The following is a 72,089-nucleotide window of genomic DNA, read 5'->3' on the forward strand; positions in this document are numbered from 1 at the left end:
AAACTAGCAACGAAAAGGGTGAGTTGTGTGGCTTCTGTTTGTTTACATTTGGTGACCTATATTCGAAATTTCTATCACTACATGCAGGTGAAATTGTGGTTTGTGATACATATTATTTATTTATTCACAGGAAGTTTCATCACTTCTCAAAGTAGCACAACCTGCTGCTACAACTTCTACATGTGATCAGAGCCAGGCACCTGCTGATTGTGAGGCTGTGTCCAGTGAGGTTCGTCACTTTGTTACAAATAATAGCCACAGCATAATTCTTGTTTTTGCAATTTTTTAGCGAAGTAATCGCATAACTAATGAGAAATATGTATGGTTTATTTCCAGGTTCAGTCAACAGAGACATCTCTTCAGCCTTGCACCAGACGACACGTGCGTGTTCAGGTGTCACAAACCAAGCTCGGCACTCTTAAACACAAAGGTATTACTTGCTGTATTATTATTAATATGCTTTTTATGATTCTATTACTTTTCACTTGTTAATTGTTTTGATGTTTAATGTTTGCTGATGACTTCCAGGTTCTCAAACTGATGTGCTCAGCCATGTGTCACACATTGGCACACAGACTGAGCCACTGCCAGGCCACTGTGTAACATGTGGCCATCAAAATGATGCTGTGGCAGCTGCTGGAAGAGATGTCGGCTGTGACAGCCCTGCACCTCTTGATGAGAGTGATAACGACTACCTGCCTTCATCTGCTGACGAGACTGACGACAGTTGCAGCTCCGAGCAACAGACTCCTGAGACAAACAATGTCCTCGACGACACAAAGTATATAGTCTTCTGGAGCAGCTTGCTGCGACTTTTCAAGTTGGTGCGCTGCAGCTGGTGTGGAGAGACGGGTCTCAAGGTGGATCATAACACAAACGGCACCATGTTGCTGGTGCATTTTCAATGTGGTGTATGTTCTCTGACAACAGAGTGGAAGAGTCAGCCTTATATAGGCAAGTCACTTGCTGGCAATATCATTTTGTCAGCTGGCATTCTCATGTCAGGTGCTGTACCAAGCAAGGTACTCAAGGTTCTCCACCATATGAGAGTGGCAGGAATTTCATCGAGAACTTTCTCGCGACACCAGAACATGATGCTTTTTCCTGCCATAAAACACGTTTGGTTGGAGAACAGAAAGTGGCTCGTGGCATCCCTGCAAGCAGAGCGCAGAGGTTTGATGTTTGGTGGGGATGGACGCTGTGACTCGCCAGGACACTCGGCGAAGTTTGGCTCTTATGCTATCATGGAGCTGGTGGCCAAAGTCATCATCGATGTTGAGCTTGTTCAGGTAACATCAGCAGATATATGCCGACATACACATAGAACTAGTGTGGGTACATAGAATATTGGTTGTGGACAATTTAAGTTGACTTAGATGTTCTCAACACACGATTATGTTTACAGTGCAATGAAGTTCCAAGCTCATGCCACATGGAGAAGGAGGGGCTGAAAAGAGTGATGGCATTTCTGAGCAAAGAAGGCCTGTCCATAGACACAATGGTCACGGACAGGCATGTCCAGGTTAGGAAATGGATGAAGGAAAATGCACCTGAAGTCAAACACCTCTTTGACGTTTGGCACATTGCAAAAGGTGGTGAACGCTTTTACATTATAAAGCTGTATCGAACTTTGTTCTTTCTATGGGAAATATGCATTTTTCCCGTTCTCTTTTTTTGCAGGTGTTAAGAAGAAATTGCTATCTCTGTCAAAAGAGAAAGAATGCCATGGAATTGTGCAGTGGATGGCCAGCATCATCAATCACCTGTACTGGTGCGCCAGCTGCACACCCCCCAGGACAGCCAGACAGACAGACACCATCACTGCAAAGTGGACATCCATCCTCAACCACCTTGTCAATATTCATGTACATGATAACCCTCATTTCCCTTCATGTGCACATGCTCCACTGGTTGGGAGAGAAGCCAGAAAACAGTGGTTCCATCCATGTGAGTGATAAATGTTCATGTTATTGTCATAAGATTATTGACTAAGTTTCATTTAGTGTTGCATATTCACATGTCATGCTTGTTGCAGGTACTCCAGCAATGGTGAAGCTGGAGAAACTTGTGCATAGCCCTGCTCTGCTGAGGGACATGAGACAGCTGTCTGGTCAAGAGCAAACCTCCTCTCTCGAGGCCTTCCACAGCCTCCTCAATCACTTTGCACCCAAGATGTATTCCTTCTCCTACCATGGTCAACTGAGCAGGTTTTTTAAATTTTATCATTTATTGATTTAGAAAGTTATAGATTCTTGTGTGACGTACACACGTCACAAATTATTTATGTTATGATTTTTAGAACTCTCCTCGCAGACATGCATTTTAACGAGAATGCTGGTCGAGAACAGCAGAGGACTGCGGCAGGACAGGCACGATATGCCATCAACTTTCCAAAGTGGAAGAAGGGAGAGTATTCTGTGAAGAAGATTTTGAAAGACCCTACATATGGTACAAATTTCAATAATATTCTCCAAAGTATGCTCTATTCACTGAAGAAACAACACTGCATGATTACACATTTGATTAAAATTCTTATTTCATGGAAGAACTTTATATTGCAACAGACATTTATCTTGCACAGTATTATTCTCATGTTTGTGATTGCAGAGTACGTGAGAGAGATCATGGAGGTAGTTGTTGCACAGTGCACAACATCAGCAAAAGACAGACAGACACCAAACATTGATCAACCGCCTGCGCTGTGTGCTGGTGTCAGTCATCCAGCCAAGGATGAAGCTGTCGCTCTGCTCCAGAGCCGCTTTGCAGCCTCTAATTCTTCTGCTGTGGATGTTTGAATCCCACGTAGTCTGCAGCTGGGAAATGATGACGTATTTTGTTGACCACACATGACGGCAATGGCACACGATTGTCTTTTCCGAGATGACCCCAACACAAGCGGACAAACTGATGATACGCTACAAATATGTATCGCCTGAAACACAAATTTCCAACCGTTAGAAATCTCTTATTAGTGTTACATCTTGTGGAAATACGTATGTTTTTGCTTATACTTACATTATGCTACCAGCATGCCAGTAGGTGATAAGGGCAGATGGTTAAAATGTTACTTTCTAAGTCAATTCTTATAATCTCCGAGAATTTCTGTTGGTCAAACAAATTGTCGAACCTGTTTACATCCTGTCTGTGGAAATCCCTTGCCAATTATTTGCACAAATACTTTGCCAAACCCATGTGACGTCACAAAGGTTGTATTTTTTTTTCATCCCTAATTGCCTTTTAGCTTTCTATACCGCCAGACTTTTAATGAAAAGATACATTTTTTATCATGATCTGCTGTTAACAAGAATTATTTAAGTGATCTAAAATCATGTCGGTAGCACTTAAAAATGCATAAATGTACATAGTAATGTATAAATGTATAAATAAATGTATAAATGCACTAAGTACTCCCACACCCCTCCCCTCCAAGACTCCCCCTCGCCCTCCCCTCCAAGACTCCCCCCTCACCCCTCCCCTCCAAATCTCCCCCATATCCCATCCTTTTCAAATCCCTCCCCTTGTCCCTTCCCTCCTAAACTCCCCCCTCGCCCCTCCCGTTCAACTCTCCCCACCCTCATTTCTTCTCAATTTCCCCTCTCTCACTCCCCCTCCTCAAAGCGTCCTCCCCGCTTCTTCCCCCTTCCAACTCTCACCTCCATCTCCCCCAACCTTCTACCTCGCTCTTCCCCCTCCTCAAATAACACCTCATTGTGCCTCACCCAATCACCATCAAACCTTTTGTCCGCCCCATCCTTCCCTTTCTCCGAGCTATTCTGAAATCTCTGACACACCTACAGCAGCTCTCCCTACGTCTTCCACATCTTACCCTACCCCTCCTCCCACCTGTTCTGTATCCGATGCCCCCCCCTTCCTCTTTAACGGTATGGACCTCAAACATCCGGGGCCTTCGTTCAAACTTAACTGATCTCTCCATACAGGTTGCTTCTGTCAAACCAGACGTGATCTGCTTAACAGAAACTTTCCTCCTTCATGATGTCTCTGATTCCTTTGTATCTCTCCCGGGTTACTCCCTCCTCCGGTACGATAGACCTGAGCCTCGTCCTGGAGGTGGGGTTGCTATCTTTATCAAAAACTCTCTTCCTCATTCGCCCTGCACTGCACTCTCTCCACCTCACCCCCAAGAATACCTCTGGCTACGACTTCCCCTTCGCTCCCACCGCTTGTTCATATGTGTGTTGTACCGTCCACCAAACAGTGATGACTCCATCTACATCTCGCTGTCTGATAATATGGATCAACTTCTATCTACTCATCCCAACTCTCTCTTTCTCATATGTGGTGATTTCAATTGTCACCATGCCAGTTGGCTGGGTGTGGGTACCTCTCTCACCAGCCATGGCTCCTCAGCAAAGGACTTCTGCGACTCACTGGGACTGACACAATCTGTCAATTTCCCAACCCGGATCTCAGTCAACGGCATCTTCTCTTCTGGACTTGGTTATGACTAACTTCCCTGAAAATGTCTGCTGCTCGTCTTCTGCTCCAATCGGCTCATCTGATCATGTGCTTGTTAAAGTGGACATCTCTCTGACCATTCTCAGAGAGCCTCCTCAGCATCGACGAGTCTGGCATTTCACTCAGGCCAACTGGCACGGTCTTCAAGCAGCCATCAATCATCTGGACTGGTCTCCCATCTCTACCACCTCTGACATCAACTCATCCTGGGAATTCTTCCAAAGTAAATTGCTCTCTCTCATGCACAGATTTATCCCATCTCGTCTTCAGTTGTCATACCTTTCCTCCCGTCCATGGTACACGGAATCAAAGCAAATCCAACGGAAGGAAATCTCATTTCCTTTCACAAAGCCCGAAACAAGTGTGTGTCCACCCTCAGGAGAGCCAGGAAACAATATCTCTCCGTTCTCAAGACCGAACTCTCTTATCTGTCTCCCTCTTCCAAATCCTGGTGGCGTCTGGTCAAATCTGTTTCTGGTGTTTGTTCCCCCTCCATCCCCTCCCTTACCTCAAATGGCTACACAGCTGACTCCGCATGTGAAAAAGCTGAATGCCTCAACTCTGTGTTTGCCTCTAAATCTTGTGTCCCAAACCCATCCCTCTCTGTACCCACCATACCCAGTCGTACCCAGCTGCTCCTGGACTCCGTGTCCTTTCCTCCTGACAAGGTGGAAAAGTTCCTGTCAACCCTCGACTCTGATTCTGCAACTGGACCTGACGGCATCAGCCCATGGGTCCTAAAATCCTGTTCTTCCGCTCTTTCACTCCCTCTCTCTGTTCTCTTCACCCTCTTTTGCTCAAGGTCAACTGCCATCTGCTTGGAAATCAGCCGACATCACCGCTTTGCACAAAAAAGGTGCAAAAACAGATCCTAGCAACTACAGACCAATCAGCCTTCTCCCAATTATCAGCAAAGTCATGGAATCCATCATTGCTTCGGATATGAAATCTTTCCTCTTCTCCAATGGCTTGATCTCTGATCATCAATTTGGTTTCAGACCAGGTCACTCTACTCTGGACATGCTGCTTCTGCTGTCTCAACAATGGATGGAGGTCCTCAATGCCAAACAGGAAATTAGAGCTGTCTCCCTCGACATATCACGTGCCTTCGATACGGTCTGGCACCCCGCTCTGCTCACCAAACTTTCCTCCTTTGGTATCGATGGAAATCTCCACGCATGGCTGGCGGACTTCCTCTATAGTCGTAGTCAACGTGTGGCCCTGAATGGTTTTCTCTCATCTCCTCTTCCTGTTCAGGCTGGAGTTCCCCACGGCAGTGTTCTGGGCACTGTGCTTTTTCTGGTCTTCATCAATGATCTCTCTGACTCTCTTGAAAATCCTCTCTATCTCTTTGCTGATGACTCCACTCTCTGCCACTCCATTCCTCATCCCTCAGATCGGCAGTCTGCAGACTCCTCACTCTCTGCAGACCTGGACAAAATCACAGACTGGGCAAACAAGTGGAACATGTCTTTCAATCCTGACAAATCTCACACTCTTACGATGTCTCTCCGAAAAGACCGACTGGACAACCCTCCCATTTCCTTTCTGAATAATCCTCTCCAAGAAGTTCTGTCACTCAAGCTTTTGGGTCTCACTATCTGCCATGATCTTTCCTGGGAAAACCAAATTTCCAAGCTGGCCTCCAAAGCCAGTCGCCGACTGGGCATCCTCCGTCGTGCGAAGTCCTTCCTTGGCACACCTGAGCTCCTCACCACATACAAGGCTTTCATCTGCAGCTCAATGGAGTACTGCTCTCCCCTCTGGGCTGGTGCTCCTGCCTCACACCTAGCTCGTCTTCATGCTGTTGAAACCAAAGCGTTCAGAATCATTGGAATCTCCCGCGATGACGCTATCTCCGAGGGCCTTTCACTTACTCACCTCAGGCAGGTTGGTGGTCTTTCCGTCTTCTACCGACTCCTCTCCGGCCTTGCTCCCCCAGCTCTCTCTGGGCTCTGTCCCCCAAATATTCCTACAGGTCGCACAAGATCAGCCTGCAACCCTCTTATGGTTAAACTGCCAAAATCAAGACTCTCTGCTCACCTTCACTCCTTCATTCCTCTTTTCTCCCGCCTCTGGAACAAACTCCCTCACTCTCTTCAATCCCACTCCTCCCTCCAGGTCTTTAAAACGGCTGTTCACCACCATCTCTTATCTTCCCCAATCCAAAACCTTGATCTTTTCTACCCCCGCTAATTTCACCCCAAATCCACTTTTTTAGGTGACCTTTGACTTCTTTCCTGGAAGTCCTTGGTGGCCTTACGTTTTGTCCCTATCCTGCCTCCCCCCAGGCCCTCTCCCTCCCACACATCTCCCGATGTCCCTGCTCTCAAATGTTGTGTTTGTGTGCTTCCTCCCCTTCTCTCCCCATCTTGTCGACCGCTCCCCTTTTTATATAGTTTGTTTGCTTGTTTGTCTGATTTGTTTGTTTGATAAATGTTAGCTCTTTCACGAGCCTCGACTCTGTATACAAAAAAAAAAGAAAAAAAAAAAGTGTTTGAATTTACATTTTAACCCTCGGGGGCCTGAAGGGCCGATCAATTGGCGCACAGCACAGCTTATTGCATCAGCCCTAGGGCCCAGAGGGTTAAATATAGTTTGGGGATGATGTGTAGAACTTACTCATGTTGGTTTCTTTGTGATGGCCCGTGCTTTCCATGATGGTCAATGTAGGCGTAGTTAGCTGTTCGCAGCACATATGTGTCAAAACAGCATGGTGCAAAACCAGGGTGGTTGATAATGCATGAAAGTACTCCAGCGTTTTCTATTTCCTCTCTAACTTTAGGTATCCCCCTGCAGCACTTGCACTCATTCACCTGTGGCATGGCCTCACAATTACCACAACTGCACCTGTTACTAAAGCTTGTACATGAACACTGCAACTGATACACCTGCAGTGCTGCACTAAGTCAATAAAGTCGTATTTCGTTTCTGTGTTTCTATCCATTTCTTGCCTCACGGCACCGAACATTAATTAAAAAATTAGTTATGTATTCCATTGACCAGAAAAAGAAACTTTTTCAATTAAAAGAGACATAAAAATGAATACCATTCAGTATTTTGGAGGCGCCCGAGATCAAAATCGATCGCCATTGTGTCTGTGTCCTACGATTTCTCTTCTTCACCCTCTGGACGGTATGGTTCGAATCTGTATGGGAGAATCGAGTGTGATTCCCCAAGATTATTAACTTTCTCTTCATTTTCCGCATCAGATTGGTCAGAAATATCGCTGATATCCAGACTTACGCAACGATCGGAGTCGGTGTCTGCCATTGTTTACTATTGCGCAGTCACATCAGCTTCCTCCGATGACGTCACATCGTGGAGGGCAGATTATCGCGAGATGCTGGCCGGCGCGAGAGAAATCGTCTGCTATTGGCATTTTAAAACTCAGATATCTCACGATTCACGCATGCTGGAGCAACAATTTTTGCGCCAAACTTAATCTTTTTTGTTGCTACAATTAATTAATCTTAAGCATTTGATGTCTATACTCATGTCCGTTCTCCTTTAACGTCCACAAAACTCATGCCAGCAGACGGGACACCCGGCTTAATGTCCTTGTGAAGCACCAACCCGACAGTTTATAGGAATATGGGAAATCCAACATCGATGCATATAGATAGACAGCTCAAAGGTAAGATGCCTCCACCACGATTTGCAGCACCCTGTCACACTACATTAATCTCACTGAACATTGACACATCCCGAATTAACATGCAGGTAACAGGTAGGTAATTTCGACCAGGTAGTGGCACTGGCACACAATGAGAAACTCATTTTCAGAGCTTCCGGTGAGATCTTAAAAGACAACGTTCCGCTTTCCGTACCCACCAAGGTGTACTACAGGTAAAACCTCTCTGCCAGCACTGCACCAGAACGGCAGTCCTTTGCTGGGCAGCTGTGTGGTTTCCAGAATCGCATCTATAGTATAACACGTCTTCCCTTGAGCCAGTTTGGATCGCTGATCTGAAATACCTCTCCCAGCGAGTCTAAAGGGTATTTTGCTGCTCTGCGAATCCTGTGTCTGCACAGGGTGTATGTTTGGCCTGTATGGCGCTAGCAGCCCCTTGGCCTCCGCCATTGCCGACTCAGTCTATCTGGCGATGGTTATAGCTTTCTGTAATGTCAGTCCCGTTTCTAGCAGTAATCGCTCTCTAATGTGAGGTGAGTTTGTTTTCTCGACCAGCTGGTCCCGGATCATTTCGTCTGCCCGCTCTCCAAACTCGCATGTGACGACCATCTCCCTTAATGAGGCGATGTATTGTGCCGTAGATTCGCCATTTTCCTGACCACGTTGCCGAAATTTATATCGTTCTGCCACGACATTAACTCTTAATAATAATAATAATAATAATAATGCATTTATTTTATATAGCGCTTTTCAGGAAGCCCAAAGACGCTTTGACAGAGTGCAAAACATAATGCATAGCAAAACATAAAAACAATTGCTTTTGGGACAAAAAAAAATTCCTCAAGTCCTCAAGTGCATCTCATAGCTTTTATCAGCCACTGTTAGTGTATGGAAGAGTCTCTGACCTTCGGTGCCCAAGCAATGTATCAAAAGTGCGCGCTTTCTAGCATCGCATCAGCCAGTGTAGTCTCCTGTATCGCCAGCACGTAGTTTTCAAAGACACGAGTCCAGGCCGTAAAAGGCATCGAGGGCTCACCCGGGTTTTGCAGAAAGGATGTCGGTGGATGCAAGTTCAATCCCATTCTCGTCTCCAATTTGTTGTGTCGTAAAGTACTCCAAGAATTAAGATTTCAGGAAGGTCCAACAATTTTATTCAATCCAACATCGGCCCTACACGTCCTGTTCCTATCCTCTCCATGCTCCGTCCTCTACCCGGGTCCCGGTCCCGGAGGCCGGAACTCCTCCTCCTTTTGGCCACGCCCCCTCTAACGTACCCCCCACTTCCACAGACTATTGGTCACGCCCCCTCTAGCGTACCTTCCGTGCACAACACCACAAACTGTTCCCCAAAATAAATATACAGTATAACGATTTTTCAAAATTAATAAATAAAATAACGTTGAAGACTTAGAATCCACCAATCTGATCGCGGTTAAACTCGTAATTCTTGGATCCGAACATCCGGGTACTTTCACCGGAAGCGATCACCAAGCGATCAAAACACACGAAACAGAAGCTAAAAACCGAGGTGAACCAACTGCAACGCTGACGCAATCAATACAGCGGAGAGTTTTGTTTTCACCCACCCTGAGTGTCACTCGGTCGGATTCAAGGCCAATGCCAGGAAGTGACGTCACGTCGGATCCGATAATTATTTAAGGACGAGGAAGGCGACTGGCGACGTCACAATTGTATCCTGTGGTGACAAGGGAAGCATTTCTACGCGGATTTCTTGTGAAGCACAGTGTGTTTTCGGCGCCTCTCGGATTTTTTAAACTGAAATTTTCTTTGGAAGCGTTTTTTTATCTCCCAACATGCGAATTTTCAAGAAGAAATCGCAACGGAGGTACCAGACGGGTTTTCGCAACATTCAGTGAATTTGATCTTTTAATGTCGAGTATTGACTATTGTGTGCTAATCATCAATGTATGGAATCACCTCATCTGTAAAAGCACGTCGTCACCTCGTTCGTGTCGTTAATTATTTATGAATGATGATTTCTGCGAGGTGCTTCAGGATGAGGAACCGTAATTCGGTACGTAAAGAGTCATTGGGAGTTGTGTGGTATTTTCGGTACGAAACGTGCTTTAAGCGAACGCGCCACAAACCACAAAACTGTTTCCCAACCTTGCAATCCATCGAAGAATCCGATTTTTCAATCCCTCATCAGAACCCCCGTAATCCCAATGGGGGAAAAGCGAACTTGGTGTTTTGGTGAGAGCGTCCACTGGGTGTGTGGATCAAACCCCGGCTGCGTCGGACCATAGACTTTAATTTAGAATGGAACATGCGGGTCCGACGAATTACCCAAATGTACTCAAATGTAAGTCGTGCTACGTAAAGGAAGGGTTAGGGTTGGGTAGGGTAGGGTTGGGTAGGGTCTGGTAGGGTCTGGTAGGGTCTGGTAGGGTTAGGGTTAGTTAGGGTTGTTAGGGTTAGGGTAAAATATTTATATTTACTTCACGTTGTGTGACTTGTTCCGTGTGAGATGATCTTCGTTTGGGTAAATCTTTGCTCGTTGCCGTTCATTTGCGTAAATCGTCATTTTTTTTGATTTTCATTTTGGGTAAATATTCCACATCATTCCGATACAAATAATAAGAAAGTTGGGTGTAACTTTCATCAAATATTTATACTTCACTAATGTCTAGGATCAACCTATGTGGGTAGACTTACCGCCACCTTGGTCGCTTCAGCACGGATTCATTAATCCTGCAGATGTATACCGAGTTATGTCCCCCTGACCTAAAATGGCTGCCACCGATCGGGCCGGTAAAATTTGTAAAATTCTGTTCGCATTGGTTTTCTTGGACGTCAAGAAGCGCACCGTAACGTTTTACCGCGTAAAATAACCTTCCTTTACGTAGTACGTCTTACATTTGGGTACATTGTGCTTTCATTTGGGTAAACTCACTTACATTTGAGTACATTTGGGTAATTCGTTGGACCCGCATGTTCGGGGTCCGACGAATTACCCAAATGTACCCAAATGTTTCCTCACTTTTCATTCAGCATTTAAAAAAGGATGAGAACTACGGGGTTGACTCGTGAGAACTAACAGTAGTTTGGCTCTGAAATTGGTACGGAATGTCCTCCCGAGCGCACACAGGAGTAAGGTAATTGGTTTAGTCTGTCTGCCTGTCTGACAGGAGAATGAAATTGAAAATCATTCCAAACATTAAACTTCTTGTTTTAGTGACGTCATAAAAAAAACACAAACACCAGGCACAAATAACGAATTAAACGTGTTAAATAAGGTGGTGTAAAATATCAATGACAGTAAAGTTCCGAAAAAAAATAGTTTCTCTTCAAAACTTTTATTTTAAATCGATTAAATATTTGAACACTGCAGAACACAAATCGCCTTTTTGACCCTCCATTTTCAAAAAAGCTCTAGTTTAGCATTAGCAGTACTTGGACAAAATATTACCCTTGAGGTGTAATAATGTCGACCAATCAAATGTGATGATTAGGTGTGCGTGCTGAAAGATGCAAGGTTATGTGGTGCGTGTGCGAAAGACATGTAAGATGTCAGTCTTACTGGGATGAGATAATTGACTGTTCTGCTTGGCAGTTTGGGGAGCATGGTGTGTGCCTTTGCCTTTTGCGTGACCAGGATTTGAGGAGTGGAAACAATGGTGAGGTGATGTGATTTGAGAGGGTGTGTTTGAGAACGGGGATTCCAAACCGGATGTTGGGAAATAAGGGTTTGAGAATCGGTGCTTGAAAATGGCGGTCAGTTCAAGTACAGGTGTCGGTAAATTCGAGTTTGGAAGTGACCTTCGAATATGGAGAGGAAAAATGAAAGATTGGGAATGAGGAAGAGAACAATGGGGAAGGTTCCAACCACAATCACAACCTATCTCCCTTTCCCCTGGTACGAGGATGGGTAACCTTACGAAGTAATCACTGTGGAAATATCTGAACTCCAGGGTTATTTTATGTGTTGGACGTAACTCTGCGGGGTCTTTTCCAAATCTGAAACGCATCGATTGCACATTCACTTGCCCGTCCGTCCGCCCGTCTTGATCAAATCCTGGGTTTTTTTATGTTTTCTTTTATGCACCTTTTCCCACATTATTTTATTTAACGTGATGTTTACTGGAGGGGATATTATTCTGTCATTTGTTGAAATGGAGAATGTATAGAAATCCGGTTTAGCCCATTTGTACTCGATTGTGAATTAAGAGTTCTATTCTTTTGCAGGGAACCACAGATGAACGAGGCTTCATCAACCAAGGCAAAGAAAATCAGTTGTTGGAAGCGTCTGAAGTAAATAATTTTATTTTCCTCCTCTTGACTTTTTAAACTTGTTTTTGGATATATCTACCATGCCAAATGTACAAGAAACTGACTTTTCAATCTTTCTCAACCTAGGCAAAAGTTTACCACACATGATAAGAAGAACAAGTGTTGTGGTGACGTTGCACGTGACGTGTAAGTAAGAGAAAATATCCCTTGTGATTGTGAAAATATCCCACTGATTTGTGCAATATTGTATCAGAATAATACCAACAATAGTCAACCAACACAAGGAGCTTTGAGGAGGCCATTTCTCCCATAATGCCTGCTCTCAAGGAACACCACATTAGTTAAATTAATCAGTTCATGTACTTATCACTGAGAAGGTGTTGGGTGTTGAGGTGGTCTTGAGGTGGTGTGGGAGTGGTAATGAGGTGGTGTGGAAGTCGTGTTTGAGTGTATGGTGATGAGAACATTGTGGAGGAGGTGCAGAAACATCACCAGGGGATGAACAAAAATCTGTTACGGGTACATTGCCTGGTTACGGGTGGCCTCTCTTCTGCTTCTGCTTCCTGGTGGTTACTGCTTCCGGCCGTAAGACCCTGAAGCCGACCACTCGTGGACAACTCTGACCTGACGGGTTCCTAAGCAACCACGGATGCCATCTAAGGTGATTTAATATCTGGCAGAGTCCCTGTGGCTAACTGGACTTTACTTTCCCGGTGACTAATTAGTTACCTCAGATAGGGACTATGCTCTCGGCTCCCACCTTTATCTATTCATTACATGCGGCCGATGCACAATCCGGGATGCCGGCTTGACTAGCGTAGTGAATCAGTGGGATACAACCATCCTTCCATTTATTGTAAGCTGCGGAGAACTAATGAAGGAAAGAGACAATCGAGCAGGTTTGGAAACAACAAGTCTTGTATTAAACAGGCACGTATTTACAAGAGAATGCAGTGTCGCATAAACGGTCCTATCCGTAGCATTCAATGAAACCCCTTGTATAACCATCTTTAAACAAAATACAGTTCGGCACCATGTTCATCCCTGGCAATTAGACAGAAAAGGGAAGATAAAGGAAGAAGTCTGTGTGTGTTTGGGACCCCTTGCTCACCTTCATGTAAACAGGCTTGGCCCCGCAGGGCGCAACGAGGTGTCACTGCAGGTGGATGCTTGGTGCAAGTGAGAGGTGTGCTGTCGTGGAGTTGTGAGGTGTGGTGCTTAGCCCTGAAAATAAATGTCGGAGGTCTTGTGTTGTTCATTGATGCTCCACAACAGGTGAGCCCTAAGGTGTATGCACTGAAAGATGCAAAGTTATGTGGTGCGTGCAGGGCCGCCGAGAGCCAGAATAGGCCCCGGGGCAATACCAAGTGTCGGGCCCCTTCAAATTTTTTTCCCATATCAACCTATAGCTAAGGAGGTTTCTGTATTTTTGTCAGACCAAACGCATGCCATGGTTAAGGGAAATTGGAGTGTTATTCATTTATTCCTGTGGGAGCAGGAGTATCCAGAGTTACCTGGTGATGTTCTAATCCTGTTGTTGGTCTTTGGAAGAAATCAATTTGTTGTTATTTTTATTTTTTGTAGATGCCAAAAACACTCCCTTTCTACACCCAAAAAGGAAAATTTAATATTTCACAAACACGCACACACACACACACACACACACACACACACACACACACACACACACACACACACACACACAAACGTACATTTACACACACAGCTCTCTTATGGTATAGGTGAACAGATTTGTTTACAAACTCATTTTATCCGGTTGGGATTTGGCCAACATTCCTGTGTTAATTTCCGTCATTATGGCATCACCTCAATTATCATAATGTAAGTTGTTCCCACATTAGTTTATTTCACGAGGGAGGGTGTTTACTGCCCACGGCAATAGTATGCCAGGGAATCGCCCTGAATGGCTTGGAGGGAGACACAAAATATAACTGCACACGTTGTTTCATCGTCACAAACAATCATATGAAACAAAAATAACTGAAGGAATAATTTTGGGCCCCTATTAGTGTAACATTCCTCGTCTTGCTGGATAGAAGACTCATGTACAACTTGTTCGGGTTCACATACACGAGCAACCTTTATTCCTCGGTTCGCATTCCTCGACAACATTGAGCTCGCTCCGCCCCGACACCCGCACTCGCTCTCTAGCGCCCCCTGGCGCTATACCTGTTACATCCCTCCTTTCATAATTTGTTCCAATATGTTCACTGTACTGAGACCCATATGCATTTACCAAATAATAAGTTCGTATTCACTACTCCACCCCGACAACAACATACTTCTGCCCCAATTGTTCCCTTTGGATTATTCAGTGGATACAACAAAATGATACACTACACATTACTACAGTATGATATACTACACTTTACCACAACCCACGACGCAGTATTCTTTGCTCTTGTACGTAATCCATGAGGTACTTGGGTTGATGAACTTCTCTCCCCGATCTGGTTGTCACCCGCTGTTCTCTGGAGGCCTTCTGTCGATCTGCCATGTGTTCATTCTCCTGGGCCTGTGGCAAAACCTCTGATATCCCAACATCTGCTTCCGTCTGACAAGCCGTTTCATCCGTCTTTCTCAGATGTCTTCTGTTTCTCCTGTACCTCGCACCCTCCTCGGTCATCACTTCACATGATCGAGGTTGTGAGGATTGCCCAGTTACTCCTGCTTACTGGCATGTCTGATGTCTATCTGATGTTGACCTCACCCTCACTGTGTCTCCAACTCTCAGTGGCGGTAGGTCTTTGGCACATCTGTTATAATAGTATGCCTGTCTGCTTTTAGTTGATCTAAGTTGACCTCCCATGCCTTTCTGCACCTCTTGTTTTCGGAGCTTCTCAGAAATTGGAAGTGAGGTCCTGGTTCGTCTGTTCATCAGCCTTTGTACAGGACTGCTCCACATTTCTTTTGTTGGTGTGTTGTGGAAGGCAAGCATGCTCAAGTTGGGATCTGAATTTGCTGCCTTTGCCTTCCTCAGCAGTGACTTTGCAATCTTCACTGCATTCTTGGCCTTTCCATTGATCTGAGCGAAGCGAAATGAGGTGACGATGTATGGTGATCAAACTGCCATTTCTTTGAGAACCTCACAAATTTCTCGGCTGTGAACTGTGGCCTATTATCTGTGATCAGGATGTCTGGGATTCCACATCTCGCAAAATTGTCCTTTAAGTTTGCGAATGATGATTGATGAGAGGATGTTTTGGAAGAAGTCAATCTCACAGAAACTTGAGAAGCAGTCCGCTGTCACCAAGTACATTTTCCCTTCCAAGTGAAAGAGGTCTGCTCCCACTTTTGCCCATGGCCGCTCTGGAATGTCATGGGGTTGAAGTGTTTGCTTTGGCTGGTCTCTCTCTAAAGACCTGCAGGTCTCGCACTTTTGAACAAAGTCTTTAATTTCTGCATTCATTCTGGGCCAGTAAATGCATTATCTGGCTCTTCCTACACATCCGTTCACACCCAGATGAGATGAGTGAACTGGTTCCACCATGTCCTTCCTTTTTGATGTGGGAATCACAACTCCTTCTCCCTTGAAGATCAGGTCACCCTCAGTGCTCAATTCGTCTCTTGCATGGAAGTATGGTCTAAGGACTGGCTCAACCTCATGTTGCGTCTCTTTCCATCCTGTCTGTATCATTAGTTTGAGTTGTTGAATGATACCATCTTGTCTGGTATGATCTTCAATCTCCCTAATGAATGGTTGAGAGATTGGGACATGTCTTGGCATGTTTACCATCTCAAACTCGTTTTCCTTGTCGGTTATTGGGTCCTTGAGGTGTAGGCTCTACTAAGCGTATCAGCCATTTGCATGTCTTTGCCTGGCTGATAGTGAATCTCAGCATTGTATGCTTGCATCCTCACAAGCATTCTCTGCAGCCTCTTTGGTGCTCTGTGGAGAGGCTTTGTTGCAATGATCTCCAGCGGTTTGTGATCCGATTTCAACTTCACCTATCTCCCATACGTGTGCAGATGAAGCTTTTCCAAACCAAACATAACTGCAAGGAGCTCCTTCTCTATCTGTGCATACCTGGTTTCTGCATCCGATAAAGCCCTGCTGGCAAATGCTATGCGATGTCCTTCTTGGATCAGTGTAGCCCCAAGTCCAGTGTCCATAGCATCCACCTGCATTCAGCTCCTTCAATGAGTCACAGGACCTGAGCACTGATTTGGCAGTAATCAGCCTCTTGGTCTCCTACATAACTTTCTCATGTACTTCTGATCACCACCAGGTGACATCTTTCTGTGTCAGTCTGCGTCGGGGCTCACACTTATCACTAAGGCCTGGAAGGAATTTGCTGAGACAGTTGACAAACCCAATGAATCGCTGTACCCCTTGCACATCAGTTGGGTTTGGCATTTGGACAACTGCTTTCACCTTTTCTGGGTTTGGTTTCAGACCCTCTGAAGTGACGACTTGACCAATGAAGGTCACTTCTTTGAGTTTGAATTTCACCTTTTCCTTGTTCAGCTTCAGGTCTCGCTCTATACATCTCTCCATCAATACTCTCACCTTCCTGTCATGGTCTCGCTCTGCCTCTGCCTCTGCCTGTGTCTTTCCTTTCCCAAACACCAGGATGTCATCTGCTACTGACCGCACTCCCTGCAAACCCTCGAGTGCTTGGTTTTGTTTCCTCTGAAATTCTTCCAGGGCCGTTGAGAGCCCAAATGGCATCCTCAGCCATCTAAATCTACCATATGGAGTGTTGAACGTGGTCAAGTATGAACACTCCTCATCCAGTTCAATGTGCCAGAAACCATTCTTGGCATCAAATACGCGGAACACCTTCGCCTCATTCAATTCTGTCAGTATGTCCTGAATTGTAGTCATTGGATAGTGCCATCTCTTCAGTCCTTGATTAAGGTCTGTCGGATCCAGACATACTCTCGATTTCCCATTTGATTTCTCCACACACACAAGGCTGGATACCCAGGGAGTCGGCAAGTCTACAGGAGCTATTATCCCTGCCTCATTCAGCTTGCCTAATTCTGCTTTCAACTTTCCTTTCAACGCAATTGGAATACGCCTTGGTGGATGCTGTCAGGGAATAAATATTCTTATTGACAATATTGCTGGAATATATCTCAATGTGATCTTGTGTAAAGTGGAATATGTTTTACTTTACAAATGAGCCAAGAGCATAGGACTAGAGCAATATAATTAAAGACAGAATGTGTCTGGAGTAAAAATGCTCTGTGGTGCAGTTTGGATAAAACTGTGAATCCTCTTGAACTATTTAGCTTCGGTTAAAGAGCTAACAGGTGGTCCAGAGAGAAGTTAATTTTAAAAGACAGAATGTGTACCGCTCTTGGACTGCCATCTGTGTCTATCAATATTTAGCCTGTGTTCCATAGATGGAACACAGGCTGCAAATTCTCCCTCAGCAGGTCAGAGCATTTGACCTCTTGAACAGAAATAAGGTAGTGCTCTCAGTCTCCCAACATAGAAAGCTGGCCAAAAGAGCCAAATAAGGTTTTTGGATAAGGGAACCAGAGACGCTTGCAGGCTCATGTCCCAAGGGGAATTAACCTTTGGGGTGACCCTGCATGCTCCGCAACATCAAAGGAGTTCGGGGCTTTAAAACCAAGAGAGAACTGGGAGAGTGACAGAGAAGCAGTGGACTGGGAGAGTGACTGAAGAGGAGTGAACAACTGAAGACCAATTGACCTGATCAACCAACTGGAGACTGGTCAACAACTGAACGAGGTTCAACAAAGACCTACAGAAGGAGCTACAGCCATGACCGGCAGAACAACGTCATTAATATCTAATTAGTACATTTAGTAGAATACAGCAAAACTCTCAAAAGTGAATAAAACATTGATTTTGCTAAAACGGGTTTCTTGAAGTTTTAATAGTAGAACATGAGGAGAAATTATTCCTCCACAATGCACTACAGGCCTCTAACTCTCCTCTAGCATTAGATGGTATTTTGCTTCCAGCTTTCCAGTCCCCTCAAACACATCTGCAAATTCCTCCAGCAGCTGTCTCTTGTTGAGAGGGAAACTTTCTTCCTTTCTGGCATGTACGCTCCTCAGGTTCTCTATGCGCAATGTTGTCAACTCCATTTGCTGTGCTGCCCTGCTGCCAAGAATTGGTATGCAGTCCTCATATTACTACAAATTCTACTTTGTATTTTCTTCCATTTTTTGGATTTTTTATCTTGAGGTTAGATTTTCCCAGTGGGACTACCGTCGTACCATTGTACATGGATAAAATTTGGTTAGTCTTCCATAGCCTCCTGGCATACTTCCTTGGAATAATATTGCATGTAAGCACCGCTGGCAACCTGAAAGCGAACCTCTCTTCCTCCTACTTCCATTGTCACATAGATCTGCCTTGGGTATTTTGACTCCTCCAGGCTGTTAATTTGCTTCATGTCCACTCTCTCTGGATCTAATGTCATGACCTTCATCTGTTCATACTCAGACATCTCACGAGAGCTGTCGTCTGCTTGATCCACAGTGTGGATCCTGGCGCTATCCCTCTTACAATTAGATCCGAGCCCCGGTGTGGTCATCGTCCCTTCCACGCCCTTGTCGATGGCCCTGGGAGCCTGTGCGAAAGACCTGTGAGATGTCAGGCTTACCGGAATGAGGTCATTGCCTGTTCTGCTTGGCAGTTTGGGGAGCACCGTGCATGGCGCCTTTTGCGTAACCAGGATGTGAGGAGGGAAAAAGAGTTACCAGGATGTGAGAAGCTTTTGCGTTCCCTGGATTTGAGGAGGTGGAAACAATGGTGAGGTGATGTGATTTGAGAGGGTGTGTTTGACAACGGGGGTTCGAATCTGGGTGTTGGGAAATAAGGGTTTGCAAATGAGGTTCGAATACGGAGAGTAAAAATGAAAGATTGGGAATGAGGAAGAGAACAATGGGGAAGGTTCGAACCACAATCGCAACGTATATCCCTTTCCCCTGGTTCGAGGATGGGTAAACTGATGAAGCAATCACTGTGGACTGCAATCTGAACTCCAGGGTTATTTTATGTGTTGGACGTAACTCTGCGTGGTCTTTTCCAAATCTGAAACACATCGATTGCACATTCACTTGTCCGTCCGTCTGCCCGTCTTGATCAAATCCTGGGTTTTTTTATGTTTTCTTTTATGCACCTTTTCCCACATTATTTTATTTAACGTGATGTTTACTGGAGGGGATATTATTCTGTCATTTGTTGAAATGGAGAATGTATAGAAATCCGGTTTAGCCCATTTGTACTCAATTGTGAATTAAGAGTTCTATTCTTTTGCAGGGAACCACAGATGAACGAGGCTTCATCAACCAAGGCAAAGAAAATCAGTTGTTGGAAGCGTCTGAAGTAAATAATTTTATTTTCCTCCTCTTGACTTTTTAAACTTGTTTTTGGATATATCTACCAGGCCAAATGTACAAGAAACTGACTTTTCAATCTTTCTCAACCTAGGCAAAAGTTTACCACACATGATAAGAAGAACAAGTGTTGTGGTGACGTTGCACGTGACGTGTAAGTAAGAGAAAATATCCCTTGTGATTGTGAAAATATCCCACTGATTTGTGCAATATTGTATCAGAATAATACCAACAATAGTCAACCAACACAAGGAGCTTTGAGGAGGCCATTTCTCCCATAATGCCTGCTCTCAAGGAACACCACATTAGTTAAATTAATCAGTTCATGTACTTATCACTGAGAAGGTGTTGGGTGTTGAGGTGGTCTTGAGGTGGTGTGGGAGTGGTAATGAGGTGGTGTGGAAGTCGTGTTTGAGTGTATGGTGATGAGAACATTGTGGAGGAGGTGCAGAAACATCACCAGGGGATGAACAAAAATCTGTTACGGGTACATTGCCTGGTTACGGGTGGCCTCTCTTCTGCTTCTGCTTCCTGATGGTTACTGCTTCCTGCCGTAAGACCCTGAAGCCGACCAGTCGTGGACAACTCTGACCTGACGGGTTCCTAAGCAACCACGGATGCCATCTAAGGTGATTTAATATCTGGCAGAGTCCCTGTGGCTAACTGGACTTTACTTTCCCGGTGACTAATTAGTTACCTCAGATAGGGACTATGCTCCCGGCTCCCACCTTTATCTATTCATTACATGCGGCCGATGCACAATCCGGGATGCCGGCTTGACTAGCGTAGTGAATCAGTGGGGTACAACCATCCTTCCATTTATTGTAAGCTGCGGAGAACTAATGAAGGAAAGAGACAATCGAGCAGGTTTGGAAACAACAAGTCTTGTATTAAACAGGCACGTATTTACAAGAGAATGCAGTGTCGCATAAACGGTCCTATCCGTAGCATTCAATGAAACCCCTTGTATAACCATCTTTAAACAAAATACAGTTCGGCACCATGTTCATCCCTGGCAATTAGACAGAAAAGGGAAGATAAAGGAAGAAGTCTGTGTGTGTTTGGGACCCCTTGCTCACCTTCATGTAAACAGGCTTGGCCCCGTAGGGCGCAACGAGGTGTCACTGCAGGTGGATGCTTGGTGCAAGTGAGAGGTGTGCTGTCGTGGAGTTGTGAGGTGTGGTGCTTAGCCCTGAAAATAAATGTCGGAGGTCTTGTGTTGTTCATGGATGCTTCACAACAGGTGAGCCCTAAGGTGTATGCGCTGAAAGATGCAAAGTTATGTGGTGCGTGCAGGGCCGCCGAGAGCCAGAATAGGCCCCGGGGCAATACCAAGTGTCGGGCCCCTTCAAATTTTTTCCCCATATCAACCTATAGCTAAGGAGGTTTCTGTATTTTTGTCAGACCAAACGCATGCCATGGTTAAGGGAAATTGGAGTGTTATTCATTTATTCCTGTGGGAGCAGGAGTATCCAGAGTTACCTGGTGATGTTCTAATCCTGTTGTTGGTCTTTGGAAGAAATCAATTTGTTGTTATTTTTATTTTTTGTAGATGCCAAAAACACTCCCCTTTCTACACCCAAAAAGGAAAATTTAATATTGCACAAACACGCACACGCACACACACACACACACACAAACGTACATTTACACACACAGCTCTCTTATGGTATAGGTGAACAGATTTGTTTACAAACTCATTTTATCCGGTTGGGATTTGGCCAACATTCCTGTGTTAATTTCCGTCATTATGGCATCACCTCAATTATCATAATGTAAGTTGTTCCCACATTAGTTTATTTCACGAGGGAGGGTGTTTACTGCCCACGGCAATAGTATGCCAGGGAATCGCCCTGAATGGCTTGGAGGGAGACACAAAATATAACTGCACACGTTGTTTCATCGTCACAAACAATCATATGAAACAAAAATAACTGAAGGAATAATTTTGGACCCCTATTAGTGTAACATTCCTCGTCTTGCTGGATAGAAGACTCATGTACAACTTGTTCGGGTTCACATACACGAGCAACCTTTATTCCTCGGTTCGCATTCCTCGACAACATTGAGCTCGCTCCGCCCCGACACCCGCACTCGCTCTCCAGCGCCCTCTGGCGCTATCCCTGTTACATCCCTCCTTTCATAATTTGTTCCAATATGTTCACTGTACTGAGACCCATATGCATTTACCAAATAATAAGTTCGTATTCACTACTCCACCCCGACAACAACATACTTCTGCCCCAATTGTTCCCTTTGGATTATTCAGTGGATACAACAAAATGATACACTACACATTACTACAGTATGATATACTTCACTTTACCACAACCCACGACGCAGTATTCTTTGCTCTTGTACGTAATCCATGAGGTACTTGGGTTGATGAACTTCTCTCCCCGATCTGGTTGTCACCCGCTGTTCTCTGGAGGCCTTCTGTCGATCTGCCATGTGTTCATTCTCCCGGGCCTGTGGCAAAACCTCTGATATCCCAACATCTGCTTCCGTCTGACAAGCCGTTTCATCCGTCTTTCTCAGATGTCTTCTGTTTCTCCTGTACCTCGCACCCTCCTCGGTCATCACTTCACATGATCGAGGTTGTGAGGATTGCCCAGTTACTCCTGCTTTCTGGCATGTCTGATGTCTATCTGATGTTGACCTCACCCTCACTGTGTCTCCAACTCTCAGTGGCGGTAGGTCTTTGGCACCTCTGTTATAATAGTATGCCTGTCTGCTTTTAGTTGATCTAAGTTGACCTCCCATGCCTTTCTGCACCTCTTGTTTTCGGAGCTTCTCAGAAATTGGAAGTGAGGTCCTGGTTCGTCTGTTCATCAGCCTTTCTACAGGACTGCTCCACATTTCTTTTGTTGGTGTGTTGTGGAGGGCAAGCATGCTCAAGTAGGGATCTGAATTTGCTGCCTTTGCCTTCCTCAGCAGTGACTTTGCAATCTTCACTGCATTCTCGGCCTTTCCATTGATCTGAGCGAAGCGAAATGAGGTGACGATGTATGGTGATCAAACTGCCATTTCTTTGAGAACCTCACAAATTTCTCGGCTGTGAACTGTGGCCTATTATCTGTGATCAGGATGTCTGGGATTCCACATCTCGCAAAATTGTCCTTTAAGTTTGCGAATGATGATTGATGAGAGGATGTTTTGGAAGAAGTCAATCTCACAGAAACTTGAGAAGCAGTCCGCTGTCACCAAGTACATTTTCCCTTCCAAGTGAAAGAGGTCTGCTCCCACTTTTGCCCATGGCCGCTCTGGAATGTCATGGGGTTGAAGTGTTTGCTTTGGCTGGTCTCTCTCTAAAGACCTGCAGGTCTCGCACTTTTGAACAAAGTCTTTAATTTCTGCATTCATTCTGGGCCAATAAATGCATTCTCTGGCTCTTCCTACACATCCGTTCACACCCAGATGAGATGAGTGAACTGGTTCCACCATGTCCTTCCTTTTTGATGTGGGAATCACAACTCCTTCTCCCTTGAAGATCAGGTCACCCTGAGTGCTCAATTCGTCTCTTGCATGGAAGTATGGTCTAAGGACTGGCTCAACCTCATGTTGCGTCTCTTTCCATCTTGTCTGTATCATTAGTTTGAGTTGTTGAATGATACCATCTTGTCTGGTATGATCTTCAATCTCCCTAATGAATGGTTGAGAGATTGGGACATGTCTTGGCATGTTTACCATCTCAAACTTGTTTTCCTTGTCGGTTATTGGGTCCTTGAGGTGTAGGCTCTACTAAGCGTATCAGCCATTTGCATGTCTTTGCCTGGCTGATAGTGAATCTCAGCATTGTATGCTTGCATCCTCACAAGCATTCTCTGCAGCCTCTTTGGTGCTCTGTGGAGAGGCTTTGTTGCAATGATCTCCAGCGGTTTGTGATCCGATTTCAACTTCACCTATCTCCCATACGTGTGCAGATGAAACTTTTCCAAACCAAACATAACTGCAAGGAGCTCCTTCTCTATCTGTGCATACCTGGTTTCTGCATCCGATAAAGCCCTGCTGGCAAATGCTATGCGATGTCCTTCTTGGATCAGTGTAGCCCCAAGTCCAGTGTCCATAGCATCCACCTGCATTCAGCTCCTTCAATGAGTCACAGGACTTGAGCACTGATTCGGCAGTAATCAGCCTCTTGGTCTCCTGCATAACTTTCTCATGTACTTCTGATCACCACCAGGTGACATCTTTCTGTGTCGGTCTGCTTCGGGGCTCACACTTGTCACTAAGGCCTGGAAGGAATTTGCTGAGACAGTTGACAAACCCAATGAATCGCTGTACCCCTTGCACATCAGTTGGGTTTGGCATTTGCACAACTGCTTTCACCTTTTCTGGGTTTGGTTTCAGACCCTCTGAAGTGACGACTTGACCAATGAAGGTCACTTCTTTGAGTTTGAATTTCACCTTTTCCTTGTTCAGCTTCAGGTCTCGCTCTATACATCTCTCCATCAATACTCTCACCTTCCTGTCATGGTCTCGCTCTGCCTCTGCCTGTGTCTTTCCTTTCACAAACACCAGGATGTCATCTGCTACTGACTGCACTCCCTGCAAACCCTCGAGTGCTTGGTTTTGTTTCCTCTGAAATTCTTCCAGGGCCGTTGAGAGCCCAAATGGCATCCTCAGCCATCTATATCTACCATATGGAGTGTTGAACGTGGTCAAGTATGAACACTCCTCATCCAGTTCAATGTGCCAGAAACCATTCTTGGCATCAAATACGCGGAACACCTTTGCCTCATTCAATTCTGTCAGTATGTCCTGAATTGTAGTCATTGGATAGTGACATCTCTTCAGTCCTTGATTAAGGTCTGTCGGATCCAGACATACTCTCGATTTCCCATTTGATTTCTCCACACACACAAGGCTGGATACCCAGGGAGTCGGCAAGTCTACAGGAGCTATTATCCCTGCCTCATTCAGCTTGCCTAATTCTGCTTTCAACTTTCCTTTCAACACAATTGGAATACGCCTTGGTGGATGCACTACAGGCCTCTTACTCTCCTCTAGCATTTGATGGTATTTTGCTTCCAGCTTTCCAGTCCCCTCAAACACATCTGCAAATTCCTCCAGCAGCTGTCTCTTGTTGAGAGGGAAACTTTCTTCCTTTCTGGCATGTACGCTCCTCAGGTTCTCTATGCGCAATGTTGTCAACTCCATTTGCTGTGCTGCCCTGCTGCCAAGAATTTGTATGCAGTCCTCCTATTACTACAAATTCTACTTTGTATATTCTTCCATTTTTTGGATTTTTTATCTTGAGGTTGGATTTTCCCAGTGGGACTACCGTCGTACCATTGTACATGGATAAAATTTCGTTAGTCTTCCATAGCCTCCTGGCATACTTCCTTGGAATAATATTGCATGTAAGCACCACTGGCAACCTGAAAGCGAACCTCTCTTCCTTCTACTTCCATTGTCACATAGATCTGCCTTGGGTATTTTGACTCCTCCAGGCTGTTAATTTGCTTCATGTCCACTCTCTCTGGATCTAATGTCATGACCTTCATCTGTTCATACTCAGACATCTCACGAGAGCTGTCTGCTTGATCCACAGTGTGGATCCTGGCACTATCCCTCTTACAATTAGATCCGAGCCCCGGTGTGGTCATCCTCCCTTCCACGCCCTTGTCGATGGCCCTGGGAGTCTGTGCGAAAGACCTCTGAGATGTCAGGCTTACCGGAATGAGGTCATTGCCTGTTCTGCTTGGCAGTTTGGGGAGCACCGTGCATGGCGCCTTTTGCGTAACCAGGATGTGAGGAGGGAAAAAGAGTTACCAGGATGTGAGAAGCTTTTGCGTTCCCTGGATTTGAGGAGGTGGAAACAATGGTGAGGTGATGTGATTTGAGAGGGTGTGTTTGACAACGGGGGTTCGAATCTGGGTGTTGGGAAATAAGGGTTTGGAAATGATGTTCGAATACGGAGAGGAAAAATGAAAGATTGGGAATGAGGAAGAGAACAATGGGGAAGGTTCGAACCACAATCGCAACGTATATCCCTTTCCCCTGTTTCGAGGATGGGTAAACTGATGAAGCAATCACTGTGGACTGCAATCTGAACTCCAGGGTTATTTTATGTGTTGGATGTAACTCTGCGGGGTCTTTTCCAAATCTGAAACGCATCGATTGCACATTCACTTGTCCGTCCGCCCGTCTTGATCAAATCCTGGGTTTTTTATGTTTTCTTTTATGCACCTTTTCCCACATAGTTTTATTTAACGTGATGTTTACTGGAGGGGATATTATTCTGTCATTTGTTGAAATGGAGAATGTATATGAAATCCGGTTTAGCCCATTTGTACTCAATTGTGGATTAAGAGTTCTGTTCTTTTGCAGGGAACCAAAGATAAACGAGGCTTCATCAACCAAGGCAAAGAAAATCAGTTGTTGGAAGCATCTGAAGTAAATAATTTTGTTTTCCTCTTGAATTTTTAAACTTGTTTTTGGAAATATCTGCCGTGCCAAATGTACAAGAAACTGACTTTTCAATATTTTTCAACCTAGGCAAAAGTTTACCACACATGATAAGAAGAACAAGTGTTGTGGTGACATTCCACATGACGTGTAAGTAAGAGAAAATATCCCTTTGGAATGTCCTGACATGAAACATACTCGCAATATGAATGGTATTTATCTCAGCAAATTCAAGCTCTCCCTGTCGTGTCTCGATCACATTTTGCTCCTTAAATAATTTCTGTACCATTGGTTGGAGGTATCGTGGCTGAGGGATTCCACAGAGTTGTTACTCCTCCCAAGGAGTAATGCATTCGATCATGTCGTCCGTGTGTGTGTGTTCGTGTGTTCATGTGTTTGTGACAAGATATCTGGAAAAGTTCTAAACGGATTTGGATGAAAGTTGGTGGGATGATTGCCCTTGGGATAAGGAAGAATTTATTCATTTTTGGTGAAGCTCAGGATATTATTGCGGATCCAGGAATTTTTTGAAGGATTTTTTACCATTGGAAGATACGGCTCGGCGGCGGCCACCCACAGCGGGAGTATGCGCCCTACTGAGTGGCGTTCTAGTTTAAACTGGGTTGGCACGTCTCTTGCAAAGAGTTGACAAATTATCGCCGGTGCCCTGAACAAATGACAAATTCCTGCCAGTCAACAAAACTATTGGTCAACCGATTCGTGAAAACCTTGTGCCACACCTGTTCCCACTGCCACAACTGTTCCCACAGCCAGACTCCAAAATAAGGAAGAGATATCTAAAGAAGCAGATGAAGTTTAAGGTTGTAAGAATGTCCATCGAGAAGTGCAAATGACAAGCGTCACGAGCTACCTGATCTGAGGAGAGGGATGTGATGCACTTCAACCAGGCATATCAAAATATTAATCTTTTTTGCAAATATTTGTTCCATAACAAAGGACGCAACAACTGATTTGTGCAATATTATATCAGAATAATATCATTAATGGTGTCCGCGTGTTTATACTTCTCCCACCTCCCCTCCCCTTCCCACGCCTCCTCCCCCAAGCCCTCTCACTCCCACACATTCCCGATGTCCCTTCTCTCAAATGTTGTGTTTATGTGCTTCCCCTTCTCTCCCCATCTTGTCTACCGCTCCCCTTTTTATATACTTTGTTTGTTTGTCTGTTTGATTTGTTTGTGTGATAAATGTTAGCTCTTTCACGAGCCTCGATTATGTATCCAAAAAAAAAAAAAAAAAAAATACTGTCGACCAACACAAGGAACTCTGAGGAGGCCATTTCTCCCATAATGCTTGCTCTCAATGAACACCACATTAGTTAAATTAATCAGTTCATGTACTTATCACTGAGAAGGTGTTGGGTGTTGAGGTGGTGTGGGAGTGGTGTTTGAGTGTATGGCGATGAAAACATTGTGGAGGAGGTCCAGAAACATCACCAGGGGATAAACAAAAATCTGTTACGGGTACATTGCCTGGTTACGGATGGCCGCTCTCCTGCTTCTGCTTCCTGGTGGTTACTGCTTCCTGACCTGAGACCCTGCAGCCGACCAGTTGTGAACAACTCTGTGACCGGACGGGTTCCAAAGCAACCACTGACGCCATCTAAGGTGATTAAAATGTTGCATAGTCCCTGCGGCTAACTTTCACTTTACTTTCCCGGTGACTAATTAGTTAGCTCAGATAGGGACTATGCTCTCGGCTCCCGCCTTTATCTATTTATTACATACGGCCGAGCGAAACGGTAGGTGGGATGCCGGCTGGACTAGCGTAGTGAATCAGTGGGGTACAATTTCCCTTCTATTTATTGTCCAGTACGTCTAAACGATGAAGGAAAGAGACAATCTTGCAGGTTTGGAAACAACAGATCTTGCATTAAACAGGCACGTATTTACAAGAGACTGCAGTGTCAAATAAGAAACAGTCCTATCCCTAGCATTCAATGAAACCCCTTGTACAATTTGCTTTAAACAAAATACAGTTCGGTACCATGTTCATCTGGGGAAATTAGACAGAAAAGGGGACAAAAAGGAAGAGGTCAATGCGTTTTGGGGACCCCTTCCTCACCCTCATGTGAACAGGTTTGGCCCATTATGGCTCAACGAGGTGTCCATGCATGTGGATGCTTGGTGCAAGCGAGACGTGTGCTGTCGAGTTGTGGAGTGTGGTGCTTAGCTCTGAAAATAAATGTTGGAGGTCTTGTGTCGTTCATTGATGCTCCACAACAGGCCAGCCCTGAGGTGTCTGTGCTGAAAGATGCAAGGTTCTGTGGTGCGTGTGTGAAAGACATGTAAGATGTCAGTCTTACCGGGATGAGATCATTGACCGTTCTGCTTGGCAGTTTGTGGAGCACGGTGTGTGGTGCCTTTTGTGTAACCAGGATGTGAGGAGGTGGAAACAATGGTGAGGTGATGTGATTTGAGAGGGTGTGTTTGAGAAGGGGGGTTCGAATCCGAGTGTCGGGAAATAAGGATTTGAGAATGGGTGCTTGAAAATGGCGGTCAGTTCAAGTACAATGTCGGTAAATTGGAGTTTGGAAATGAGCTTCGAATGCAGAGAGGAAAAATGAAGGTTTGGGAAGACGATTGAAGGAAAATGAAGGTTTGTTAATGAGGATTGAAGGAAAATGAATGTTTGTGAAAGGGGATTGAAGGAAAATGATGGAATGGGAATGAGAAAGAGAACAATGGGGAAGGTTTGAACCACAAACGCTGTAATGAATGATGGAGAAGCTTTTTGTCAATATCAGGCTTTATAAAACTTGAATCAAGCAGGATCGAAGAAACACAGGCAAATACAACAAGAGTATATTAAAGCTTATAGATTACGAATATTAAGTGAGGCAATACAATCGAGCCAGCTCGCAGAGTACTCTTTCTCAATCTTAACAGCATGAATCATTGTCTGACTTTGGCTCAAAGCAGGCCAAGTCTTCCCCGAGCATTCGCACGGCCAGATCTAAAATAGCCTCAAGCCCCTAGCGGTCGACACTTTCAATTCCTCTTCTTCTTCACAAGCCCCTAGTGGTCGACACTTTCAATTCCTCTTCTTCACAATCAGCACAATCTTTCCCACTGGAAAAATGAAGCTCCTAATAGCAGCAAATCAAAATCAATTTAAATAATAATGATTTCCGATAAATGTGAAACGAAAACGGCACCAGGATGGTTTTGACGACAAAGCAGAATATCAACAAATCTATGGCAGATCGCATATTCAAACGATTCGGAGGTCGGCAAGATCAACCACTACGTGTTCGACAAATCCCCGGCTCAGGAGTACGTTCCGTCTCCTCCTGTGGCATCTCCTCGATTGTCGGGAGATTTTTTCAGAGTGGGCGCCACGGACACCATCTCTGACAAACCCTTGATCGGTACAGCAATCTTCTCCAAAAACCCTTCGGGTGACTTTACCTGTGACTCAGGGTCCCAAATTCTCTCCACAGCCTCCCTACGTGGCGCGAGGTGACGAATTGGCACGGTGGTCTTGCGACCATCGGCTAAGCGAACATGAGCGTACTCCTCATTAGCTTCAAGAAGATTCACTTCATCAACGAGCGGCTCATATTTGCTTTGACATATAGATCGACGTAGCAATACAGGTCCTGGTTCTGACAACCATGTCATTAGTGAGTGTCCACTAGAACTCAGACAATGATAGGAAAACGCGCGTTCATGCGGTGTTAAATTAGTGGCCGTGAACAATAAAGATTGTATCGAATGTAGCATGTCAGGCAGCACCGTTTCGCACAGGCCGACTTAAAGGTAACGTGATTTGAGTTGCATTGAAACAGCACACCAGATTACCCCATTGAATGGTTCTACCGAACCATTGCCTTGCGAATTATAGCTGGTCGTTCGACTGGAGGCTATACCTCTTCCGTGAAGGAATTGTTTTATCTCTCGAGACATGAAAGCGGCTCCACGATCCGAATGAATGTATGCTGGGCAAGCAAACAGTGCGAATAACTCAGAGAGACCTTTAATCACTGAATTTGAAGAGAGATCTCTGCAAGGAAAAGCAACTGGAAAGCGTGAGTACTCGTCTTTGATGGTGAGCATATAACGATTAGAGGTGTCTGTAGGGAGGGGACCTTTAAAATCAATGTTCAGATGCTCCCACGGTTGGGTGGCTTTGATCAAAACCCCTTGATGCGGTTTCAGTTAAGCGCAAATAGGACAAGAACTACAGATTCGCTTTACGTCCTCAACAGAGTAGGGAAGATTTCGACATCAAACAAAATGAGCCAGACGAGTGACTCCCGGGTGACAGAGCGAATCATGCAGCTCCCGCAATCCCCCTCAGATCCCACGGTCACACAGAAAGCACAATAAAATGTATCGGCAGCTACATTATCCTTGCCAGGGCGATGTAGAATGTCGTAGCCAAATTCCGCAAGCTCGATACGCCACCTCGCAATTTTCTCATTCTTTATATTCTGGGAATGTTGACCTTCAAACATAAAAGCTACAGATCGCTGGTCTGTGATCAAACAAAAGTGTTTTCCAAGAAGAAAGCGTTTCCACTTACGCAAGGCCTCCACAATGGCGTAAGCATCCTTCTCATCAGACAAGTGGCGCCCCTTACTGTGTGATAACGTTCTGGAGAAGAAGGCCACGGGTCGGCCTGACTGATTCAAGGTAGCTGCAATTGCGTACTTGGAGGCATTGGTCTCAACAACGAAGGGCACACTGTTGTCAATTGACATCACAACCACTTGGGCAATATCATTAATCAAATTATGAAAAGCCCCTTTGGCAGCTGAAGACGACGGGAATTTTTTGCTTTCAACCAGAGGACAAATTTTCTCGGAATACTTCGGCATCCATTTGGAATAATGTGCGAACAGCCCCGGGCTTCGTCTCAGCATGGCTAAGTCACGAGGAGGTGGCATTTCCAGTAGAGTTTGCAAACGGCACATGTCAGGACGAATCGAGCCTTCGGAAACGGTATATCCCAAAAGTTTGCTAGTTTTTGCTGAGAAAGTGCATTTGTCATCATTGAGAGTCTGTTTGTACTTGCGAGCTACATCCATAAATCGTTTCAAGTTATTGTCATTCTCGTTCTGTGTTCGTCCACATGCAGTGACATTATCCACATAAACAAAGGTGGCTTTGAGATTCTCTCGAGAGACTATCTCGTTGATTGCTTGTTGAAAACACGCGACTCAGTTTGAACAAATCTTTCTGCTGCGTTCCCTCTCGAGACTCTGAGGGGCACCGTCACTGCAGTTTGGGAAGGTAACACGTAACAAGACCCAGGAGGACCCACCACTGAGAGACATAAGAAAGCCTGACTGGAGTTTGCCAAAACACCCCTGAACAAGCCAAAATCCTTCTGTGGACCGATGAGACCAAATTAGAGCTTTTTGGTAAAGTACATCAATTATATGTTTACAGAAAACAAAATGAAGCCTTCAATGAGAATAACACCTTCCCTACAGTCAAACACGGAGGAGGTTCAGTGATGTTTTGGGGTTGATGTGCTGCCTCTGGCACTGGGTGCCTTGAATGGGTGCATGGCATCAATAAATCAGGAGATTACTAAGGCATTTTGGAGCGCAATGTTCAACCCAGTGTCAGAAAGCTGGGTCTCCGTCGAAGGTCATGGATATTGCAGTAGGACAATGACCCCAAACACATTTCAAAAAGCACCCAGGAATGGTTCAATACAAAACGCTGGACTGTTCTTAAATGGCCAGGAATGAGTCCAGATCTAAATCCCATTGAACACCTGTGGGGAGATCTGAAATCAGCAGTTGGGAGAAGGCATCCTTCAAATCTGGGAGAACAGGAGAAGAGTGGGCCAGTAGAAAGGTGTGGGAAGCTCATTCATGGCTATAGGAAGCGCTTGACTGCAGTTATTTTGTCCAAAGGCTGTGCTTCCAAATATTAAGTCGAGGGTGTCAATAATTTTGTCAATGTCATTTAGTTTTATTTTCTGATTTAAAAAATAAATATTAAGTTCTGAATCAAAAACAGAGGTTCTGTAATATTAACAGTGAAATAAAGAATTGTGGAGACCAAATACTTTTGTCAATTTCAACTTATTTTTGAGAAAATTGTGAGTTCTTTGAAAAAGTGGCAATGGTGCCAATATTTTTGGCCATGACTGTACATCCAAAGGATGGCACACACATTGATGAATTATCCTGTCTGTGAATTACCAGGATGAGAGAGTTATGTCATGGGTGTAGAAGAATATCTAGAGCCAGGTCGATCTGATAGGTAGGGAATCTACCTGTAATAAGTTATATGTTTAGCTGGGATGTCAGTATAAGTTGTATCTGTGGCCCCGCCACGAGGGGGCGGGGTGTGCTAAGTAGTACAGGGATTATGGATAAAATTCCCTCGTTTGTCGTCCCCTCTGTCGCCAACCCAGTGTCCCTGATGGCAACACACTCACATAGACACAAGATAGGCCCATTCGTGCACCACATTAAATAATTCCCCTCCACCACAATGACTTTGGAAGAAAACAGGCAGGAAGCCAGATCGGGGCACCGCCGCATGGGGCCGCGGCCGGCCACACCTCCGGCTGGCCTGGCGGTGAGCATCGTGGCAGGCTGGAGCCACGCCCAGGGAACGTGTGATTAGTTGAGGTGGAAGGCGCGATAGTTGGTGCGGAAGGCGCGAACCTTCGGCCAATCAGTGCGGAAGGCGCGAACACACGACTTAGAAGGGGGTTGCCGATTAGAGGAAGAGCGCCGGTGACGTCGGAAGGCACAAAAGACCAAAAAGATACGAGGCACAGATTGGTAACGCGCCAGAACTGACGACACAGGGCGAGTGACAAAACGTCTCGCTTGTGGGCTTTTTGTCTCTCTGCGCTGGACTCTTGGGGATCGCTCTTTGCTCTCCGCTCTACGTTCTTTGTTCTGGGTTATACGCGGGTGCTTGTGCTTCTGTGTGTTTGGTCGTCGTCTTCCCTGGTGGTCGTTGACGTCTTCCCTGGGTTCTTCTTGGTGCTCTGTGCTCTTGGTGCGCTTAGAGCGAGGCTTGGTGCTACGAGCAAGGCTTGCAGGCGGAGCATAGTGAGCGAGGCGCTCGGTGAAGCCTGACGGCGTGCGAACAGGGGCGCATTGAGGCCTGCTTCCCGCCGACATCGGAGCCGTGGTGGGCTTGTGCGCTTGGAGCCGTCGATTCCTGACCGCTACACTGCCAGCCAAATAAGCTCGCATTCACCAGCACACGACGAGACATTTATTTTATTCATTCTTCCTTTGTCTCGTATTTGAAGTCTATGTGGGGATGTCCCAATTTAGAATTAGGTTTTATCGTCGCATTTCTTTGTATCGGGTTCCGCAGAATAAACCTGTTATTTTTGTACATTTTACCCCGGATTTCCGTTTGAGTTCATTTCCTCCAGGATCGGAGCTGCCGTCAGATCGCTACAGGTAAGCGCTTGCCGCTTCTTCCTCTTCCTTCTTCCTCCTGCGCTTTTATAGTCGAATCTGAATTGATCGTCGCCACAGTTAAAGCCCGTTCGATCATCCGCGATCCTGTGGCATTAACCGAGGGATTCGCGCGACAGTGTATTGCTGAGTCGGGATTCGTGCGACAGTGTATTGCTGAGTCGGGATTCAAACCAGGCTAGACAGTTTGGAGGTGAGGAGGTTGGGACACGAAGAACAAAGAAAAAGTGGTGTAAACATTTTTTGGGTGACCTTCACCCCCTCTTTACCACGTGACATTTCTTGGCTTCCTTGGCAACTGTCTTTGAAGATAGTTGGTCGGGGAGCACAGTGTCATGGTGTTGTTTGCTGTCTGAATGTAAAAAACACAAAGAATCGATGTAGTCTAATTTTCACCTGCCTGACTGCACATTTATTCTGACATTTTCTTATTTGCGACATTTATTTAACGACAGCTTCACAAAATCTTTCTTTTCTGCAGGAATGCTGAGCTGAAAGTGTCAAATGGATCTGTTGAGGAAGAGTCCGCTGGGCCTCAACTGAAAAATGTATCTGGTGATGAGCGGATAACTGGTGAGTTTTGAGAATTCATCTTCACAAAATAGCTTGCTTGTTCCGTGGTGGTGGCTGCTTGGCTTACAAAATAGCGTGGTGGCTGCTTGTTCCTCATGACAGTGACACAAACAACTTCCTATCATCACAGTAATCTTTCCCTTGCTTGCTCCAAACTTTTTGTTTTGATCCTGCAGTGACGCCATGGCGGTCTTTTAACAGCTTCACTCGGTCACAGGTGTAACTGTAGTGCAGAGGCACCCAATGTGTAATATTTGGCCAAGTTGAGCATCACTTCAACCAATACAAAACAATACTGATTTGGAATATTTATGGTTGAGGATGAAGGCAAGGATTAAAATGGACAGACAAGATAATTTAATAGATGAGGAAGTTAAAGATCGAGCTGCAAGATAAACATTTGAATTGCGTTCCGTAAGGGGCAACCTTTGGATCGTAGATGGTACCAGATTGTGAGAGCAAATCAATTTCAATGAAAATGTAAAATGACATGATCAATGAGGTGGAGGAAACACTGAAAGGAAGCAAGTAATAGGTTTGGGTTGGGAAGGGTTAACGTGGTTCTTAAAGATCATGGTCAGGATGATCTTATTTTGATGTGAGATGGTTCTTAAACTGGGTGTCCCATGTGCCCGCATGATGTGGTGAGTGTTAAAGATCACATGGTGTCCTTCAGGAAGAGTAGAGGAGCTATCACTAGCACCCTGGGCAAATTCCAAATTCCTGCCAAAAACCAGCAGAGGGCACTGCATCATCGGTACATCTGCCTTCTCGGCTAATGATGCTTGCCAATCCATTCTTGTGCTAAATATGAGCATGGTCTTGATTGTAAAGACAAAGACTGCTTTGTCTGATTGGAAAATATAAATCCCTTTATATCCATCAACAAACGAAAATTTGCCTTCATTATTGTTGTCCAACACTGTTTCAGATGCATTTGTGTGTTTTTTCCACCACTATTCCTTTATCCCTTTCCTGAAGGGAATCCCCCATTTATAAATTGTACTGTGTTCATCAGGGTTCATATCATCAATCAATTGTACTGTGTTCATATCATCTATAGATGGAAATATAGTATCAGACGTCGCAAATTTACCTCTAAACTGTCCAATCTGCTTTGCTTCTCATACTGACCATGCACTGTCGAATAAAGAGCCAGTCTTGCTCATGAGGCCCTGTATCGGACTGTTTTTGGCTTTTTTGGTCCAATGAAGGGTTGATGCCAGAAATGTCAGCTTCCCCTCGCTTCCAACTGTGGACAGCGTAGCATGACCAATGACTATTGACCAATGTCCGTCCTGGCGATTCCATCCGTTTCATAAAATCAAATGGTGCTTCACAGGTTGTGTGTTTGGTCACAAATGTGAGTAGAGGGATAATGGGGGTTCTTGGACACATCAAACTTAACATTGAAGTCAATGGGGAAAATTATGGAAACTTATTGACTCACACCCCATCTCTTGAAAAATTACACCATTTTTCTCCCTACTTTAACTTATCAACTCTCCTCATCTTTCATTATGCTCGAAAAAAAGGACCAACGAATATTTGTGTTTCGATTTTAGATAATAGCTTAATTTTCTTAAAAGCAGAATCACCATCTAAAATATTGTTCAATATCACATTATAATTTAACTCTCGGTTTAGGTATCGCTGTTGAGCTGATATGAAATGATAAACCTCTCTTAATCACCTCATCTGACCTCATCCCGAACCACGTATCATTTTAAGATTATTTATATTACGTGCTCCTCCCCAAACCCCGGTCACGGTGTACCTCCGAGCCCCGAGAGGAGTCACGGCAGAAAGATGTGTTATTCTGTATGTCTTAGATCAGGGGTGGGGAACCTTTTTCCTGTCGAGGGCCATTTCGATTTTTAGAACATCCTTCGAGGGCCATGCTAAATTATTGAATACATATATCGGACTCACCTAATGCGATGGCTGGAACTGTTTCTCTTTGGCGAGGCGTTTGGTGTCAGGTGGTAGTGATGATGTTACTCGCAGCTGGTTTTGCAGGTTTGGGTCAGTCAGTCTTGAGCGAAACGGAGTCTTTGCAAGAGTCAGTTTTGAAAAGAACTGCTCACAGCTGTAGGTCGTCCCAAACAGTGATGCAAACTTCAGTGCATGTCTCCTCAGAATGGGAAAATCCTCAGCATGTACATACAGTTTGTAGAACTCGAGCAAAGGGAGGACAAATCTCACACTCTTACTATGTCTCTCCGAAAATATCGACTGGACAACCCTCCCATCTACTTTCTCAACAATCCTCTCCAAGAAGTTCTGTCGCTCAAGCTTTTGGGTCTCACTATCTGCCATGATCTTTCTTGGGAAAACCACATTTCCAAGCTGGCCTCCAAAGCCAGTCGCCGACTGGGCATCCTCCGTCGTGCGAAGTCCTTCCTCGGCACACCTGAGCTCCTCACCACATACAAGGCTTTCATCCGCAGCTCAATGGAATACTGTTCTCCCCTATGGGCCGGTGCTCCTGCCTCACACCTAGCTCGGCTTCACGCTGTTGAAAGCAAAGCTTTCAGAATTATTGGAATCTCCCGCGATGAAGCTATCTCTGAGGGCCTTTCACTCACTCACCGCAGGCAGGTAGGTGGTCTTTCTGTCTTCTTCCGACTCCTCTCCGGCCTTGCACCCCCAGCTCTCTCTGTGCTCTGTCCCCCAAATATTCCTACAGGTCGCACAAGATCTGCCAGCAACCCTCTGATGGTTAAACTGCCGAAATCTCGGCTGTCTGCTCACCTTCACTCTTTTTTTTTTTTTTGTATACAAGATCGAGGCTCGTGAAAGAGCGAACATTAATCACACAGAAAGACAAACAGACACATAAAACAAATAACATCGGGAGCGGTAGACAAGATGGGGAGAGAGGGGGAAGGACACAAACACAACATTTGAGAGCAGGGACATGGAGACATGGAGACATCGAGAGATCTGTGGGAGGGAGAGGGCTTTGGGGGGGGCATGTGAAGGGGGGCGGGGGGGGGGTGGGAGAGGTATAAACATATGGACACTGCCAGGATTTCCAGGAAAGAAGTTGGAATTTCAAACAAGGTGGATCTGGGGTGAATTAGTGGGGGTAGAAAAGATCAAGGTTATGGATGGGGGAAGATAAGAGATGGTGGTGAACAGCTGTTTTAAAGACCTGGAGGGAGGAGAGGGATTGAAGGGAGTGTGGGAGTTTGTTCCACAGGCGGGAGAAAAGAGGAATGAAAGAGTGAAGGTGAGCAGAGAGCCGAGATTTCGGCAGTTTAACCATCAGAGGGTTGCTGGCAGATCTTGTGCGACCTGTAGGAATATTTGGGGGACAGAGCACAGAGAGAGCTGGGGGAGCAAGGCCGGAGAGGAGTCGGTAGAAGACAGAAAGACCACCTACCTGCCTGCGGTGAGTGATTCCTCTTTCATTCCTCTTTTCCCCCGCATCTGGAACAAACTCCCTCACTCCCTCACTCCCTTCAATCCCACTCCTCCCTCCAGGTCTTTAAAACAGCTGTTCACCACCATCTCTTATCTTCCCCCATCCAAAACCTTGATCTTTTCTACCCCCGCTAATTCACCCCAGATCCACCTTGTTTGAAATTCCAACTTCTTTCCTGGAAGTCCTGGCAGTGTCCATATGTTTTATACCTCTCCCACCCCCCTTCCCATGCCCCCCCTTCCCATTACCCGCCCCCCCCCCCCCCCACAAAAACTCACCCCTTTCCCACACCCTAAAACTCACACCCTTTCCCTCTCACAGATCTCTCGATGTCTCCATGTCTCTCGGTCCCTGCTCTCAAATGTTGTGTTTGTGTCCTTCCCCCTCTCTCCCCATCTTGTCTACCGCTCCCGATGTTATATGTTATATGTGTCGGTTTGTCTTTCTGTGTGATTAATGTTCGCTCTTTCACGAGCCTCGATCTTGTATACAAAAAAAAAAAAAAATTTTTTTTTTTATAGATAGATGAATTGCCTCGCGGGCCGGATCAAACGGTCTCGCGGGCCGTATACGGCCCGGAGGCCGGAGGTTCCCCACCCCAGTCTTAGATCAATGGTGAAACCACACCAATTGTTACCAACAAACAAGTATTGTATTAAGATCACACGAGAATAACAGTACAAAAAACAATAGTAATCAATTGTACAACAAATATATCCTTCCGATGATGGTACCATCAGTTTCGTACAATATAACTCGCTGTGCTCCAAGTGAGCGCAAATAACATCCCCAATGTCTCTGTCCCCATCTTCAAGCCAAAGTTGATCAACTCCAGTGATCGACAGAACGATGTCGAATCGAGAACAGAATCCTGTTAGGTTGACAGTGCCACTGCCAAAGATGGGCGAAGGCACCCTCCAGAAGCGAGGGAGAAATCACACCTTCTGGTACGGACGTTCCACGGCTCCCAATCGGCGAACCGCAGATTTCCCATTCAAAAGCCATGTTACACACACACACCAGCTTAACTTCTGGATGCGGTGAAAATGGTTGAAGCGAGGTAAAAAAACCTGGAGCGATGTGAAAATCGGGTGCGAGGCAAGATGGCCAACCGACCAGTTCTCGAGGCGTAACTGCCCTCAAACAACGATTCTCTTCGGAATCGACCGCAAAACCTGACACGCAGGTTTATCTGTCACAGGGATAACAACTCTGTCGCAGGAATCCCTTTCCTGGGAAACCCAAAGTTCACTCGTGACCCCCGTTCTCCGGCGTTTCCTCCAGACCTCAGAGCAGCTCAGCTTTCTGTCCGTCTGACTCGCTCCGCCTTCTCTTTTTTTCTCCTCTTCCTCTTCGTTGTCGTCCGGTTCCGGTTTCATTTAAAACATAAACTTTTTTACCTTTTGAAAATAGTAATCTCTATTTCACTTAAACGATAACAATAATAGTACATGCAACCAAAAATGTTTACAGTGGATGAGAACCACAACAACGGAAGTGACGAATCCATAACACTTCCCCCCCTCAAGAAAGAAAGTTTGAACATAGTGAAAACTTTCTTTGCATGCAAAAACTCTTAACAAACAAAAGTAAAACTCACACCCAAATGATCAATTCACATGAGCAACAATAATTAATATTCCCCAAAATAAAGCAGCAAAACTTCCAAACAACCTACAGGAATTTCCAAAGTTAGTTCACTCTGGATAAAACATCAGCAACGACATTGTCCCTGCCCTTTACATGCTCAATTTCCAAGTTGAACTCCTGCAAAGCCAAACTCCATCTCATCAACCTCTGATTTTTATTTTTCATTCTTTGAATGAAGGTTAAGGGGTTGTGATCAAAAATCCAAAGCAAAGCAAATCTATAGCACTTTTTGGAGGAGGCCGAGCTGAGAGCCAGGTTTCATGGTGGTTGGGTGGGGAGGCCTTGAAGTATTCACTGCATGGACGCATTTAGGAACGGGGAGTTCACGGGTTAATCCATGTCGGAATCTTGGCTCGGCTGCTCCTGAGCACCGAGTGCTTCCAACTCTTCTCTTTATCATAAAAATCATAATCACAGTTGTAGAGTCGGGTGCTGTAGTCACGTGAGTAGCGGTCCCCATCTCGGCTACCACCGTAATAGTCATCCCGTCGAGAGTTGTCAAAACTGTGCTGCTGCTGCTGCTGGGAGCCTCCGTAGTAATCACGACTGCGGCCGCCACCAAAACTACTACTCCCACCCCGGGAGCCATAGCCACCCCTGAAACTACCTCCACGTTTTCTTCCTCTGTAGCCCCCTCGACGCCCATCGCCTGCCTTCTCTACTGTTATGGTCCGACCATCCAAATCCTTGCCATTCAAATCCTTTTTTGCATCTTTGGCGTCCTTTGTGTTTTCAAACGTGACAGCCAAACCCTCTCGACTTTTGCGTCTCCGTCTTTTATCAGCAGCACTTCCAAGAGTGGTCCATATTTGCCAAAGATAGAGTCCAGAACATCTTCACTTCTGTCAAAGTTCAGTCCACCTACAAAGAGCTTGCCAACATTGCCTCCATCCATGACTTGTGTGTGCTGACACTTAGTTTCAGGGTACTCGACAAGAAGTGCCTGTGCAAAGCGTGACGTCAATACCTTCTTTCTCTTCAGAGCGCTTCCTACCCATAGCATGAGTCACTGCACAGGATGGAAAGATACCCGGAATCTCCTGCTCTGACTGTGCGGTGTTATTTTCCATACTGGGCTTTTCAACCAACATTGGATTACCAGAAACTTGACCACCGGCCAAATCATTCCGATCACAAAAGAGATTCCCTTTACAGGAAGAGTGGCTTGCAAACCTACGGTGACTGGTCCTGACACCAAATCAGACTAAATGGATGACATGAAGAGGAGCTTTAACACAGCCACCAACCCCCTGTAAAAGAACACGAACAGCGGTTGCCGGCGTTTCCTCCAGACCTCAAAGCAGCTCAGCTTTTTGTCCAACTGACTCGCTCTGCCTTCTCTTTTCTTCTCCTTTTCCTCTTCCTCTTCGTCGTCGTCCGGTTCCGGTTTCATTTAAAACATTAACTTTTTTACCTTTTGAAAATAGTAATCACTATTTCACTTAAACGATAACAATAATAGTACATGCAACCAAAAATGTTTACAGTGCATGAGAACCACAACAACGGAAGTGACGAATCCGTAACAATACTTCACTCCGGTCACTTCCGTTTCTGGTCCCTGGAGCAAGGAAATGTCTTCGACCTCTGCACGGCAGCAAAGTTATAGTATTTTTTCCATTCGTGTCTTCGTCAATTTCTACTCGTTTTTTTATTGTGCATGTGTTGCAGTGTGTTTTCCAGTTGGTGTTGATTTGCAATTCTTGCAAACTTTTGTATAATTTAATCGTTTTCTGTCCCACCGCGTGCGCGGCCTGGTTTCTCTCGGCTTCCCTACCCCCATAGGTGTTCTGTGAATTTAAGTTCTTTCCTTCGCTGTATTGCTTATTTCTTAAATTTTCTCCTCTCCCCCTAACTTCCCCGAACATCAACCACTTGTCTAACGTTTTAAATACCGTCTGGCAAATACCGTAATTAATCGTGTTCTGCTCGTCGTGTGCGGCCTTGTACCCCCGTCGTTGTTTGCTAACTTAAGTCCCCTACTTCGTGTTTTGCTCGGCTTAGATTTTTCCCTTCTACCCCGAACAGAATACTCTGTCTGACGTTTTAAATCCCCACCCCCCCAAAAAAAACCCCAAAAAAATAAAAAATAACCAAAAGCATTTATTTTTCCTTTCTCCACGTGTGCTGTTGTCTCATCCTGTACTTCTGTCCAGGTGTGCTGTTCGCCCCGCCCCCATTATCTCCTTGCCATCCACCTTTTGCTCTGTTCACGTGACTCGTGGTGGTCCCTCTCGGCCCTCCCACTGTCGGAATTTTGTGCATTTATGATTATTCACGGTTCTGTTTAAATATTATTTAAATATGTTTAAACTTTCCCCTTCAGTGTTTTATTCAGTGGTATATTACAACACGCTGTTTTTCTTCATATTTAAAAGGCTTCTTTCAATTTCCTCTCCAACGCATTCCACTTCAAAAAAAATAAATTCAATCCCTTATAACTCTAAATCACTGCATGCTCCAAATTCACATTCTTTCCATCGTTCTTAATCGGATTGCTAACTTGAAAATCACAATAAACCCAATTTGTTATCAATTTTCATCTTTCATTAATCATCCACTTTCTAAACTCCCCTCTTGCCCCTCCCCTCCATATCCCCCCCTTGCCCCTACACTCCTAAACCCCCCTTCCCCCTCCACTCCTAAACTCCCCCTTGCCCATCCCCTCCTAAACTCCCCCCTTGCCCCTCCCCTCCTAAACTCCCCCCTCACTCCTCCCCTTCAAAACTCCCCCCAACCCCTCCCATTCAAATCTCCTCACATACCATTCCTCTCCAATTCTCCCTCCCCCCTCCTCCTCCTCAAAGCTGCCTCCTCCCCACTTCGTCTGCCTTCTATCTCATACCTCCACCTCCCCCAACCTTCTACTTTCCTCTGTCCCCCCTCAAACAACCCCTCACTGTGCCTCATACCTTCACCATCAAATCTCATACCTTCACCATCTCTGACACACTATCAACTGCTCTCCCTACCTCCCCCTCTCATCCTTCATCTTACCCGACATCTCCCCTCCCCTGTCCTGTACCCGATGCTCCCCCTCTCTTCATTAACGGTATGGACCTCAAACATCCGGGGCCTTCGCTCAAACCTGACTGATCTCTCCATACAGGTTGCTTCTGACAATCCAGACTTGATCTGCTTAACAGAAACTTTCCTCCTTCAAGATGTCTCTGATTCCTCAATATCTCTTCCTGGTTACTCCCTCTTCCGGTATGATAGACCTGAGCCTCGTCCTGGTGGTGGGGTGGCTATCTTTATCAAAAACTCTCTGCCTCACTCTCCTTGCACTGCCCTCTCTCCACCTCACCCCCAGGAGTACCTCTGGCTACGGCTTCCTCTCCGCTTCCACCTTTTGTTCATATGTGTTCTGTACCATCCTCCAAACAGTGATGACTCCATTTACATTTCACTGTCTGACAACATGGACCAACTTCTGTCCACTCATCCCAACTCTCTCTTCCTCATATGTGGCGACTTCAACTGTCATCATGTCACCTGGCTGGGTGTGGGTTCATCTCTCACCAGCCATGGCACCTCAGCAAAGGACTTCTGCGACTCACTGGGTTGACACAATCTGTCAATTTCCCGACCCGGATCTCAGGCAATGGTGTATCTTCTCTTCTAGACTTGGTTATGACAAACTTCCCTGGTAATGTCTGCTGCTCTTCTTCTGCCCCACTCGGTTCTTCTGATCATGTGCTTGTTAAAGTTGACATCTCTCTGGCCATTCTCAGAGAGCCTCCTCAGCGTCGCCGAGTCTGGCATTTCACTCAGGCCGACTGGCACAGTCTTCAAGCAGCCATCAATCATCTGGACTGGTCTCCCATCTCCACTGCCTCTGACATCAATTCTTCCTGGGAATTCTTCCAAAGCAAACTGCTCTCTCTCTCATGCACAGATTCATCCCATCTCGTCTTCAGTTGTCTTACCCTTCCTCCCGTCCATGGTACACTGAATCTTGTGGTGAGGCAGTTGCCCTGAAACAACTTGCCTTTGCCTCTTGGAAGGCTAATCCAACTGAAGGCAGTCTCAGTTCCTTCCACCAAGCTCGGAACAAGTGTGTCTACCCTCAGGAGTGCCAGGAAGCACTATCTCTCCACGCTCAAGAATGAACTCTCAAACCTGTCTCCTTCCTCCAAATCCTGGTGGCGTCTGGTCAAATCCGTTTCTGGTGTTTGTTCCCCCTCCATCCCCTCCCTTACCTCAAATGGCTACACAGTTGACACCGCACGTGACAAAGCCGAATGCCTCAACTTTGTGTTTGCCTCAAAATCTTGTGTCCCAAACCCATCTCTCTCTGTACCCACCGTACCCAGTCATACCCAGCTGCTCCTGGACTCTGTGTCCTTCTCTCCTGACAATGTGGAGGAGTTTTTGTCAAACCTCGACTCTGATTATGCAACTGGACCAGACGGCATCTGCCCACGGGTCCTAAAATCCTGCTCTGCCGCTCTGTCTCACCCTCTCTCTGTTCTTTTCACCCTCTCTTTTGCTCAAGGTCATCTGCCAGCATCCTGTAAATCAGCAAACATGACCACTTTACACAAAAAAGGTGCAAAAACAGATCCTTGCAACTACAGTCCAATCAGCCTGCTCCCAATTATCAGCAAAGTCATGGAATCCATCATTGCTTCGGATATCAAATCCTTCCTCTTCTCCAATGGCTTGATCTCCGGTCGTCAATTTGGATTCAGACCAGGTCATTCTACTCTAGACATGCTGCTTCTGCTGTCTCAACAATGGATGGAGGTCCTCAATGCCAAACAGGAAATCAGAGCCGTCTCCCTTGACATATCACGTGCCTTCGATACGGCCTGGCACCCAGCTCTGCTTACCATACTCTCCTCCTATGGTATCCATGGAAATCTCCATGCATGGCTTGCGGACTTCCTCTCTGGTCGTAGACAACGTGTGGCCCTGAATGGATTTCTCTCATCTCCCCTTCCTGTTCAGGCTGGAGTTCCCAAAGGCAGTGTTCTGGGCCCTGTGCTTTTTCTGGTCTTTATCAATGATTTCTCTGACTCTCTGGAAAATCCTCTCTATCTCTTTGCTGATGACTCCACTCTCTGCCGCTCCAATCCTCTTCCCTCAGATTGGCAGTCTGCAGCCTCCTCACTCTCTGAAGACCTGGACAAAATCACAGACTGGTCAAACAAGTTGAACATATCTTTCAATCCTGGCAAATCTCACACTCTTACTATGTCTCTCCGAAAAGATGGACTGGACAACCCTCCCATCTACTTTCTCAACAATCCTCTCCAAGAAGTTCTGTCGCTCAAGCTTTTGGGTCTCACTATTTGCCATGATCTTTCTTGGGAAAACCACATTTCCAAGCTGGCCTCCAAAGCCAGTCGCCGACTGGGCATCCTCCGTCGTGCGAAGTCCTTCCTCGGCACACCTGAGCTCCTCACCACATACAAGGCTTTCATCCGCAGCTCAATGGAATACTGTTCTCCCCTATGGGCCGGTGCTCATGCCTCACACCGAGCTCGGCTTCACGCTGTTGAAACCAAAGCTTTCAGAATCGTTGGAATATCCCGCGACGAAGCTAACTCCGAGGGCCTTTCACTTACTCACCGCAGGCAGGTTGGTGGTCTTTCTTTCTTCTGCCGATTCCTCTCCGGCCTTGCTCCCCCAGCTCTGTCTGTGCTCTGTCCCCCAAATATTCCTACAGGTCGCCCAAGATCTGCCTGCAACCCTCTTATGTTTAAACTGCCAAAATCAAGACTCTCTGCTCCCCTTTACTCTTTAATACCTCCCGTTTCTGGAACAAACTCCCTCACTCTCTTCAATCCCACTCTTCCCTCCAGGTCTTTAAAACATCTGCTCACCACCATCTCTTATCTTCCCCCATCTAAAATCTTGATATTTTCTACCCCGGTTAATTCACTCCAGATCCACTTTTTTGAAATACCGACTTCTTTCCTGGGATCCTAGCAGTGTCCATGTGTTTTATACCTCTCCCACTCCCCCCCCCCTTTCCCACGCCTCCTCCCCCAAGCCCTCTCCCTCCCACAGATCTCTTGACGTCCCTGCTCTCAAATGTTGTACTTGTGTGCTTCCCTCTCTCTCCCAATATTGTCCTCCCACTCCCTTTATCATATGTTTTATGTGTCAGTTTGTCTTTTTGTGGTCAATGTTAGCGCTTACACGAGCCTCGATCTTCTATACAAAAAGGAAGATTACAAAAATCGATGCCGGCACCCTGAGCAAATTACAAATGCCTGCCTTTACCCACTACAATCACGTCAGGCCCAGCCAACCAGTTCCTGAAAGACGTGGGCCAATTCTGCATGTTCTGAGACCTTGACCTCTTACTGCATCCTCCGTCGTGCGAAGTCCTTCCTCGGCAGTGTTCTGGGCCCTGTGCTTTTTGTGGATATGGTTTGTGAACACGTGGCTGGTAAAGAAGAAGATGGACTCATTTGTGAAATTTGTTACGTGCTCCTCCCCAAACCCCGGTCACGGTGTACCTCCGAGCCCCGAGAGGAGTCACGGCAGAAAGATGTGTTATTCTGTATGTCTTAGATCAATGGTGAAACTCACCAATTGTTACCAACAAACAAGTATTGTATTAAGATCACACAATAATAACAGTACAAAAAACAATAGTAATCAATTGTACAACAAATATATCCTTCCTATGATGGTACCATCAGTTTCGTACAATACAACTCACTGTGCTCCAAGTGAGCGCAAATAACATCCCCAATGTCTCTGTCCCCATCTTCAAGCCAAAGTTGATCAACTCCAGTGATCGACAGAACGATGTCGAATCGAGACCAGAATCCCGTTCAGTTGACAGTGACAGTCAGGCTGTCAAAGATGTGTAAAGGTGCCCTCAAGGGGACTGGGAAATCACACCTTCGGGTATTGACGTTCCACGGCTCCCAATCGGCGAACCGCAGATTTCCCACATTCAAACTCCACATTACACACACACCAGGTTAACGTCTGGATGCAGTGAAATGGTTGAAGCGAGGTGAAAAACCTGGAGCGACGCATAAATTGGGCACGAGTCAAAATGGCCAACGGCCCGTTCTCGAGACGTAACGGCACTCAAACAACGCTTCTCTTCGGAGTCGACCGCAAAACCTGACATGCAGGTTTATCTGTCACAGCGATAACAACTCTGTCGCAGGAATCCCTTTCCCGGGAAACCCAAAGTTCGCTCGTGACCCTCGTTCGCCAACGTTTGCTCAAAACCTCGAAGCAGCTCGGCTTCTTGTCCGACTTCACTCGCTCCACTCCTCTTTTTCTCTTCTTCTTCGTCGTCATCCGGTTCCGATTTCATTTAAAACATTAACTTTTTTACCTTTTGAAAATAGTAGTCTCTTTCCCTTAAACGACAACAATAATAGTACATGGAACCAAAAATGTTTACAGTGGATGAGAACCACAACAACGGAAGTGACGAATCCGTAACAAATTGATGTCTCATTTGCACAATGCACACACATCTGAACACAGTGATATTCTGTCCATTGAGCTTTTTCTGTCAATCATTTTTCTGTTCATTTTGCCTCTTCTTTCCAGTATCTTCTCTCTGTCATGGTGAAGATGATGAGAGTACTTTCAGTGATGAGTCTGAAGAATGCAATGTGGGGCAGGTCATGGTAAGCAATACATTTGATTACCTTTTTACAGCAATTGCTCTTTTTGCGTCGGGGATGCGTTCCTGAAAAGTGTGACTATTATCAAAATGACGTAAATCAAAACAATTTTTATACCTCTGCCGACGAAGTCGCCGAAGGCATTATGTTTTCAGGTTATCCGTCCGGATGTCTGTCTGCCTGTATGACCATCCGTACGTCCGTGCATCCGTCCATGATAGGATTTCGTTACCGCGTTAACTTGAGAAGGGCTGAAGGGATTTGTCAAACTTAGTGAAGGTATGTATCATGAGATAAAGATGAACTGATTCAATTTTGGGGTCATGAGGTTAAAGGGCAAAGGTCAGAGTTCATATTAGGTAAAAAAAAAATATTGTTACCACGATAACTTGTGAACCAGGGATGTGATTCTGACCAAAGTTTGGTTCAAGTATTGTGGTGAAATCTCGAGAAGAAGAAGAAGAAGAAGAGTATTGCAGGCGTGTAATACACATCTGTCTGCCATGGGCAGATGCTTGCTGAGGAGAGGGTATGTGTATTTAACCATCTGTCGGGGAGACACTGTCCAGTGCTGCTATGTAATCCTTGTATATCTTGGTAAGATGGGGAGATAATCTTTTGGATTAGTTACTTAGAATTGATTGGAACCTGAAATGCATGATTTGATACGTTTTGTTTGCTTTGGTGGTCTCATTAGATGTTTGCTTTGACTATGTATGTTAACGCCAGGTAGATCACAATAAAGCCTCATATTCCGCTGAGAGGTCTTGGAGTTCAATTCTACTACAAGTACATATTATGATGCAAAGATAAACTTATTTTATTTCGGCGGCAAGAGGTCAAAGGTCAAAGTCTGTGATAGGTCTATTATAAGTTGAGAATGACTGAGGCGATCTAATTCAAACTTGGCACAGGTATGTATAATGTTGTAAAGATTAACTGATTATATTTTCGGGTCAAGAGGTCAGAGGTCATGTTAAGCCAAAATTATGTTGCTGTGCTAACTCGTGAACCAGTAATTGGGATTTTGAACAAACTTGGTATTCATATATACGATGCAAAGATTAACTGATTGGATTGTGGCATCAACAGATTAAAGTTCAGAGGTCATGTCAGTTAAAAATCTGATAACCTGAGAACAGCTGAAGAGATTTAAATCAAACTTGCTGCAGATATTATCATGATGTGAACATTAATTGATTACATTTTGGGGTCAAGAGGTCAGAGGTCCTGTTAACGAAAAAATATATTGCTTTTCTAACTTGTGAACCGGCAATGGGATTTTGCCCAAACTTGGTATGAGTATATATTGTCGTGTTCACCGGGATTAACACCCCTGGGTGACGGATAGCCAACCGAGCTTTAACTCAGAGGCGTTTACTCAACTATGGCTGTGGTGACATGCGCGGGGGTATTGGAGGGCAGCAAGAGCTTACCAGTACTGCTGACGCGATGCTGGTTTTCTGAACCACAAACAAATAAATGGACAAGACGAGGAATGTAAAATGTAACAAATAATGATGTAATGAAAGTAATGCCAGGATAACAAAGAATGTGCGGTAAAACAAAAATTCCTATATTGAGGATCCTCCAGTCAGACACAATTACACACACGAGGATCATAAAATAACGAAAGTAAAAATGTGTGTAATGTTAGCTGGGAGGGACTCAGCTCTGGTCTCTGTCCGTCCGGGGTTGTCAAAGGTCCCGCATCCCTGAGCGGGAAAACATGCGTTGGCAAGAAATCGCGTTCACCACCAGCCGCCGATGCGAAGTGAACAGACCCGAGCTCCTCCCACGCCCCTCTCACTCGGATGCACCGAGCTCCTACCGTCCCGAACTTCCCAGGTGCACACGGCACGAAACGCAGCCATCACAAGCCAACACCAAGGAGAGGGAAGAGAAGGATGTGTCTGCTCGCAATGAAGGTTCCAGGCCAGACGTGAGTAAATGTGCATCCGCCCACAATCAAACCCAGCGCAAGAGAGTAAATGCGACTGTTATGAAGCCCTGGACCAAGAGAGGGAAAATGGCAGAGCTCTGCCTTTTTGTTCCTTGTGCGGGAACATTCTCTCTGACGTCACACTCTCACTAATCGTGCCACGCCATTGCATCGTTCCAACCAATCGTTCTTCGGGGTGTGGCCTCACGGCCCTCTTCGCACGCATCGAGATGATTCGCTGGGTGTTGTCAGTGGTCGAATGGCCGGATCCGGTCGGCGCTTATGTGGTGTATTTAATTGTAGGCGCTGATTGCATTCCTGGTGTTGTAAGTGTTATAAGAGTTATAGGAAACGAAGGGAAAATCACAGAGGCAACTACACGCAGGAAATCTACCCTTATTCCCTAAACAATTAGCATAGCTCCACCCCTCACAGGGAGACAAATATACACTCACGTGATATCTGGCCCTACTTAGTTACAGGAAGGTTTATTCTTCTTCACGACATTCGGAGCACACTCCCTTATACAATCCTACCTGGCCTAAGGTATTCCATTGCTACCTCGACAAACATAACAATATTATGATGCAAAGATGAACTGATTCTATTTTGGCATCAAATGTGAGAAGTGAGGTGATTTGGTGATTTTTGTGAGGTTAGAGGTCATGTCAGGTAAAAATGTGATTCTTGATAACAGCTGAATGGATTTAAATCAAACTTGGTACAAGTATGTATCATGATGTAATAATGTGGGCGGAGGCGTTCCTAACGTCTCCACTTCATCTATCAGATTTCACGACTTACGAGTGATATTCCTCTCTTTTTGATTAATGACAGCTATATTCAAGTACACAAACGTACAGTAGTCCTGTCAATGATTTTGCGATTTCCCAATTTTGTACTTTGCGATGTATTATGGCATTTCTATCAGTCTTGTAAGTTCTGAAAACGTTCAAGAATAAAAGGTATGGCTTGTAAAGCGATGTAAGTGTGGGTTGAGGCGACGCAAGTCAGGTAGTGGTATAATTACGTGATGACATAATGAGTGGTATTATTCTATGTTATTTATTTTACCAATTATTTCCTCCTTTTTAGTTCCCATGAGATATCTTAGTCATTGATGTGAGCTGCCCAGCGTGGGTTTGAATCTCAACCCAGCTATAAACTGTCATTCCAGTGTTTGATAGGCAGGGTGATTCAAATCTGGTCATCCATATGCCGGAATTAGTTGGTGGACATTAAAGATCCCATCGTGTCCTTCACAAAGACTAGGCAAACTATTGCTGTCACCCTGAACTTATTTCAAATTTCTTCCCTAACTTCCTGAGCCAGAGTGGCGACTTGACCAGCATTGTGCCCAAGCATCTGCTCTGCCTAGATGCCCTAGACCTAGAGTATGCAACATGAATATGAATATAATGATGATTATCGAGTTGATGTGAAATAATCATTTGAACATTATAGCTTTATTAATACCTTCACCAGAGGAGAGGGTATTGCATTTGAGTCCGTTTGTTACTTGGCAAAAAAACATTTATTTTTGCAAGTATGTTGATCACTCCGGTTTTTGTGTTTGTTTGTGTGTTTGTTACTTGGCCAAAAAAATTTCTTTTTTTCTGCAAGCATGTTGATCACTCGTGTGTGTGTGTGTGTGTGTGTGTGTGTGTGTGTGTGTGTGTGTGTGTGTGTGTGTGTGTGTGTGTGTGTGTGTGTGTGTGTGTGTGTGTGTGTGTGTGTGTGTGTGTGTGTGTGTGTGTGTGTGTGTGTGTGTTTTTGCTACTTGGCAAAACATTTTTTTTTTTTTGCAAGTATGTTGATCACACCGGTTTGTGTGTGTGTGGGTGTTTGTTACTTGGAAAAAATTTTTTCTGCAAGTATGTTGATCACTCCGGATTCAACAACAACTATTTTTGAAATCAGCATAGGCCAAAAGATCAACATAGGCCTAAGGTCAACAACAATTTCAAACTTCTAAAATCCTCAATTTTCATCCGATTGACTTGAAATTTAAATGGCATTTTCATATCAGCGAAATGAATTGAACCACCAACTATTTTTGAGATCAGCATTGGCCAAAAGGTTAACATAGGCCAAAGGTCAACAACAATTTCAAAATTTCTAAAATCCTAAATTTTCATCCTACTCACTTGAAATTTGAAGGGCATGTTCATATCGGCGAACTGAATTCAACCACCCACTATTTTTGAGATCAACATAGGCCAAAAGGTCAACATAGGCCAAATGTCAACCACCTGTTTCAAATTTCTAAAATCCTCAATTTTCATCTGATTGACTTAGAATCTGAATAGGATTTTCAGATCAGTGAACTGATTTCAACCACCAACTATTTTTGAGATCAATATCGGCCAAAAGGTCAACATAGGCCAACTTTCTAAAATTGTCAATTTTCATCAGATTAATTGAAACTTTGAAGACTATTTGCATATCAGGTCACTGAATTCATCCACTAATTCTTTTTGAGGTCAAAAGGATGCTCTACTGAGTGCCATTCTACTTTGTTCGGTTTTGCCAAGTGTCGCTTTTTGAGTGATTTTTCATTTGTTTGTCTGTCTGTCTTTGTCCGTTTGTTTGTCTGTCTGTCTTTGTCTGCACAGAAGAAATATGATTTTCTCTGCAACCGTTGGTGAGATTGACAGGAAATTTTCACCATCGGTGCTCCTCCTGCAGAATTTTTTAACTATAACGATGACGTCATCGGTCACGTGGGACGTGCGCCATTTGGAAAAAACGAAAAACTTTGCACCTCTGTATCTCCGAAAGTGCTGCATAGGAAAGATTGAGACATGACTCATTGTAAAGAACTCTCCATGTGTAAAAGCATATGTTAATGATGTCATCGGTGCCTCCATTATGACGTCATAATTCGACAAGTACAAAACTTCATCCAATCAAGATGAAATTTCTTGATCATGATCTCAGGATAAATTGGTGGAGGAAAAAAAATGATGACGTAATCAGTCACGTGGTTCAGCCACCATATTTTTTTCAAACACAAAAGCCACTAAAACACGTCCTGGTGAGGGTCTGCAATCTTTGATTGCTCTTTTTTGTTTATATTTGATTTCAAAAGCACTGTTGTGAAGCTCTGTTTGTGCCTTTGTTTTCAGGTCGGGATGTGGGAGGTTATCTCCAAAATTGGAGAAGGATGCATTGGATTCGTTTACAAAGCAAAGAATGTCAACTCTGCAGAAGAGGTCCAAGCTTGTGATATACTTCTGGTGTCTTCATTTCACATTTTGGTTAATGGGGCAGCTCGTGGGAGAGTGATAGAACACAGAACAGACCACGTTGGAAAATACGGACAGCAGGGTAGAGGGACATGATGGAGAGACACATGGAAGAAGGATGAGAGCAAAGGGATTGGGAAATTATCCTGCATCTGAATGTATCTTCTCTATTTCTGATGAGATGAACAATGATTTTATTTTGACTTGCAGGCCCCACATCACCTGCAGAAGATTACATCACAGATGTGATTACAATGATCAAATAATGTGTAATCTGTGAGAGATGGTGGTGGTGTGTCAGAAATCTTAACAAAAATAATGGGGAAACCCCCTTGATGCAAATTGAGGGGGCTTATTTATTCCTACCATTGTTTTTCTTTTCTTTTTTTCCCCAATTAACACTGATGGCCATCATTTCTCCCCACCCCTTCAACTTCCTCATCCCTTGCACCACAATGTTTTGTCCTTCTTCCATTTCCTTCCACTCGACTAGATTCACTTGTGGTGTGTTGATGTAATTGTTTACCTCTCCCGTCTCCCCCCTTTTCACCCCCGTCTATGTGAAGTTGTTCCTTTGTGACATTTATCTCCAACATTGACTTCACCACAAACAGATATAACAATTATACATCACGACACACCAATATCATATATTTTACTTATTTTCCCACATTGTAACTGAGATGTTATAATACGATCTCTTGTCGCCTCTTTCAGGTTGCTTTGAGGATGGCAAAATCTTCGAACTATTCATTATTTGTAAGTTTGTGTTTGTATGGTTTTTAACTGCAGAACTAGCAACACAGTTTAACTTACCCCTGAACTCTCTTGGTCGAACCTTTATCTGTGATGCATTGTCTCTTGGCTCCTGAGGCTGTGCGTCTCTGTGTGTGAGTTACAATCTTGTGGTTATTGTGATGGGGTGATTTAACCTTAATCCAGGTTGTAGAAGCAATTTGTATAATTTTCTCCATCTCTTTTCTCCTTCTTTCTTTTTAATTTTTTTCTGCAGGTTTGCCGTGAAGCTTCGATAATGAAGGCGCTGAATCACCTAAACATTTGTAAGTTTGGATTTCACTCGAACTTAATGAAGTTTGATTGCAATAGAATATACAACACAACACAACATGCATTTTAAGGCCATTTTCCCTGCTCGAGCGGGGGTTAGCCTTGCGGTCCCCATGACAATCTTCTCCATTTTTCCCTATTTTCTGCATCTCTCCTTGTTAACCCCCTTGCCCGCATTTCTTCTTCCACCATCTTCAGCCAAGTCTCTCTCGGTCTTCCCCGTCCTCTACTTCCTTCTACATTCATTTCCATCACTCTTCTCAACCAGTCACTTTCATCCTTCCTCAACACATGACCAAACCATCTCAACCTGATCCTCTTCACAGCATCAATCACAGGCTCTATTCCCATCATCTTTCGCAATTCATCATTTGTCATCCTCTCTCTCAACGATACTCCACACATCCACCGAACCATTCGCATTTCCACCCTTTCCAGCCTTCATTGCTGCTCTACGTTCATTACCCATGTCTCGCTCCCATAAGTCATAACGCTTCTCACACATGCAGCATACACCTTTCCCTTCAGCTTCAACGACACTTCCCTCCTCATCAGCACTCAGTTCCCATAACTTCTGCCATGCATCTCACTCCAGCAAACGTTGCCGAGTCTGATCCACCTTCTCCATTCAGCATGTCTCCGAGGTAGCAAAATGTTTTCACACCTTCCAGCTTCACGCCGTCTCCAAGATCCAACTCAACATTTCCTCCATCTGCAGCTCCCTCTGTGCACACCTTACATTGGAATGTAGCTGACACACTGGTTAATGACCCTCTCAGACCACTGCATTTTTGATGAACCCACTCAGCACACATTGTACATTGAATGGAGTTCACTCCAACACCCTTCCTGCACACAGCACATGGCCACTTCCCAGTTCTTTCCACCTTAGCACATGCTTTACCACTTGCCATCACTTTCGTCTTTCCGATATTCACCTTCAGACCTTTTGTCTCCTTACATTCCTTCCACTTGTTCATCTTTTCCTTCAGTCCATCCATACTTTCCGCAATCCACACCAGATCATCTGCATATAACAACTCCCATGGTAAACCCTCCTTTACGTTCTGGGCCAGCACCTCCATCACAGCTACAAATAGTAGTGCACTTAGTACCGATCCCTGATGCACTCCCACCTTCACCTCAAACTCACCACTGTTCCCGTCCTTCATCCTTACAGTTGTGCGCGCTCTTTTGTACATTGCCATCACTACTCTGATCAACCATTCCTCCACTCCTAACTTCCTCAATGCCCATGTCAATACTTCACGTGGAACCCTATCGAATGCTTTCTCCAGATCAACAAACCCAAGAAACAACTTCTTCCTCTTCTCCATGTACTTCTCCTGCAACTGCCTCACAATAAAGAGCGCGTCTGTCATTCCTCTTCCTGGCATAAATCCAAACTGCATTTTGTCGATCTTCACCTTCTTCCTTATCCTCCTCTCCAACACCCTTTCCAATACCTTCATTCCATGCTCCAATAACTTTATCGCTCGGTACAAGCCACACTCCAGAGGGTCACCTTTCCCCTTGTATAGAGGGACGAGGGTACTCGGTTCCCAATCCACTGGAATGCAGCCTTCTTTCCCCACCAGATTACAGATCTCTTTCATTCTCTTCACACCCCAACTTCCTGCTGCCTTCAACATATCTCCCACAACTCACGTCGGCCCTCCCGCTTTTCTACTCTTGATTGCTTTTATCGCTTCCTCAACTTCCTTCTCAGTTATCTTCTCTGCCGGTCCTAAAACTGGGTGACTCTCTATGTTACCATCCCATTCATTATCTGTATTCAACAGCATTTCCATACATCTTTTCCATCTTCCTTTAATTCCATCTCCCGGTGTGTGCCCCGATTTAGAATAGGTACACCGTATCCCTGCGCATCGCAAGAGGCGACTAAGGGTTGGTGCCAGGAAGGGCATCCGGCCATAAAAACATTGCTTCAAAACAGGAAACCATGATTGTCATGGGGCCCGCAAGGCTAACCCCCGCTTTAGTGTGGAAAATGGCCTTAAAACGATCATTCATTCATTCATTCTTCCTTTCGTTCCATCTGGGTCCACAACGATTTGTCCCACTTCATCCTTCAAGCAACTCTCCGCCATCGCATCACACCTCTCTTTCGCTATCTGCTTTGCAATCCTGAATACCGCTCTATGACCCTCTTCCGAATCCAAGCGTTCTCCGAAGATTTTCCGACATGCCTCCTGCGCCTTTGCTGCCGCTTTCTTTGCAGCCTTCTTGGCTGCCTTATAACTTTCATGCTCTGCTTTTTCTGCTGCCGTACTCTTCGCCTTCTTCCACGCCTTGAACTTCTTCCTCTTCTCGTCGCTCCTCTTTTCAACTTCATCATCCCACCACCATGTTTCCGAGTGCCTCGGTGGTCCTTTTGTCCATCCACATACCTCACCAACGGCTCCCAACAGACTATCTTTCATTGACATCCAACCACTTTCAAACTCAACCACATCATCCTCTACCCTACTCAGCCTCTCTTTTAATGCCTCCCTTACTGTCACCTCTTTCAACCTCCACACCTTCATTCTCGGTTGGTACTTCACCCGCCGAGCTCTCCTCGCACCTTTCACCCTCATGTCGCAGACAACCAAGTGGTGCTGTGAAACAGCCTCCTCCCCCGGGATCACCTTTGTGTCCCAGATGTGCCCCCTATCTCGCCTACGCACCATCAGGTAATCGACGGTTGGCGTCGACCCACCTGACGTGTATGTAACAAGCTTATTATCCTCTTTCTGGAACTGAGTATTACAAATCAACAAATCAGCTCCATCAGCAAACTCCAAAATCCTTTCACCTTCTCCATTTCTCACACCATATCCGTAGCCCCCATGAACTCCCTCAAAACCGTCCATACTCCTTCCCACACGTCCATTTAGGTCTCCTCCTACCACATGTCCATTTAGGGCTCCTCCTACCACAACAACTTCCTCATCTTTCACGTTTTCCCTCAGCTTCTCTATCGCACACCAGAACTTGTACTTCTCTTCATCGCTCCAACCAACCTGCGGAGCATATCCCGAGATGACGTTCACCAAGAGCTTTCCAATCATCATTTTCACCATCATCAACCTATCACTCACTCTAGTCACACTCACCACACTGTCTACAAACTCCTCAGAAAACAGGACACCAACACCATTCATGCCCTCCAGGCACCCTTGCCACACAAGCTTGTATTTCTGTCCCTGCCTACCCTTCACCATTCTCACACCACTTCCCTTCCATCTCGTCTCTTGCACACAACATATGAGACGGCCTATAATACGACGACCTATAATATATATAATATAATATGCAATAATAATATATAATATATAATATTGTTGCGGTTTTGTGGTTGTGCAATAAAAGGTTGATTGTTCCCCCATAGTTAGTCACACTACAACATGTAGCCTCATTTAAAGCGTAGTTCTTTCTTAGTAAATGTCAGCGTAGTCCTGTGTTAGTTTTGCGTTGTGTAGAATAATGAGAGTTAGGTCCTTCCAATGCTTTCTGCCGCCTCGATGCTTTGGGTTTTGGCACTGTTACGTGCTCCTCCCCAAACCCCGGTCACGGTGTACCTCCGAGCCCCGAGAGGAGTCACGGCAGAAAGATGTGTTATTCTGTGTGTCAAAGATCAATGGTGAAACCACACCAATTGTTACCAACAAACAAGTATTGTATTAAGGTCACACAAGAATAACAGCACAAAAACAATAGTAATCAATTGTCCAACAAATATTTCATTCCTATGATGGTACCATCAGTTTCGTACAATATAACTCCCTGTGCTCCAAGTGAGCGAAAATAACATCCCCAATGTCTCTTTCCCGGCTTCAAGGCAAAGTCGATCCACGCTCTGATGATCGTCAGAACAATGTCATATCGAGACCAGAATCCCGTTCGGTTGACAGTCACACTGCCAAAGATGGGCAAAGGGTACCCTCAAGAGGCGACTGGGAAATAATCACACCTTCGGGTATGGACGTTTAATGGCTCCCAATCGGCGAACCGCAAATTCCCACTCAAAATCCACGTTACACATGCAAACCAGGTTAACATCTAGATGCAGTGAAATGTTCGAAGCGAGGCGAAGAGCCCAGAACAATGCGAAATCGGGCGCGGGGCAAGACGGCCAACGGACCCGTTCTTGACGCGTAACTGCCCTCAAACAACGATTCTCTTCGGAATCGACCGCAAAACCTGACACGCAGGTTTATCTGTCACAGCGATAACGACTCTGTCGCAGGAATCCCTTTCCCAGGAAACCCAAGGTTCACTCGTGACCCCCGTTCGCCAGCGTCTCCTCCAGACCTCAAAGCAGCTCGGCTTTCTTGTTGAACTCACTTGCTCCGCCTCCTCTTCTTCGCCTTCTTCGTCCGGTTCCCCATCCGGTTTTCGGTTTCTTTTAAAACATTAATTTTTTTTACCTTCTGAAAACAGTAATCTCTACTTCACTTAAACGATAACAATAATAGTACATGGAACCAAAAATGTTTACAGTGGATGAGAACCACAACAACGGAAGTGACGAATCCCTAACACTTCCCACCCTCAAGAAATAAAGTTTGAACATCGTGAAAACTTTCTTTTCATGCAAAAACCCTTTTATCAAACAAAAGTAAAACTCACACCCAAATGATCAATTCACGTGAGCAACAATAATTAATATTCCCCAAAATAAAGCAACAAAACTTCCAAACAACCTACAGGAATTTCCAAAGTTAATTCACTCTGGATGAAGCAATGGAAAAGACATTGCCCCTGCCCTTTACATGCTCAATTTCCAAGTTAAACTCCTGCAAAGCCAAACTCCATCTCATCAACCTCTGATTTTTATTTTTCATTTTTTGAATGAAGGTTAAGGGGTTGTGATCGGTGAAGCCTTTTATAGGAAATGTAGTAGTTCCCAGATACACCTCATAATGCTGAAGCGCTCGCAGGAGAGCAAGGGTGCGCTGAAAGAAGTCGAACACCTCTGAGAGTGCGCATGTTGAATTGGGTTACAAGATGAACACTTGGTTGAGCTTGAGGCAGAACCTCTATTGAGTTGCGAGGGTGAAAGCGCGCCATTGATTAATCGCGCTGTGAGGAACCGCCGAGCCAGGTGAGAGACGCGCATATTCACCAGCCTGCCTTTGTACGAGATATGTGCTGCGAGGATCCCTCCCTCCTGCCTGCCTGCCTGCCTGCCTTCGTCGGGGGACGTGCTGTGATCGCGGAGGACCGTGCGGGGCGAGCTGTTCCTGGACGACGGAGCCGGCGTGTTCAGCACATGAACACCATCCTTCCTTCATTTTCCCTGCGAGTGTGAACGGGCCCGTGTCTGGGGAATAAGCTAAGACTGTTTAAGTTTTGCACAGTGTCTCTGCTTTCTACCGATCCTTGTACATAATAATTATTAAACCTGTGTTCTTCCTTTGATTCTACCGCTTTTGTGTTTTCCATCATTGACTAAGCGTGGTGTGAATAAAACCGCTCGAATCGGGTTCCAATAATAAGGTATCTGCACGGACCACGTGGTGCGACATCCGCTCGGGTGCACTCAAATTACGCGTGGTTCGTGCGAGACTTGAGCCCCGCTTCCGCGGCAGCGTGAGTACTTAGGTACACGCGAACATCGTCCCGAAACCCTGTCTCGCGTCTGCCCGGGAGTGGCGATTCAAGTCTCGCGGTTGCGACGACCCAAGGAGAACAAGGGGCTTAACCTCCCCTTGGTAATAACACCATAATATATAACTATATAATACAACGACCTATAATAGAATATAATAATTCAATAATAATATCAAAGACCAGAATGAAATACACCTTTATATCAACTTCGTTGACTTCAAGAAGGAATTTGATCGTGTTGCTTGAGCAAGCCTGTCAAAGATACTGAGATCTTATGGAATTCCACAGAAGATAATCACTCTAACAAGCAAATTCTATGAACACTTTGAATGTATTGTTGTCATGAACACCTCCTTATCAGAGTGGTTCCCGGTATAGTCTGGAGTTCGCCAATGTTGTATTATATCACTTATCCTCTTTCTGATTACTGTCGACTGATTCATGAGGAACACCACATCAGATAGACCTGGAGGGATCCATTGAACCCTTTCCACCCAACTTGAAGAGCTGGACTTTGCTGACGATTTAACTGTTTTGTCATCAAGGAACACGCATTTGCAAGGAAAATCTGACAGGCTAGCTAGCTTTGCCAGAAGGACAGGTCTCAATATTAATACCATCAAGACCAAGGTGATGAACATCAACACGGTACCTCGAGCATCCATTACTGTAAATGGAGAACCCCAAGACACTGTAGATGAGTTTCCATACCTTAGCAGTCTAATCAGCAAAGACCACGGAGCCAAGAAAGACATCAAGACAAGACTCCGCAAAGCTTGTAATGCATTCCCTCAACTCCATTCTATCTGGAAGTCGTAGCAGTGCAGCCTGAAGACGAAGATAAGACTTTACAACAGCAATGCCAAGTCTGTTCTTCTTTATAGCTCTGAGTGCTGGCAGGTAATAAAGTCAGATATGGGCAAGGTGGAGTCTTTCCACAATGGATGCCTTCGGAAAATCTGCCGTATCTTCTGGCGAAATAAGATAAGTCGCCACCTCGGCAGTTGGAAGTTTGGAAAGTTGGAAAATTTGTGCAGTTGGAAAATCAGTCAATTGCTTTTAAATTAAGGTTATAATTTCAAATATCATAGATTTAACAAGTACTTACATGTGCAATTGTGCATAATATATCTGTGTATGTGTGTTTGTATATGTGCGTGGATATTTATAGGGTGGGTAGAGAGTTACTGGGGTAGGGGGGGGGCGGGGTGGGGGTGGGCGGAGGGGCAGAAACACTTATTCTACGAAGATATATCCAGTTTTGTATTTTTCATTCATATTCCGAACGATAACAGGCTGAGTCCACCCATCTGGTGGCATTTCAGTGGCATGATATGGGCTCAAATTCAACACAAATTCTGAAATTCGTAGAACTTGTTTTTCACTTGGACGTTGTGGGTTACGATGTGTAAATAAAGGTGGAAAAAGTCTGATTCAATACAATTAAATTCCAGGCAAAAAGGCAACAAAATGTGAAAAGTTTGAAGGGAGGTGTAGACTTTCTTTCGGGACTGTATTTGTGCGTATGTTTTGTTCATGTCCGGCTTCCTTCTTGGGACGACAGTGCAGTAATTGGCTTTATTTTGATTATTGCAGTGTGAAAAAAATCAAGTCACAAATTGTGCTTTTGTGGCATGAATTTCTCACTTACCTCAATTATTGACTTTTCTTCAACTTAATCAAAGCCACAGTTCAAGTTTGCGAAAAACCATTTTACTCCATCTCTTCACACTCTGTCACAGAATGCCCGTGTCACCAAAGCAGCTTCCTCAGCAAGGGAATTGGATTGCTAATTGGATGGCTTGCCGTCGTCAGGACAGTCGTTAGGACAGGAATTTGTAAATTGGCCAGGGTGCTGGCGATAGCTCGCCTACTCTTCGCGAAGGGCACCCTGGGTCTTTAATGTCCACCAAGTAATTCTAGCAGACGGGATGCTAGACTTTCCTCCGTGGGATGGCACAATTATTGAATCACCCTGCCTGTGAAACATCGCGATGACAGTTTATAGCTGGGCCGAGTTTCCATCCCAGGTGAGTCTGCATACATAGAGTTCTCGGGCATCCTGCCATGCCGCTTTTGGATTGTTTGTTCTTCAATAGAAACATCGCTTGCATATCTCTGCTCTATTATAATCTCTATCAAATATATCATGTCTATCATCATATCATATACTCTATCACTCTATCATATCTGTAAACATAACATAACACTCTATATAAACATAACACAACTACACAACTACATAACTGCATATATACATATATAATTGCTCTATAACACAACTCGATATGTACATAACATATACAAACATAACACTCTGTCATATCCTGTGTCAGAGTGGCGACCTATCTAGGATGGTTCCTCCCACCACCTTCAGTGTTGTAGTCGAGTCCACCTGGTCCGAGTCCGAGTCAGAATCCGAGTCCGAGTCCAAGCTGTCTGTCTGAGTACTAAGCATTCCGAATCCAAGTGCTGTTCTTTTTTCTTGTGCTTTGGACCTGCCTATGGTTACAAACGTCTCGGATGCCAAATTTGGTGATGAGAAGCTGTCTGTTATTTTTCTGCGATTTACCAACCTCCGAACACACACTTGTGCAGGCAAATTTGTTCTGCTGTGCACTTGGTGGCACAAACGTCCCAGCCACTGTATTTCATTTATTTTGCATTGTGCAAGTGCATGCGGGCACTCGTTCTTCTCTGCAACATCCCATCCACACCGTGGTGACATAAAAATTTGATTTCGATGTCAGGAGATTTTCTGAAGCTGAAAATGGGTGGTTCTTCTTCTTTATCATGAAATCTCTGAACAAAATTGAAAAGTACTCGAAATGAAATTACCATAATCACAATTCTTGTCTCAGAGAGACTTCAACAACTAGTTTTTGAGAATAAATGTACATATTGAAATTGAAATGCAATTCTATTTACTTCAAGGACCTCTAAAATTTACCACCAATATCAAGAAAGTCATGATTTGTCTTTGAGGTTTGACAGGATGGTGCGTCGGATTAATAGGAAGCACACTTGAGCTCTTGAGTCTAGGTGCAGGTCCCACCATCAGACTGGTACATTACCGATAGCAGGGTAATGGATACAACAACAACAACAACAACAATAACAGGCATTTTAAGGCCATTTTCCCTGCAAGAGCGGGGGTTAGCCTTGCGGTCCCCGCAAGCAGTGATGGATGCTGTATGGAGTAATGGAGTAATGGATGCAAGAGGAATACACTTGAAGGAAGATAGAGTGAGAGTAGGAGGAAGGAAACACAGACGCTGAACAAGCTGAATAAGGATGTTTTTTTTTAGCGAGGATGGGAATAATTGTTGTTTCGTATGCAGCCAGTGGCTGTTGGTTGCATCATTTTCTCGAAGTCAGGCTGATAAAGTGCCCCTGTTACTAGTAGGCCGGTGCTCATTTTACGACGTCGGACGGATAACAGGCTGAACCAACCCACCTGGTGGTATTTCAGCGGCATGATGTGGGCTCAAATTCAACACAAGAAGATCTTCAGCCAACCACCTTAACGGTTAAGCCAACGCCATGCTTCATGAGGTCAAGTGATGGTGATTGATCATGTGCGTAAAGAACAACGAAATGCGAAGTGCAAGATACAAAAGTAATAAAAAAGGCATGCAAAATGTGTGGTAATTACCACTTTTGATCAAAGTGGTCAAAAGGTGATGAGAAGAAGAGAATCTGCTGCTGTAAACAGAATCCTCTCATCAACTCTTTGCGTTTCAGTTTCGTTTGTTTTTGTATAATCAACAATGAGACTCCAACACACTAAGTCACGTGTTCTCAGCAAACCGCGTCTGAGTTGTGTGTTCGCCAAATGTCATGTTATTGGAAGAATTCTCATCAGTTGTTTGCTGAAACTTAAGTTTACTCTATGAATTGCGATTCGTACACACACTACCCTGATAACCCCCTGCCGTTCCAGCCTCGTTTGGACCATTTCTATTCTGGTATCAATTATTCCCACACTCACCCATGCTTATTCAATCGAAGAAATTAGTGGTGCAGTTCTGCCCAAATGTTTATGGACAAGATCATGAATGGTGATGGTGAAAGGACTATGTTGAGTGTCACCTGTTCACAACTTGTCATCACACAAAATGTGCATGTTTATCATGTTGTTTAAAGGTGTTTGACTTTGGATGAGTTTATTTTGCCATCTTAACTTGTGCTAAACTACATTGTTTGCCTTTAGTGAAGTTGATCGACATCGCAACAAAAAATCCATACAGGCACCGAGTGATCCTCGTTTTGGAGTATGTGGAAGCAGGTGAGGTTTCTGGTGTCATTTTGCTGAAAATCCACTGTCTGTGTCTATCAAGTCCACTTTTCCTTGAGTAGCTGAATAAGTTAGTAATGAGTAAACATGAATTATGATCTCCTGATTGGACCATGTCTTTCAGTTCTCACAATCTCAGTTTCATCCTATCACTCTGGGACGATTGTCAAAAACAACCAACTGATCTCTTTTCCTGGTCAGACACAGGAAGTGGTTCAGTTTCTTGACTGTATCGGCTTCACCATCAGCCATGATGTGGATCACATATCAAAGCTGTCTTCCAAACTGAGCTGCAGATTCCATCACTCCAAATAATTCCTTAAACTCATCGTCTACACGGTGTCTGTGTTGGACAATGGAGACCTCTTGAGAGCTTTATATTCCACAGGATCCAGTAGATCCGTTTGTGATTGTGCTTCTTCTCACATACAGTGCATTCAAAAAGTATTCAGACCCCTTCACTTTTTTCACATTTTGTTATGTTGCAGCCTTATGCTGAAATCGTTTAAATTCATTTTTTCCCTCATCAATCTACACTGAATACCCCATAATGACAGAGAAATAAAGATTTTAGAAAGTTTTGCAAATTTATTAAAAAGAAAAAACTGAAATATCACATTGACATAAGTATTCATACCCTTTGCTTTGGCACTTGAAATTTAGCTCTGGTGTCTCCCATTTCTCTTGATAATCTTTGAGATGTTTCTACACCTTGATTGGATTCCACCTGTAGTAAATTCAATTGATTGGACATGATTTGGAAAGGCACACACTTGTCCATATAAGGTCTCACAGCTGACAATGCATATCGGAGCAAAAACCAAGCCATGAGGTCGAAGGAACTGCCTGCAGAGCTCAGAGACAGGATTGTGTCGAGGCACAGATCTGGGGAAGCCTACAAAAAATCTCTGCTGCATTGAAGTTTCCCAAGAGCACAGTGGCCTCCATAATTCTTAAATGGAAGAAGTTTGGAACAACCAGGACTCTTCCTCGAGCTGGCCACCCAGCCAAACTGAGCAATCGGGGAAGAAGGGCCTTGGTAAGAGAGGTGACCAAGACCCCGATGGTCACTCTGGCTGAGCTCCAGAGATCCTGTGTGGAGATGCGAGAAACTTCCAGAAGGACAACCATCACTGCAACACCCCACCGATCTTGGTTTTATGACAGAGTGGCCAGATGGAAGCCAAACAGTTTAATCTTGGTTTAATCAGACCACAGAAACTTGTTTCTCACAGTCTGAGAGTCCTTTAGGGGCTTTTTTGCAAACTCCAAGCGGGCTTTCATGTGTCTTTCACTGAGGAGAGGCTTCCGTCTGGCGACTCTGCCATAAAGCCCAGATGGGTGGAGTGTTGCAGTGATTGTCCTTCTGGAAGTTTCTCCCATCTCCACACAGGATCTCTGGAGCTCAGCCAGTGACCATCGGGTTCTTGGTCACCTCTCTTTACCAAGGCCCTTCTCCCCCGATTTCTCAGTTTGGCCGGGCGGCCAGCTCGAGGAAGAGTCCTGGTTGTTCCAAACTTCTTCCATTTAAGAATAATGGAGGCCACTGTGCTCTTGGGAACCTTCAATGCAGCAGAGATTTTTTTGTAGGCTTCCACAGATCTGTGCCTCGACACAATCCTGTCTCTGAGCTCTGCAGGAAGTTCCTTCGACCTCATGGCTGGTTTTTGCTCTGATATGCATTGTCAGCTGTGAGACCTTATATAGACAGGTGTGTGCCTTTCCAAATCATGTCCAATCAATTGAATTTACCACAGGTGGACTCCAATCAAGCTGTAGAAACATCTCAAAGATGATCAAGAGCAATGGGAGGCACCTGAGCTAAATTTCAAGTGTCATCACAAAGGGTATGAATACTTATGTCAATGTGATATTTCATTTTTTTTCTTTTTAATAAATTTGCAAAACTTTCTATAATCCTGTTTTCTCTTTGTCATTATGGGGTATTGAGTGTCGATTTATGAGGGAAAAAATGAATTTAAACGATTTCAACATAAGGCTGCAACATAACAAAATGTGAAAAAAGTGACGGGGTCTGAATACTTTCTGAAAGCACTGCAGGTGGAGAGATGGCAGCATCAAAAACTGATTTGGTTTCTGTTAAATAGGAAGATCCCATAAAATAATCATATCACGTGATGAGGCTGAAACACATTGCCGGTTCCTCACATGGCAGATGGGGTGGCTCATCTCATTTACACGGCGTGTCAAAAGACAGAGCGTCTTGGAAGAGACTGATTGTCTCCCGCTCCTTCACTACACAAGTTCCTCCAGTAATCCCCTCCTGGTTCAACTCTCGCTCTTTGAACCCCTAAATGAGTACCGGCCGACTGGCAGGCACCACCATCTCATGTCACCCTCCATCCTTTCCTCAATGTTTTTTTTCCATTGTCCTGTGTCTTTCCAGTGTCTTTTTCCAGTGTCCAGTCTCAACCCTTCACTTCCAGTGTCCTGTGTTTACTTCCCCCCCCCCCTCTCTCTCCCTCCCTCCCTTTTTCTGTTCATTCTTTCCCCAACTTGTGTCCAACTGTGGCCCTCTACCACCTTCCTCTTCCATGGCCTTTGATTCTGCAAGCAAATTTTTATATTTATCATTTTGTGTTTATTTTAACCATGAAATATTCAAAAACAAAACAAGTTTTCCTCTATTCGTTTCTGAAAAATGAAAAATCTCATTGCCTTGCACTTGTGTGTTGCTGTCTGATGTGTGCAGGTTCACTTGCTTCCCAACTTCGGTTTCTGAGGAAGCTTCCAGAAAGAGATTTGTGGTGTCCCATGAAGCAGGTGAGCGAAAGTTGGTTTCAGCCTCAGTGTGATGTTTATCACGTGGATTGAAATATGAGAATTGCAATCATAATTGTAAATTCTTAACAACCACAATCTGTGTCCACGTTTGAATATTTCATCTGTAAATGATGTGCGCTGTTCTCCCCCCAGATGGCTGATGCTTTTGAGTACATGCACTCCCGGAACATTGTGCACAGGGATATAAAGGTAACCAACTACATCAGTGCAGACTGTGATACGTTCTCCATAACACTGCAATGAAAATTATTTTTTGGTGGAGCAAAGGAAGGAGTGAGAGTGGGAAGTGCATGGGGCAGGAAAGAACAAAATTCATACAGTGCATTCAGAAAGTATTCAGACCCCTTTACTTTTTTCACATTTTGTTATGTTGCAGCCTTATGCTGAAATCGTTTAAATTCTTTTTTTTTCCCCTCATCAATCGACACTCAATACCCTATAATGACAAAGAGAAAACAGGATTTTAGAAAGTTTTGCAAATTTATTAAAAAGAAAAAACTGAAATATCACATTTACATAAGTATTCATACCCTTTGATATGACACTTGAAATTTAGCTCAGGTGCCTCCCATTTCTCTTGATAATCTTTGAGATGTTTCTACACCTTGATTGGAGTCCACCTGTGGTAAATTCAATTGATTAGACATGATTTTGGAAGGCACACACCTGTCTATACAAGGTCTCACAGCTGACGATGCATATCAGAGCAAAAACCAAGCCATGAGGTCGAAGGAACTGCCTGCAGAGATCAGAGACAGGATTGATTGTGTCAAGGCACAGATCTGGGGAAGCCCACAAAAAAATTTCTACTGCATTGAAGGTTCCCAAGAACACAGTGGCCTCCATAATTCTTAAAGGGAAGAAGTTTGGAACAACCAGGACTCTTCCTGGAGCTGGCCGCCCGGCCAAACTGAGCAATCGGCAGAGAAGGGCCTTGCTAAGAGAGGTGACCAAGACCCCGATGGTCACTCTGGCTGAGCTCCAGAGATCCTGTGTGGAGATCAGAGAAACTTCCAGAAGGACAACCATCACTGCAACACTCCACCGATCTCGGCTTTATGGCAGAGTGGCCAGACGGAAGCCAAACAGTTCAATCTTGGTTTCATCAGACCACAGAATCTTGTTTCTCACAGTCTGCGAGTCCTTCAGGTGCTTTTTTGCAAACTCCAAGCGGGCTTTCAGGTGTCTTTCACTGAGGAGAAGTTTCCGTCTGGCCACTCTGCCATAAAGCCCAGAGCGGTGGAGTGTTGCAGTGATGGTTGTCATTCTGGAAGTTTCTCCCGTCTCCACACAGGATCGCTGGAGCTCAGCCAGAGTGACCATCGGGTTCTTGGTCACATCTCTTACCAAGGCCCTTCTCCCCCGATTGCTCAGTTTGGCCGGGCGGCCAGCTCAAGGAAGAGTCCTGGTTGTTCCCAACTTCTTCCATTTAAGAATTATGGAGGCGACTGTGCTCTGTAGAACCTTCAATGCAGCAGAATTTTTTTTGTGGGCTTCCCCAGATCTGTGCCTCGACACAATCCTGTCTCTGAGCTCTGCAGGCAGTTTGTTCGACCTCATGGCTTGGTTTTTGCTCTGATATGCATTGTCAGCTGTGAGACCTTAGATAGACAGGTGTGTGCCTTTCCAAATCATGTCCAATCAATTGCATTTACCACAGGTCGACTCCAATCAAGGTGTGGAAACATCCCAAAGATGATCAAGAGAAATGTGAGGCACCTGAGCTAAATTTCAAGTGTCATATCAAAGGGTATGAATACTTATGTCAATGTGATATTTCAGTTTTTTCTTTTTAATAAATTTGCAAAACTTTCTAAAATCTTTATTTCTCTGTCATTATGGGGTATTCAGTGTAGATTGATGAGGGAGAAAATGAATTTAAACGATTTCAGCATAAGGCTGCAACATAACAAAACGTAAAAAAAGTGAACGGGTCTGAATACTTTCTGAATGCACTGTATTGTTGGGTAATGACCTACAATGGAGGGAAAGAGGGGGAATCTGTCACATATGGATCCTTTTTGTGTTCACAACATAATGGATTAAACTTGAAATGTAAATGGAAAGCAAGATATCAAAATTAAATACCCATTCCAGCTCGGCCGTACTCTGAAAAAGACAGCCCCCCAATGTTGGAATTTGTGTTGAATTTTGTTATCTCTCTTCAAGGCGACATATTGAAGATGTTGCACATTTCTCTGATACTGATTGCCCTCCTGGTAATTTATCCCAATTTAAGGCAACTCTCCTCATACTCTCAAAATTTACCTTCCTGACGTCTGATAATCTCATCCTCCAATCTCAATCTTGTCTTCACAGAATCCACTTACACACACTATGTTATGGTCACTCGTCCATAAGTGCTGTTCTTCCTCAACCTGCCCCACCATATTCAGATTATTCCCTCAGAAGAGGTCTAACTCCTCATGTTATTATCAACAAACTGCATTAAAAGCAATCCTGGACAAGATCACAAAATTCCTCTGCCCTTTCCTTTTTTCTGAACCCAGTCTATCTATCGCTGGCAAATTAATATCACCCACAATCAGTACTCTTCCCTCACCACAATCCTTTCGGAATTCTTCACCAACCTTTTGATCTTACTCTTCCATGACACCAAGAGCCTGATTCGACGTACCTCTTCCTGATTAGCCTCTTCCATCTCGAATCTCTATCCACACAGAACACTCTTCATTAACTCCCTGATTCAGATCGCCCTTTTCTCTTGATATGGTATTGTCCTATACTGAGATTGCGACACTTCCTCCGATTTTTCTCTTTCCTTTCACACCTCCACATCTTGTGGCCTTTGATTCCTGTCATTTTGCTAAACCAAGTCTCACTTCCTGCGACTCTATCGTTTGTACTTCTCGCTATCTGCTTACGCTTTAACCTCCTCCATATTATGTCGACTCCTGACTGACATTGGTTGAGGATGTTTTTTTTTTCAAGTTTTGTCTTTCTGGAATTTTTTGTCCTGCCTTCCCATCGCATTCATATTTGCATTTTTCCTTCAAGATAATTTATCACCAAAGGTTTTCTGTTTTTTTAACATGTTGATTTTTGTTTATTCTCCAGCCACAAAACGTGCTTTTCAGCAATAAGGGGATCGTGAAGGTCGTCAACTTTGACTTTGCCACACCTTTCATACATGGTAAAAAATTGTATGGGAACAGGGCCTCATGGGGCCCATGTCGCCGTATTGCACCAGAGATGACAAATGCGCACGGCTACGAAGGTCCCCCAGTCGATGTGTGGGCACTTGGCGTCCTATTCACAAACTTATTTGGTGGACTTCGCTTTAAAGAACGTAGTATTAGTATTGAAGTGAGTATTGTTTATAATGGTGTCATGATCATGAATGTGGTGTGGAGAAGATGCCATGGGTGTGTTGCATGAAGGGAGTCTTGAGTGTTTCACATACAGTGCCTTGAGAATGTATTCATACCACTTGACTTTTTTCTCTTTTTGTTGTGTTGCAGCCTGAATTTAAAATGGATTAAATTGATATTTTTTGTTACTGATCTACACATAATACCTCATAATGTCAAAGTGGATATTAAATATATATATTTTACAAAATAATTTAAAAAGAAAAGCTGAAATGTCAATAAGTCTTCAACCCCTTTGCTCTGATACTTCAAATTGATGTCATGTGCATCCAATTTCCTTTGATCGTCCTTGAGATGTCTCCAGAACTTGATTGGGGAACACCCGTGGCCAATTCAATTGATTGGACATGATTTTAAAAGAAGCACACGTTTCTATATAAGGTCCCACTGTTGACAGTTCATGTCATAGCAGAAACGCGACCATCAAGTCCAAGGTACTGTCCGTAGAACTCCGAGATATAATTTTGAGGAGGAATAGATCTGGGGAAGGGGATGAAACAATTACTAGGGTTTTGAAAGTTCCCAAGAGCACAGTGAGCTCCGTCATGAGGAATTGCAACGAATATGGAACTACCCAGACTCTCCCGGGGTAGTCCCTTGTTGTCCGACAAAATTGAGCAACCGGGCAAGAAGGACCATTGTCAGAGAGGTGACCAAGAACCCAATGATCACTCTGACAGAACCACAGAGTTCCTTGGCTAAGAAGGGAGAACCTGCCAGGTGGACAACAGTCGCTGCAGCACTTCACAGATCTAGGCTTTGTGGGAGAGTGGCCAGATTGAGTTCATTCCTGAGAAAAAAAGCATGGACTGGGCGACTTGCAAGGATAGAGGGAACAATGTGGGTGGTTCGTGTGCAGCCACTCGGCTGCTGGTGCAGCCAGTGTTGCAACACTGGAATGGCTTGAGAACAAGAACCTGAAAGTCCTTCAGTGGTCCACTGGTCCAGCCATAGCCCAGACCGTAATCGCATTGTGAATCTGTGGGAAGACTTGAAGAATGATGTTCACCGACACTCCTCATCCATCTTGACAGAGCTTGAGCAAATCTGCAAAGCAGAATGGGAGAAACTCCCCAAATCCAGATGTGCAAAGCCGATACATACTGAAGAAGACTCAAAGCTTTAATCGCTGCCAAAGGTGCTTCTATGAAATATTGACTCAGGGGTTTGAATACTTATGAATATTAGATACTGCTGTATTTCACTGTCAATTATTTTGTGAAAAATTGTTGGAAAAAAATTCCACTCTGGCATCTTGGGGTGCCGTATTTTCTGGTGTATTAACCGCACCCCTGTTTTTCACCGCAAAAAAAAAAATTATACTCCCGCGAAGCTTCATGTAGGACTGGAAGTGCGTAGTCTTATCAGCTGTGTCATCGTGTGCATGTTGGGAGATGTGTGTGCAGCACCGAACCGACAGATCATAACATGCCATTAACATGTAGGCCCATGACGGGCTCGTGTTGAAGTTCACAATGTCATCCTCCTTGGGAAAACTCCTTGCCTTCAGCCTGAGAGCAAGTGTTGAGCAGGTGTTGCAAATGAAAACATGTAAATTAAAACGACATTCCCATTTTAAGAGGTAGAGGTTAATATTGAGCATTTCCAGAAACAGAGTGGAAGAGGATGGAGAGGGAAGGCAATTTAGCCAGAATCCAGGTGTTATCACGAACACGTTTTCATGTTGTTCAGTGCGAAAATTTAATCGCAGCATTACTGACACGCTCGAGTTACGCAATTCCAAAAAATGGTGTAAATATCCGATGCGCACTGCTCCAAAAATGTGCAAACAGAGCACACGTAAAACGCAAACATACCAAACTGGAAATGGGATGCACGCCATTAAAGAGTGTGGTGATGTCACACGCTGGGAAATGGGGGTGTTTTTGTCCCCCGTTGCACTGCGGAGCGAAAGGGGGACTATGGTTTTCCCCTCTGTCTGTGTGTCCGTCCGTGCGTGCGTACGTCCGTGCGTGTGTAAGCGAAGGACCGAATTCTAATTTGGTGTGTGGGTGCAACCCACGTCAAAATCCAAGATGGCCACCACCAAGTATGTCTGAACATTGTGAGCGGACTATCTTGAAAAATAAGCGAAGTACCAATTTCTAATCTGGTGTGTGGGTGTATCTAGGCATAAGGAAGAACGCTATTGAAAATTGGTTCGCCACGTCAAAATCCAAGATGGCCTCCACCATATATATGTCTGAACCTTGTGAGCTAAATATCTTGAAAAATAAACGATCTACTAACTTCTAATCTGGTGTGTGGGTGTATCTACGCATGAGGGAGAATGCTATTGAAAATTGGGTCACCACGTCAAAATGCAAGATGGCCGCCTTGCGTCTTCCACTTTGTCAACTCACATCACTTCACCGACGGGGGACCTAGGCATAATGCTTGTTTGAATTTAAATCATGTGTTTTTAGCTCACCTGTGTGGAAGAAAAATTTAATCTGAAACAGTTTACGAATTAATTCTGAAATCTAATGAAGCTAAACTTGTACTTCAAAGCAAGCTTGCTGAGATGACATCCACCTGACCTTGAGGCTGCTTTGCTAATGCCTGTAGCCGCGATTAAAACAACACAGGAAATGGGTGATTGCTGCTTTAATAATGAGTGTAAAAACTCTGCTCTTGTAATTGGTCTTCTTTATGTCGATCTGAATGAAGTTAATCGTACTTATAACTATTAGGATAAGGACATATATATTCTATATAAACTTAGTCTATATATGTAGGTTAAAGGGACAGTGGGATAATGAAATTATTTGAAGGAGACACAGTGTCTACAAGAGAGACAGAAAATGTTGCTCGATTTTGGACAAGAACATGGAGCACAATGATCAAAGCCATTTGTGCCGGCAAAGGCTAAACAACCTCTAGCCCAGCAGATAATTCTAATGAA

The 72,089-nt window shown here is 44.7% G+C and overlaps 1 protein-coding gene and 1 long non-coding RNA gene across 4 annotated transcripts in view; both read left to right on the forward strand.

Moving 5' to 3' along the window:
* LOC137423544 (uncharacterized) overlaps positions 1-647 on the forward strand; it is a 668-nt gene extending 21 nt beyond the window's left edge. The window contains exons 1-4 of one of the 2 annotated variants that reach the window (XR_010983738.2): positions 1-18; positions 131-229; positions 337-430; positions 529-647. The exon at positions 1-18 is cut by the window's left edge and continues 21 nt beyond it. This is a non-coding gene — a long non-coding RNA (uncharacterized LOC137423544). Of the gene's footprint in view, positions 19-62; positions 230-336; positions 431-528 lie in introns of those variants that run through there. The other variant, XR_010983737.2, reaches the window with a different exon arrangement.
* Positions 648-12,320: 11,673 nt separating this feature from the next.
* LOC144891121 (uncharacterized) lies at positions 12,321-34,356 on the forward strand. 2 transcript variants are annotated; one of them, XM_078773505.1, is made up of 6 exons: positions 12,321-12,382; positions 12,488-12,547; positions 19,629-19,694; positions 26,207-26,266; positions 34,029-34,120; positions 34,297-34,356. In XM_078773505.1, exons 1-6 carry the CDS (start codon positions 12,327-12,329, stop codon positions 34,341-34,343), a joined length of 381 nt encoding a protein of 126 aa, XP_078629631.1. In that variant the 5' UTR covers positions 12,321-12,326; the 3' UTR covers positions 34,344-34,356. The 2 variants fall into 2 exon arrangements, 1 of the variants encoding a protein (XP_078629631.1); XR_013622714.1 differs by lacking the exons at positions 12,321-12,382; positions 12,488-12,547; positions 19,629-19,694 and adding an exon at positions 26,052-26,104 and having other exon boundaries at positions 34,029-34,353.
* Positions 34,357-72,089: the final 37,733 nt, after the last annotated feature.

Source organism: Myxine glutinosa, chromosome 3 (assembly GCF_964187855.1).
Source record: "Myxine glutinosa chromosome 3, kmMyxGlut1.1, whole genome shotgun sequence".
NCBI classification, from domain to species: Eukaryota; Metazoa; Chordata; class Myxini; order Myxiniformes; family Myxinidae; genus Myxine; species Myxine glutinosa.

Bases quoted from the DNA above. Each gene is read 5' to 3' on its own strand.
- LOC144891121 (XM_078773505.1), top strand. From the start codon at position 12,327: ATGAACGAGGCTTCATCAACCAAGGCAAAGAAAATCAGTTGTTGGAAG. The intron at 19,695-26,206 runs GTAAATAATTTT...TTTTCAACCTAG, and splicing joins AGTTGTTGGAAGCGTCTGAA to GCAAAAGTTTACCACACATG. The intron at 26,267-34,028 runs GTAAGTAAGAGA...TCTTTTCTGCAG, and splicing joins GGTGACATTCCACATGACGT to GAATGCTGAGCTGAAAGTGT.